Raw genomic sequence first — 71925 nt, forward strand, 5'->3', positions numbered from 1 at the left:
CGTGGTGCTAGGTTGCAACGGTCACTCTGAGCTCTGAGGTCTCGGGCCAGGAGGCCTCCCCAGGGAAGGGGGTGCACTGCTCTCAGAGGGGCACAGGCAGGACTGAGCCGGGTGCAGAGAACTCAACACTCAAGGCTGCCCGAAAGCTTGAGAAATGTCCTGGTTCACATGCGTGCCTCCGGGATAAAGTCTCTGCTTTGATCCTTTCTTCTCCATACAGTGAACACCGACCACATTGTTTTAATTTCCGAATTTATTAAAATGATTAACCTCAATACTGCAAGTGCATGTACAAAATATTTGTAAAAAATGTTTTTAATGAAACGTTAAAGAACTTACCTCAAATGCTGAAAAAGTCCTTTTGCAATCTTTCAGTACAAGGAATACATTGTATCTCAAAAGTATTACAACTCGGCAAAACAATTTAAAACAGCAATTTGAAAAATGATTGAAAATTGAATTCTTTACATATATTTCTATGCTCACTTCCTAATTCTTACAATGCCAAAACTTTACCAATCATTGCATAAGCTCAAGTGAAGTTTTATTGACTGCAACCTCGTCGAGACTGGTCACCTCACACTGAAGGTCTACAGCAGATCGAGAACAGTCCAAGGCCCCTTCTAGAAACGGAAATAGGGGTCCCTAGAAGGCATCAGCAGCTGCTGAGTGCTTGTGCATCCCCACTCCTGAGAGGCAGCGACTGTCACCAGATGTCACTGCTCGAGACCCAAGGGAAGGTCAGCCTCAAAAGGCGAGGCCACAACAAAATCAAAACAAACTTCATAAATAAGTTACTAACATTAAGCTTAAAAGTGAAGAAAATGGGAAACATGTTATTTTTTTTCCTTAAGATTGAAATTCCTGAAATGGCTATTGTTGGGATTCAGAGACACAGTTAAGGTTTAGTCACCGAGCCTCTTCAAAACAGCCCAGGCGAAAGGGGGCACGAGAGGCGACTCACTGCCCCGGGCACACTCCAGACAGTCTGCCTTCATCCTCCCAGAGGTGCATGAGGACTGGACGAGTCTGTAAAGTGCCCCAGGTGGCCTGGGACAGGAGCTCCTGAGACCAGCGGGTGTGGTGGGGAGGAGTCGCCCACCTGCTTAATACCTGAGGGTCAGACTGCACCAGGAACGAGGCTGGCACGACCCAGAGCTACAGGATGTGAGGAGGAAGGCAAGAGGAATCTTACAAGCTTTCAGGAATCTTCTGAGCTTCTACTTGGAACCTACCGTACTGGCAACAGCTTGAAGGAACTAAGTTGAAATGATGTCCCCCAACAAGGCGGAAGGCATCGGCTAGTGACAAGAGCTAACCACTGAGCTCCCTCCACGGGACCCTTACCTGAAGATTACTTTTCATATTTCAAGACGCGGGCTACTTTTCTATGGACGCTGTATGGACCCCTAAGTGGATTTCGCTCAGGAGCACTGTCTATCTGAAGACCATGTACACATTTCCCGGGAAAGAGAGACCCACTGGTGTTAAACCCCTGCTCCAGACCGCCGTTCCCAAGGTCTTTGATTTGTAAAATAACCCAGAGAAACAAACGAGACTGGTATTGAACACAAAGTAGTAACCAAAAATTTGCTCATTAAGTTACTTAAAATTAATTTTTCAAAGTGCTTCAAAAAAACAAATTAAATCTGACTCCTCTTTTTGTTTAACTGATAATATAATCAAACAATCTTTGATATTTTCATAATAAACTAACATAAGCCAATAACTCCCACTGACGCAGTGCTTAAAACTATATAGTTATAATTTCCTATTTTATTGGCATGAATATTTCTAAACTTAAAAACCTTCCTGGTAAGTTCTTTTAATTTCTTATGACAAAAATTTCTCACAACACACAAATATTTACAACATATACACTGTTTTCAGTCTTTACATGGAATTCCAAAGACAAACGTTTTTTATAGGTTACCACAGAACAAAAGCTGTGACTTGTGTTTTTATTTCATAAACTATTATAAGTTAAAGTGAATAGACTTTTAATATTCCTTGTAGCATTTTACAAGTGCAACAGAAAACTCGAGAACCAAATGAAGACAGCTGCAGTTCATTAGGTAATGTCACTTGTTGTCGTCACATTGTTCACAGCAAAGTTTGAAAAATAAGCACCAATCATCCTTGCAAAGAACAATTTTATCTAAAAGGATTGAAAAGTGTTAAATACAAGGTCTGTAATTTACATGACAAGCAATAAATACGCTGTTTGGAAGCTCGTCCTGCACTGCCACCCTCGCACATGTGACGTACTGAGAGTGAGCGGTCACCATGTACTTGTGTTTTCTTTCTTTTTTTTAAAGAAACCAATCTGACTCCCAAGCAATGGTCTGCTATGTTAGGAAGGCCACGAGCAGTACATCTGGGCCAGCAAACAGTGGGAAGCTGACAAAACTCCAGGGGGAGACATCTAGCAAATAAACCCAAAAGCCAAAGGTCACTGCTGGTGATATTAGGTATACTCGCAACCTTAGTATGCTGCTGCTATGATTAGCTTAAATAACTGTCTAGTCACCTACGAAAGAGCCAGCTGATGCTCTCAAGTTAAAAAATCGCGTAGCCACATCACTGTCTCAGCGTCCTGTGTGGAAGGTTGCTATCTCTGTACAATTTTCCTGGAGCCTTTGTTTTACAACAGGGCTTTACCTCTCAACTCAGAATTGCACATAAGAAGGCTATTTTAAAAAGTACGATAAAAATCTGCACAAATCAGACTTAAGAAGAGTCAGTACGCTGTACACTTTCTACAATATTATGCTGATAAGTGAAGAGACGACAGAAGTGCTGCCACTAAAAAGGTTCAGTTGAGGAATAGCTGACTGGATTTTATTTACGTAGTTATCCCAGGCCAAGTTGGGAGCAAGAGCTTATGCATTAAGCCTCAAAGACTGATCCTCTCTCCTCCGTGAAGAAATGTCAATATCTATAGAGTCTTTGCCCACTATCAGCCTCAGTCGCTTGGCTGGAGGAAGGGGAATAAAGTCGTCTTCGAAGTCGTCGTCATAGTCATCCCCCCCATCCCCCTCCCCGTCCCCCTCCGAAGAGGAGGGGTCCTCTGTACTTTCTCCCTCGTACTGACTGTAGTCATCCACGTCCATCTGAGACTCCAGGAGGGAGAGGGGGTCGCTGCAGCACAGCCCGTTCTCATGAAGCCCCTCTGCATAGGAGCCCCGGCCCTCCTCCTCCCGCTTCAGCTGGATTTTCAGTTTTGTAGAACTGCTGCCTGATCCTGAACTAAAGCCATTGTTGAGCTTTGCTACATAGAGGTTATTATCACTCTCGTGGTCTTTACTTAACTTGATGCTTATTTTTGAAGAATTCATGCCATCATTCTCTTGGTCGTTTGTCTTGCTGCTGCTGTCGTGACGCCTGCGAAGAGTCAATTTGGGAATCCCGGAGTTATTCTCTAGGATTAACTGTGCATCGTACCTCGTGGTCCGCCTTTTCTTTTTACCTTTTGCAGTTCTAAAGCTGTCTTTTGCTTTGAAGCCATCTGACGTAACAATGGAACAACCGACAGGTGAAGGAGCGCAGTCTGCGTAGCTCAGAGGCACCCTGGCTATGCTGCTGGACTCGCCCTGGTCGGGATGGGACTCCATCAAATCTGGCAGTGCCCCGTCTTCTCCAGGGGACTCCGTGATTTTTGCAAACTGTTTCACAAGTTTTGCTTGTCGTGACTTCTTTTTGGCGATGCTGGGGACGCTCTTAGGACAGTGTGCCCCCCCATTCTGTGCAGGCTCGTGGGCCAGCTCTTCCTGTGACTCAGCAGCAGGCTGCTCGCCACTGTCTGGGCAAGGGTCCCTCCCGCTGCCTTTGCAGCCGTCCACCGCATTTGGTTCAAGCTTGATGTCTGAGACCTCCTTCAGGCTCGGGCTCGTGCCCGCACCCGTGCCCGTCCTCGTCCTCACTGAGCGCCTGGTTATGTAGGTGCAGGACTCGCCCTGGCCCTCGCCCCCGCCCTCGCCCTGCGAATGAGCACCTCGCCCAGGGTTCTGCCTGTGTTCTCGTGCCGCGTGTCTGGTCAAGCACCCACTCGCCACTGCAGCCTGGGCTGATCCCTCTGGCTCCTTCTCTCTCTTGATGGGCAAATTCTTGTACAGGACTACTTTGGGCTCTTTAAGGACTAAGTTTCCCATCTCGAGTTTCCTTGAAGCACTCTTCGACTCCAGCCGCCTGCAGTGATTCCGCAGTTTGATCTTTGAGAGTAAAGGCTTCGCCGGCTTTCTCAGTTGCTTTGGTACCCTGGAGTTGTTCATGTGAGTTAGCTTAGGTGAGGTAGCGTTGGGGGCAGCAGGGACTCTCGACACGGACTGCCTGCTCAATGTCCTGCTCTTGCTCTTCTTTACACCAACAGAAGATTTTCGCTTAGAAGCTGTAAGGTTGAGGGAAAAAAAAATAGATGAGAAACAGCTTGGTAACCCAATGTCGAACAAAATGATGCCCCCAACCACTGCAGCCTGCCAGCACGTCCGCCTTCGCTACGCTGCGTCTAGGTTCTCTGTGGCATGACCGTGCATTGCCCTGTGCTTACGGTAAATATTTTATGGTTCATGAACCCTCAGCACAGCAGGCCCTGAGCCCTCAAAACTCCACTCCAGGCTTCTCCCTTATCTGTCAGGATGCCATAGCTCTTCTCCTGACTTAGTATTTTCTCAAAAAAGAGCTGAAGGAAAGTAACTAAAAATCATAGCTTGCTTTCTTCCATGTCTTCTTCCCCTAGCTTCTCTTTGAGACAGGGTCTCAGTATGTAGCTCAGGCTGGCCTCAAACTTTCACAAATTCTTAAAACCTAATTTTAAATATGCTTCTAAGGTCTATTACACATTTACCCAAAGTAAGGACATCACTTGGCCAGTACTATGGAAGAGAAATTTATTACCGCTGGGCTCTAGAACATAAATCCTATCAAGATGGATTTGAACAAGAAAAACAGATTCTAAGAACCACACTGTCATTCCCAATAGATGTTTACCAAAAAAGACCTACAGTATTACAAGCTGTTTGAGCCCTTCAACTCTGAGGACCAGAAGAGACGGCAGTGAGCTGTCAACTCAGAAATGCACCAACAACTACATGGCCTTGTCCCTTCAGTGACCACCTGACGCCAACAAGCAAACTCGAGATGATGGAGGACCCAACTTCTTCCTTCCGAGACAGGAATACAAAACAGACCCACGACTCTAATGGTAATGCAATCTGAGCCTAGGGTGATAGCTGAGTGGCTTTTCAGAAGATTCCCTAGGTGACCAATGCTGCCCCTGACTCTGCCATCCTTATTGTACTTACAGTCTGGACTATGAAACAGTCAAAAAACCTCTTCCTGATAAAAAACTCCTTTATTCAAACCAACAAGGGAACTGTAATGACCACATAATCCCTGCCCTCAACAGAGGACAGAGAGTAAAACCACAGTCATGGTAAGGCCAGCACATGACCACAGCTGCCCAAGTGAGGGCTGGGGCACTCCCGGTCCTTCTGCATGGCAAAGCAAGAAAGCTTTCCTAAGTCCTTATTGAGAGGGAGGAGCAAGGATGCGAGACAACACTCCAAAACGATCCAACCCTCAGCAACAGAAGGTTCTGTACTCAGAAATTGGCTCATGAATGGTTGCAGGTGATCCAAACAAGCAGAGTTCCTAGCAATGCAATCCACCCTCATCTGTGTGGGCCGCTTTCAAGGAAGCAGCTTATTTCTAGAATGCAGCAGTAGTAGTAAAGCACTCAATTTGAGGACGAATGACTTATTGTGAACTGGAATTATACAGAACTGCTTGCTAACACCACCAACAACAGGTGTTGGCGAGGATGCAGGGAAAAAGGAACCCTCTTATACTGTTGGTGGGAATGTAAACTAGTACAACCACTCTGGAAAAAAATTTGGAGGCTACTTAAAAAGCTGGACATCGATCTACCATTTGATCCAGCAATCCCACTCTTGGGGATATACCCAAAAGACTGCGACACAGGTTACTCCAGAGGCACCTGCACACCTATGTTTATTGCGGCACTATTCACAATAGCCAAGTTATGGAAACAGCCAAGATGCCCCACCACTGACGAATGGGTTAAGAAAATGTGGTATCTTATACTCTCTCTACAACAAAATTAGAAATAAGGGCAAAATAGTTTCTGCTGGGTATTGAGGGGGTGGGGGGGAGAGGGAGGGGGTGGAGTGGGTGGTAAGGGAGGGGGTGGGGGCAGGGGGGAGAAATGAACCAAGGCTTGTATGCACATATGAATAACAAAAGAAAAAAAAAAAAAAGAAAATGTGGTATCTATACACAATGGAATTTTATGCAGCCATGAAGAAGAACGAAATGTTATCATTCACTGGTAAACGGATGGAACTGGAGAACATCATTCTGAGTGAGGTTAGCCTGGCCCAAAAGACCAAAAATCGTATGTTCTCCCTCATATGTGGACATTAGATCAAGGGCAAACACAACAATGGGATTGGACTTTGAGCACATGATAAAAGCGAGAGCACACAAGGAAGGGGTGAGGATAGGTAAGACACCTAAAAAATTAGTTAGCATTTGTTGCCCTTAATGCAGAGAAACTAAAGCAGATACCTTAAAAGCAACTGAGGCTAATAGGAAAAGGGGACCAAGAACTAGAGAAAAGGTTAGATCAAAAAGAATTAACCTAGAAGGTAACATCCACGCACAGGAAATCAATGTGAGTCCACTCCCTGTATAGCTATCCTTATCTCAACCAGCAAAAACCCTTGTTCCTTCCTATTATTGCTTATACTCTCTCTACAACAAAATTAGAAATAAGGGCGAAATAGTTTCTGCTGGGTATTGAGGGGGTGGGGGGGAGAGGGAGGGGGCGGAGTGGGTGGTAAGGGGGGGGTGGGGGCAGGGGGGAGAAATGACCCAAGCCTCGTATACACATATGAATAAAAAAAAAAAAAAAAAACCTGCTTGTCAGAGGTTATTCTTTAAAATATACGATTACCTGGGGAAATCATTAGTAAAGAGAATGCTCTACTCAGGCCTGCTTACAAGGGTGACGAGTAGATATGTTGCCAATATGAACACACATCAGTGTTCTCATCAGTTCCAGGCAGAACCATGGCGGCACTGCATCTGCTGTGTGACTACCGTTTGCTTGGCTTTCTCACATGTGGCTATGAAGGACTTGCTCATAGTGTACCTTCTCAAGACACTATCAATGATGAAGCTTAGCGGCTCTGGACCTTTTATGCTTCTTCTTCCTGCTTCTGCCAGCCCTGCACCATGAGCACACACACATATTCCCCTCTGCAGTCAGGACCCAGCCCCCGCAGTGAGACGGCCTTCCTGCCATGAAATCTGTGAGCACTTCATTTCCCTAAGCGGGACTCTGATAATCATTTTCTTCCCTGGGCTGTCAAAGAGCACACTCCTGGTTTTTCTTCCTTCCTGCCACTCCTCCAGCTGCCTAACACTGGTATTCTTCAAGCTTCTGTCATCCAGGGCCCCTTGGAGACTCTCAACACTATCCAGATGACAGGCACCCACTTGCAGTCCATGGCCAATACCACCTGTGTGCTGGTACTTCCCTCACCTCTTTCACTGGCCCACCTCTCCCAGAATCACAGATCCTGATCACCAGATGCCCACTGAGGCTTCTCCTAAGCTCCAGAGTCACTGTCTACAACAGAGTGTATCAAATATCCAGTAGCTTCTCCATCTGACTCACCACCTGTCCATACCTTCCCTGACTCATCCAGTCAACACCCACTTTGTGGAGTCCACTCTGCAATATCCCTGGAACCTGTCTGCTTCTGTCCCAAATGGTATAATCTGCCTTAACATGGCACTTTACCTGTCTGTCCTGTTGCTTCCCCGACAATCCATCCATCTCCTCCATGTAGCCAGAATGATTTTCCTACCATCACTTGTCACTTTTGGGCTTAACCCTTTCTGGTCTTCCCTTGGTGCAAGCACGTATACCAACGTCCCTCTGCTCTGCAAAAGCTTCAAAGTGCTGCCTGGAGCCTCATTCCAGACAACACCTCCCTTAGGAGCCTTTCATGATTCTCTTTTGGAACTTTGGGTGCCCTTCCTGTGCAGTATGATCACATCCATGCCTCTCCTTACCTGGCAGTTACTTTAATCCATTAGATAAGTCCCATTTTAAGGAGATTCTAAATCTGGGTTATTCCCAGCCTATCCTTCCTTCCAGAAGATTCCTTGTAGGCAGCTGTGCCAGTCTCCGACAAAGTAATATCTTCTAAGACAAGCCCCAAATGGACGGTACTTGATGCCACGAAGTCCTTCAACAGGCTCGACACGCACACGTTTGAATTATCATCAAAGCATTCTCAATTTGCTTGAAAAGCTCATCCCAACAAGTCAAAGACCAAAGCCACAGACAAGCCAGACGAGAAGAATGTGGGACTCCTAGCATGCCAGGAGTCCTTCATGGCACAAAATGCTGCGAGACATCCTGGTGAGGGTTGGGGATTTCAGGATAGTAAGGCTAACGGAGGAAGTTGGGCCACAGTGACAAACTAGAAGTCAATCACTTTAAAAAGTATGAGAGACCAAGGATTCTGACATCAGTGGAAGCAGGATGTATGTGTAGTCACCCAAGCTTCGGCACTATTTATCCTATGTGATTATCTTTCTCTTGGGGCCTGGACAAATCCCGAGTGCATAAACCTGGACAGTGAGCTTAGGTGGAGGTGACGTTCTTAGCAACTACCACCTGCTAGGCGCTGTCCACAACAGCTATGTTAGAGTGAGCTGGAAATGTGAACCACCATACGGTGTGAAAACCAAGTTCCCACAGACCCGGCTGCCCACGACCACCCATCTGCTGAGCGGCTAAGATGGGATTTGAATTTAGGTCCGTGGCTCCAGATCCTGACTTCTTGAACAGTTCATAGTGCTGCCTCAATTTTTATAGTCATTTTCAACTCACAGGTAAAGGAGCTACTGCATGGCTACCACAGACAGTTAATGGTGCCATCAAAACTATAGGCAGCCAGGTGCTGGTAGCTCACACCTGTAACTTAGCTACTCTGGAGGCAAAGATCAGGGGGATCATGGTTTGAGGCCAGCCCCAGGCAAATAGCTTGCAAGACGTTATTTTGAAAAAACCCAACACAAAAAAGGGACTGTCAGATGGCTCAAGTGGTAGAGTGCCTGCCTAGCAAGCATGAGGCTGAGTTCAAACCCCAGTACACACATACACACACAACCCTGTAAGGTAGTGTGGCACCGGACTTACAGCCAGAGCAAGAACTACAAAAAGTCACAAGTCTCCCTGAGCACACAGGGTGCACAGAAATGCCCACCACCCACACAAACCAAGACCGTACAAGGGCTCCACATATGCTAGCATCTCTAGAACTGGAGAGTCCAGATGACCCCCAACAGGACTTTAAGGATCTCAGTCTCTGGTATGCTGGGCACAAGAAGCTTCAGCTGATGTGACTGACACAGATTGGCAAAGGCTACCTGGAAGAAGGCAGCCAGCAGGCTTAGCAGGAGTGCAGAACAATCAGAGGTGGCAATGCCATCAAGAAGGAAAAGGAGCAGGAGCAGCCCAGGCCCATGTCCAGGCTCTTTGGTCAAGATAAACTGGCTCCACTGGCCAACTTGCTGGGTCCTGTGCTGATTCCTGACACTGGCAGGGACTGCCCACATCTTTAGCACCGACTACAGGAAGCAGCCCATACAGTAGGCACCTGAAGACCTCGAATCTTCCAATAACAGTACTGTAATTCGCACTCAGGGAATGAAACAGTGAAAGTGGATTTCTTGTTGTCTCTACTCCTGGATGCTACAGCAGAAAGTAAAGTTGGAGACCATGAGATCTTCTAAAAAGGCCCGCAATGGAGCAAGAAATATTTTTCTCCTGGCTAGGCAGAAATGGTTCTTTATACATGCTGTTCAAAGACAGCTGTCATTATTTCAGCTGCTAAGGCCTAAATGAAGTACAGGATGAGGACTGAGCAGCCAGGGAGGGACAGCAGTCTGTCCGCATGTGCACTATGCATGCCTGTCTCCCCTGGGAAAACAGCTCTGGTGCTTGCTGTAGTTTTTCCTCCAGCCTGAGTTTTAAAATGGTCTGCCTTTTTAAATGGTGTGGTTGAGACACAAACACCAAAAAAAAAAAAAAAAAAAGAAAAAAAAATACATGTAAGAGCTGGAGGGAATCTTATGTGAACACAACTTAATGTACAATGGTTTGAGAGAAGGCTAAAGTCTCGGTTCCTGCAGAGCTCTGACCCATGCCTATTAACTGCTGTGACCTCAAAGTTAGTCACAGCCACCCCTGGACAACTCCAAACAACAACAATCAGAAAGGCATTTTGAATAAAGCAAGCATCCCAATCGAAGCAGGGCTAGAAAGTGGTGTATTTCTAGTCTACAATGCTTGAGGTTACAGAGCAGAGGGAATCTCTCCCACTAACCTGGAGAAATGGCAGTCTAGTCTGCTCTGCACAGTGACTTGTGCCCTTGCCTGGGAGTTAAGGCATCGGCTCCCGAGGGAGGGGCCCAAATCTCATGCGTCTTACTTCTCTAAGAACTGCAGACTTTTTACCAAATACTTGGCTAAGTCATAAATATTTCCTAGAAGCCTACATATTAGTACACAAGAAACCTTATGAAAATGACCTGCATGTTATCTTTTCAGTTAAGTGGTGTACTAAATTCAGGATCTCTATGCTAGTGATAAAGCAAATGCACAGAAACACTGCTCCGGACATCACAGAGCCAGCTCTGTGGCTCTTTCTGTGTTTGTAAGCATTTATAACATGGGCTTCACAAGTCTCCAGTTTCACCAAGGAACTAGACTAGGAAAGCAAACGTTCATTACACTGCATTCATTTATTAGAGCAACAGTCCACAGTGAATGACTAACTCCCTGTGTTCACTTTGCACATTAGCTAAAAAGTGTGACTAAGCTATACTTCACTTTTATACTAGAGGTCACACCTGGCTTCTGACTAAGCAGCTCCAGGAATTCACGCAGGGATATTCACCATCATGGAGACACTTTCCCCTTTCCTCAGGATTTTCTGTAAGGGAGGGAACATCTGGAACTGGGCTGAAAACATCAGAAGGCAGGGAGAGCCTATAAGAACCAGGTCCTCAGGGGGCTCCTACACGCTCAGAAATCTCCCTAGACTTTAGAGTGCCAATACGGGCAGACTCTGGGCCTGCCAGTCAGACCTTTCTCACAACTGTCCTCAGGGACAAGAGCCTGCAGCTGCAGTGGCACCTAGAGAACCTGGTCACCAGATGACCAGCAGTAGTCTGAGACCCCAGCACTTCACAGCTCCGGAAACATCACGTGCTGTCCTTTGTCCATTCAGGCTTTCTTCTCTTCTTTTTCTCTTGCTTATTCTTTATTCTCTTTTTCCAGTTTCCATCAGCTCTTACCCCACACACAACTGACACCTCAAAGCATGTTTCTTTCTCTTTTGCAGCTCTCTTGCTACTTTCTGTAGCAGTTAACAATACATGCTTTAGCACAGCCACATCCAAACGTTCCTCTAGCACAATTCTGAGCCTAGCAACTGGTGGTTTGGTGAACTGGGTCAGTTCACTCTGAAAAAGGTTAAGTGAGTAGTAAAAAGGTAGAAATTTTGAGGCTGGAAGCTATGAACCCACATCCATCACCGTTCCTAACAGACTGGTAGGACACTGGACATGTAGGAGCCTGACAATCCCACCCAGGCCCCTGTCGTCTTGTGGGGCCTAACAGCTCGAAAATGTTCTCCTCAAACACAGGAAGATCCTGGAACTTATGATGAAGAATTCAGTGTCCAGCTACCAAATACTCAAAAAAGAAAGAGAGAAAAGCAGCATAGATGATGGTGCTGACTTTGGAGCGGACAGGAACTTCTGTGTACTCAAAGCATTTTAGAACCCTGAGGGCTGCTGAAGCTTGAGCTCCAGCTTCTCTCAGTAGTTAGGAGTTCAAAGCTACCGAAGCATGCTTCACAAAGACAGCTGTATGAAAAAACTCTTAAAAGATGTATCTTATCAAATCTCCCTTACTTACTTGCATTGTTTTTTTCCTGAGTGGTGTCTGCATCAGTGTTAGAGCTGACAGATTGACTGTCTGAATTTTTGCTGCTATCACCTAACTTTTTAAGCCTATTTAAGCGTTTATCAGTTTCTCTGAGTCCATATTTGCTATTGATAACAGGAGCAGGCGCAGGCAGTCCTACTCTGGATTTGAAAGCACCAGTTCCGCGTCTGAAAGAGAAAACAGCACAGGTCAAACAAACAGAGTGTGCTTACTTGCAAGAAGCTTGGTCACTGTGGGGAGCTGGCCACATCAGGTGAAGGGATGTGATGAATGGATGGTATCTCCATCACCTCTGTAAAACTGTCAAGTCTAGGACTCCCAAAAGAAATCCAGCTTGTATCTGGTAGAGTTAAGTGTAGAACTCCATACTTAGACACATGCCAGCACGCACATGTAATCCCAGGTACTCAGGAGGCAGGGGCAGGAAGAGCATGAGTTTGTGGCTAGTCCAGGCAAAGTTAATGAGACCCTATCTCAAAAACAAAATGCAAACAGAACAGCTGGTGGCATGGCTCAAATGGTATATCACTTGGCCTACCACGTGCAAGGCTCTGGGTTCAATCTCCAGAATGACAAAAAAATAAAAAACCCTCTATACTTAAATACAAAACAACTTGTTGCAACTACTATAATTGCCTACAAGAACCACTCACCCTTCATGTGTAGATAAAAGTCTGTAACTAATTCTTCAATGAAAATATTATAAACATTTTGTTCAGAATCTAATTTTATCTTATTTATGTATTATTGGTAAGTAAGTCTGCACTGAACACACGCTTTGAGAACTGCATTTCCATAATTCCATAATGGATAAACACTCCATAATTATTTATTCACTCCTCATTGGTAATTACTTTAAAATTTTTATTAGATTGTTGTACTGGGGGTACATTGTGACACTAACAAAAGTGCTTATAACGTATCTTAGGGCTGGTGGAATGGTTCAAGTGGTAGAGCACCTGCCTAGCAAGAGAGGCCCTGAGTTTGAACCTCTTACTGCTGCTAAGAAAAATAAAACAAAACAATGTATCTTAGTTAGATTCACCTGTTCCATCATTCCCCCCGACCCCCAGCACCTTTTTCGTTTTTTTGCGGTACTAGGGTTGAACTCAGGGCCTACAACTTGAGCCACTCCACCAGCCCTTTTTTTGTGATATTTTCAAAATGGGGTCTCTAGAACTATTTGCCCAGGCTGGCTTTGAACCGAGAGCCTCTTCATCTTGTCTCCTGATCTCTGCCTCCTGAGTAGCTACGATTATATGCATGAGCCACGGGTGTCCGGCCCCCGGCCCCCGACCCCCTTTCTTAGAATAGTTTCAACAAGTCTCAGTATTCCTTCACTGATGATTATTGAAACTTGTGTTTTTAACTTTTTTTGCTTGCCATCACACTGCTCTCGAAAGCAAATCTGTACTAACTGGTGCTTCTACAGGATACACTCCCTCAATCTGCCAGGGAAGAGGGTGTGCTTACTTCCAATAACCACTGCTGGTCCCTCTCTCCCAGGCTCACAGCAGTCCACGTGTGGCCCATGCAGCACTGTACGGGTACCTGTTGCTCCACGCTCTCAAAGCAGTACAGGTGCTGCTTCAACGTGCCCATTTGATGAGTGAAAACAAGTGCCTAACTGTGACTTCGTTTCCTTGCTCTAGGCCATTTTTCCCCTTTCCCTTTCTTCTCTCTGACTTCATTTCTTCCCTGGGAGCTGACAGCACTTGTTTGTCACCAGGATCCCAACTCTTTCCATATGAGCACCTTATTTTCCTTCTGTAAACATTTGCCTCTGATTTTTATCTTGGCCATTCAAACATTCTTGGATGCACCACTTCTTCCCTCACATCTTTATTAAGAAACATCTCATCTCAAGGTTAGCTGTGTTTTTCCCTACTGTTTTTCCTGATAGCTTTACACTGTATTGCTTAAGGTTTAGATCTTTAGCCCAATAGGAATTCATTTTGCAGGTGATGTGATTATGGCGGTCTAGCTATAGCAGCATCGTTCGCTAGAGAAGTCCTCTCCTAGTCCATGTCAGGATCTCGTACTCACTTATCTCTACTGCAGGACTCTACTTATGCTCTTGTCTGTCTGTCTCTTTGCACGCTAAAGGCAAGTTTGGTTACAATTACTTTTTATTAACTTTTAATATCTGTTAATGAAAGTCTCCCCTAACATTCTATTCTCTAGAAGTTTTTTTTGGTTATCATCAGACATACTTATATGTAAGCTTTAAAATAGTTGTGACCAATTCCAAAAATAACATGCTTAACAAACGACTTTGTAATACTCTTCCATCTTCACAACTTTACGTGGTTCCTTTCATTTAGGTCTTATATTTTTGGCCCATCATCAGATTTTATCCTTCACTTTTTCTAGAGTGAAATGTGCAAAACTTACATAGGAAACCACTACAATTACTATTGTCAGTGTAGCTACAACCCAGAGAGAGGTGTACACTGTGTCCCAGAGACCCCAACCTTAGTGTTCTGCCTACACTGTCCACTCCTATGTCTTCAGAGCAGCGTTCCTCACCCTCAGCTCCACTCCTATGTCTTCAGAGCAGCATTCCTCACCCTCAGCTTCAGTACATCGTGTGCCCCTGCCCCCTTGCTGCACTGCCCAGTTGCTGCCCTGCCCCGATGGCTGGCATTGCGCTGGTCTTATTTAGCCTGCAATACTGGGTCTAACATAAAGGACCTGCTTAGTTAATAGCTGACAAGTAACTGAGTGAGTCCCTGTAGTCGTACCCTCCCAGCTACTTTCTGCAAAGGAAGACATAATTTGTGTTCCCAAGAATTTCAAGAATATACATATCCAACTTTTAAGTCGAACTGCTCAGACAGTCTGCCAATGCCACGCCTCCTACTCTGCAGTGCCACTTGGAAAGGCTCTCATGTGCTTCTGTTTACTCCTCACAACAATCCTGGGAATTGTTCTCTGACCAGTAAGAAAGCTGAGGATCAAAGAAGAACTACTCTGCCCAAGCCACACGATATGACAATATATAGGTAGTTCTAACCCATTAAGGAGGCTGGGTGTAGTGGTGTGAGCCTGTAGTCATTGCTCAGGAGGCTGAGGCAGGAGGCTTGAGTGAGCCTAGAAGTTCAAGATTAGCATGGGCAACACAGCAAAACCCTGACTCGTTCTTTCTTGTTTTACGGTAGAGCTGGGGACTCAACCTAGAGCCTTATGCATGCTAAACAAGCGTTCTACCCACTGAGCTCCATCCCTAGGTTTTTTTTTTTTTTTTTGAGACAAGGTCTTGTTATATAAGCCTAGGCTGAAGCACGCCACCATGCCCAGCCTCAAGCCCTTATTCTCCTTGAGAGAGAGAGAGAGAGAGAGAGAGAGAGAGAGAGAGAGAAAGACAGAGGGAGAGAAACAATCTGCCAGTAAAGAGGTGCTTCTGTGCTGGTTTGGAATCCTGTACGTGTGGTTAGGGTCCCTTAGAACGGCTTTTGAACACCTGTGCACTGTGTGTGCTCATTTGTTCATGCACTTGTCAAATGCTTATCAAGTACCTCTGTGTGCCAAGCCTGTTCTGTGTGCTGAGGGTTTACAAGAACATGGAAAAGATAAAAGTCCCTAACTTTCATGTCTCTCCTGCTCCTGCAAAAATTCAGCAGCATTACTGTGTGTGTGTGTGTATTTTTTTTTTTCTTGCCATCCTTTGGTGGCAAGGAGCCCAAAGCTGGAGCTAACGGGCTAGGGTAGGGTAGACCATGGATCTACCCTCTCTCACTAGAGACTCCCGGCTACCCTACAAGGAGGCAAAAGGTAACTTGGAAATCCATCCACCTGTCCCTTAGGTGCTCACATCTGCAAAAGCAAAGTGCAAAGATGGAGGACACTGAAGTCAGAACTGCTGTTCTCTCCCAGGGCAACTGTTGAGGACTGGCCAAGGCAGGGTGAGTAAAGTACCTAACACAGCGCAAGGTGTGCAAGATGGGTTCAGTTCAGTGGCTCCCTTCCTGTGTGGTTTGCGCAGTCGGTACCACCTTGGAAGAGGGGTCATTTCCATAAGGACTCAGAATCCTTTTTTTCCCTGTGGTGTGGGGTGTCGAACATAGGGCCTTACATAGAGTAGACTACAAACCCCAAACCAAGGCCAAAGTCTTGATGGGTCACAAAAACAGACTCCTCGATGGGTGATGCCAGAGAAAGAACTGGGGAACTTTAAGAGCGCGTGCATCAGAGCAAAACGGCCAAGACCCAGCTCAATGCCCCACGCAGGTCTTGAAGGTTTTCACGTGGCTGTCAGCGGGAGCTTCGCTAGCCATTTGGGAGCAGTCCCACCCCGGTGTCGCATGAGGACATGCGTGTGCGCTATTGCTCTTTCTCTCCTTAAGCACTTCTGTATTCTGACCCACTGGTGACACTGCCACTGTATTCTGACAGCTGGTGAGAGTAGGATTTTAGAGGGACAGGTGCCAGTGTCCCTGAAGCCGTGCATCCTGTGTGGTTTTGCTGATCCACTTTGCACTGGGTGCTGTGCTACAGAACGTAAGAACTATCTCTGCACTCGAAAGACAAAGTATCGGAGTAAAGCTCACAGCCCCCATGTGGTTAAGCGAATGCTTAAGCTGAAAATCTTAATACTCTACCTTTCACAAGTGTAACACTCGCAAAACTCATTGTTTTCTCCAAAAAACCCATCTCCATAATAACAAGAAATTTCTTCTCCAGGTTCAATATCTCTTAGAGCTTTCACACATGCTGTATCTCGACCAGTTGACACAAACTGAAATAAAAGTAATTCATTAATAAGAGTCTCACACTTGAGGCAGAAACAAAATACCTGAGATTTTTAAGAATGCTTACCTTACAGTTAGGTCTGCAATCTGAAAAATGTCCAAAAGAGAAAGTCAATTAACTGCTGATAAGATCTGAAACACGAACAGTCACAGAAATCTGAAAAGGCTTTGCAGACAATCCCACAATTTCTAAAAGAAGTTTGGGTCGGAAGTGAAACTGGGAACATCTACTTTAACAAGCTTGTGAAAACGAAGCGGATTTCAAACTCCCCTTTATGGGGTCAAGTTCGGGGAGCTCAGCACGGCGCAGTGACTGTGGCAGGCCTGTGCGACAGCAGTGCGGCCTGGGAAGTGTGCTTACCATGGTTTATGAAGGCGGCAGGGCCGAGCCAGAGCTGAGCGCAGTTCTTCCGCGTGGAGTACATGACGCTGAAGTCGTTCTCCCCGTGTCTGAGCAGCATGTTCTCCTCAATTTCTGAAAGTTCGGCAATACAACCCACCAGTAATTCTATTTTGTCATTTCGTTTCCTATTTAAAATATGTGATAAGAATTACTAGTAATTATGAATAAGGCTTCTTTTAATAAAATAAGACTGCTCAATACATAGCAGAAATGAGCAGCCATAACTGTGTGTATTTTAGCTGACTCAACTTGCATTCCTAGCTGGGTGTCTCCTGCTTCCTCCTTGGAGCCCCCAGCCTGGTACTACGGCTACTGTTACCACCTTATCCCTATGAAAGAAAGGCAGCTCTTCCAGGACAAGAACCATGCCACCCATGTCTCTGAATGCCTGCAACACACGGTGCGGTGTTTTACGCGGGCAGAAAGGGCTCGAATACTTGCTGCATTGCAGTAAATTTGCTGATTACCAGATGAAGTACACAGGGACCAGCCCCAGCAAAGGGTCACAAGGATTCAGAATTATGGCGCCACCAATGAGAGCACACCATTTATTGGGAGTGTAACGTGAGCCCAAACTGTAGGCTTGAGTGTTCTAGTGGCCATATTAAGGAAATAAGGAGAAAAGAGGTGAAATTACTTTATAATATGTTTTAATCCAACACATCCCGAACACCATTTCAGTAGGAAATCAGTATGAGGGCTATTAATGAGAACCACAACATAGTTTGGAGTCTGGTGTGCAGCTGGCGGCTAGCATACTACACACAGCAAACAGCGCTGGAACTACTGGCCTCAAGTCTACACTCTCATCCTGTAGCAGCACAGGAAGCCACCTGACCAAACAGCGGGCTCCACACCGTCCTGAGGCAAGGCACATTTGTGGACACACGGCCGTCCCAGGGGCTCGGGGGTTATGTTCTTTTGCCCGTCCATTTTGCCATATGAAATACTGAAGAATTATGAGAAGGGCTTACTGTAAGGTAATCATTTCTTATAATCTTCTTCTGGGAGAAAAGGTAGGGAAAGGCATTATGGGAAAGATAAAGTCATATATTCTCTCATGTCTATGGCTTTTAAGCTTCCCAGCAAGGTTCAACTAATTCTACTACTTTTATTGAAGCCGACACATGTACATTTTTTAAAGTAGGTACCGTGTCACTCATAAACCACCTGGGATTGTTAAAACTTCACCCCGACATTTCCTCTAGGCCAGTGAAAGACTGACTCAGAGCCACTTTAACAACCCAGGCATCCCCAAACTTTGTTGTTTCAACATTGAGCAGACACCCAGACTCAACACAAGGAAAATGAAAAGCAGTGTGGCCCAGAGATGGGACCTGGTTCGCTCAGACTTCTGGTTTCAGCACTGCCACTCAGTCAATAGATCAGAGCAATTGCCATGGCTCTGACCCCTCCGGGTGAACCTTGGCTTCGATCCTTACCGTGAATTTCTTAGCACTTCAAGGGGAATTTAGGAGAGCTTTAACTACAATCATGAGTTTAGACTAGTATAATAATTACCACTCTTTTGTTGCAACTATTTTGGCTCCATTTTGTTCTGATGAATATCTATTACAAGGCAGTATCTCAAATCCGCTGTCAGTTGCAAACATTCGCAAGTAAATAAATACCTAAAAGAGGAAAAATATGATGACTAAATTGTGTATCCTGCTAGACTTTCTCAGAATTATAAAAGCTCACCACCACCACCAGCATACAATAATTAACAAATTTTCCTGCTACTCTGACATTTCACTTATTTGAGTACCTTTCTCTGAAAGTTCACATTGAACTTTACTCCTAGACGACAAAGTTTCCTGTTGGACAGTCATCTAAATGGTCTTATGTATTACAAGATTTTTATGCTCTCTATTTTTATGAAAAACTCAGTGGTAGAGCACTTGCCTAGTATGCATAAGACTGTGGGTTCAATTCCCAGCACTATTAAAAAAAAAAAAAAAAAGACAATATCCAGGTTTTAGTTTACTGTACAATCTTATCTAGACAGGCTAATAGCATTTGCTGATCTAGAAACTTACATGTTCCTTGAACAATTTCTCCTGCATTTTGTTCTTGTTGAGGAAATAGTGCCGTGCCCATTCACCTGACGTCAAGCATTTGAAGGCTTTTTCTAAGTGTTCATCTTTCTTAAAGCGCTCAATTACTTCCTTCAGTTCTTCTTGCCTTCCCTTAATAGGTCGGAATCTGAAAGAAATCAAAACAAGTTTAGTTACCTACCACAATTCTGGGGCCACTGAATCTCCTTCAGAGACCTTGAGAAGGAGCTAATACCCTGAAAAGAGTCACGGCTGGGCTGGGGGTGTGGCTCAAGTGGTGGGGTGCCTGGCTAGCAAGTGCGAGGCCTTGAGTTCAAACCCTAGTACCTAAAACAAGAACAAATCAAGCAAAAACCAGCCATGGCTATCAAAGCAAAAATCTAGCAAAAGAAAATCAATAATCTTTTCAATTACTGTTCAATTAATAGAGTGATCACTTGGAAATATAACTTCTTTTTCTTCAAACCTTATTTTACTATTTTTATTTAGTTGCATCTCATCATCTATCTCATTAGTGGGTGAGCAGATGACGCAAACAAACACTATCTGCTTTGGGCAAACACTAGTCAGTCATCTACCTCGGAAGGAATAAACCCAAAGACTTAGAATACAGCATATCTAACTGAAAGTCAAAAAGACAAGAATTTTTAAAAACACGCAGAATCAAGCTAGAAGAGTGGAAGGTGATGAGTTTAAGTATGATGGACACATAAAATCACGCCACACACAAAAACCACCTATGCGCTTACATAGAAAACCCCCATACCAAGTATCCCAACAGCTGTTCAAATACACGCTGCTGTTCTAACCTCCCACATCGTGCTGACATTTGATGACTGCATTTAGAGAACAAAACAAGGGCAGTAAGCATCCCTCTGGCAGTGAGTCTGTTACACTGGTGAAAATGCTGGGGCAGAATCTGAAAAGGCTCCTGTTGTAAAATCTGCCATAAAGACTTCATTATATCATACTGCTAGGCATGCATTAACACAGGATAAGATCATGGTCCAGGTAAGACCAGAAGCCCTTCATTCTAAAGCTGCTCTTTGACTAACGCTATTTAGAGCTTAACTTCAAAATTTCTTCATGTCAATTTCATTTGGATAATTTTCCCAAAAGGAATTATGGGAATTATTTATGTTCAAATAAAATACATTAAGGAAAAGTATCAGTAGCTCAAGAAAAAAAAAAAAATCGAAGCATACTTTACTATTTTAAATCACACATCTTGCGCGCCTAAAAACACTAGCACTGAGATAAGATCTAGCACAAATTCCAGCAAAGGAAGCACTGAGCAGTTTTTCAAGATAAACTATTGTAAATGTATTTATTAACATTTCAGTAAGATTTTAAGCCACAATATTCCACAAGGGATTCTTTATTAGGTGCTCCATATGCAGCAGCTCGTGAAATGCTATGGTGAGAAATACCAGAGGCAGAAGACAGAACTATTGTTCTTTAATGAAAAATCTAAACGAGAATAAAAGACACACACGCATGTATCTTATATATCTATCACATATGAATATGTGAATAAAACAGTTAAGCAACACATCAACATGCAAATGTATGTTAACATGGTGAAGACTATATTGCTACAGCACTTCAGAGTATGGGAACTGTAACAAAGATGCAAGATTGCTTGGAAGGGTTTTGGAGCTGACAGTGACATGGACAAGGAGGACAGTGGTGATTAGCTTTTGAAAGGAAAAGCACATACTAAAGGGAAGAAAAACTGGAAGGGAAGTGGAGTGAGAGGAAGTAGGAACAGAGGACCTTTTTCCATGCTACCAGCCCTTTTTGGGTTAATTATAAAACAGAGGTTCTTAAGGCTGGATTCAAGCAGCTGACCAGGGTCAACCGGTTAGCAACAGTAAGGAAACTACTAGAACCAGGAGGAGGGGAGAAATGCGGTCCAGAACGGGTATAATACTGTTTACTGGACAGGAGTTCCAGAGGACTTGAGATGCACTGACACACAGTGATGTCATTAGAAACTTATTATCTATGGACACTAGTTTTGCTTACCCTGGATTCTCCCAACTGTTAATCAGAATTATCAGAGTTCAAACATAGTCCAGAGGACGCACAAGCAGAAATGAATGGCTTATCTTCCAGCCATTAGTACAATGGTTCATTTAAACAATTTGGAACATCTTAGGACGTCAGAATATGGGGCCAGAGAACTACCACTAATAATCTAAAGATCTGCAGAATTGGGGAAGCACACAAGTGTCTGTATTAAACCACTCACACAACTGATTGTCAAGATAAGATCTATAAAAAAGCCAATCTAAATCATGCTAGCTGCAATCCCACACTGCATGGTTATTTGCATATGAAGAACAGATTAGGGCTGGAGATACAGCCCAGTGGAAGAGCTTTTGCCTAGCATGCATAAGGTTCCATCCCAGTATTGCAAAAAACAAAACCCTTCCCCAAAAAAACAACAGAAGCCAAAACAAAATAGCTGTAGACGCTGGTGGCTCACACATGAAATCCTAACTACTTGGGAGCCTGAGATAGGGAGGATCAAGGTTTGAGGCCAGCCCAAGCAAATGGTTCACAAGACCCCATCTCCAGAATAACCAGAGCAAAATAGACTGGAGCTATGGCTCAAGTGGTAGAGCGCCTGCTTTGCAAGCTCGAAGCCAAGTTCAAATATCAGTCCCACCAAAAAAATACAACAAAATACAAAATGGTGGGAAACAGATAACCTATGTTTTGCACAGTAAGCAGCAAAATAATAGATCACTTTTAACAAATGCAGTAAACTATCCATGATGCTAAGTATCAAGAGCACAAATGACAGAAAGAGCCAAGCTATCTTTGTATGTTTTACGGGAACTGACTCATGGTCACTCTCTATTTAAAAAAAACACGTCTCCACACATATGAAAGCAAGTCATGGTTAAATTGACCTCAAAGCACGCTACAGACCTGAGGTTGATGTTGTATATCTGTAACAGAAGTGATGTGTATTCTTTGCCTTCTGAAGCACATTCCTTCCTGTCGAAAAACATCTTGCAGCTCCCCTTAGCTCTGTCAGCTTTTTGTTCATGATGGCAAGCAGTTTATATGCTAAAACCAGTACAAATAATCAGCTCTGCCTCTGGCCTGTCCTGAACTGACCTGTTTCTGGTTTTCTGATTTTGTATTGCCTCAACTATCCCTTGCTACCCACTACTAGCAGGAACTTCTATTTCACTTAAAATGTATTTCGCTATCAAATTACAAAGGTGTCAAAACTTACTGTCAACAGTTGGCTGCTATAGGCATGAAATGATAGGAAAAGGAGGAAGAAAAAGGTATGGATACTGACAGGTAAAAGAAGACTCACTTTAATAATCTGACTACAGATTCATATAAAAATAACCTGGCCAATAGCACAAGTCAAATCCCGTTGTAACAAATAGTGTATGAGAGAAAAATTATTCAATAACATAAAACTGTCACAGCTATTAGGGCCAGAGCAAAGACCACTAAAGACCTTTGGAAAATTTTTATTTTTCTATTATTGAACAGAAAAATACCCTCTCATTTCCTCAATGAGAATTGCTCCAAATCTCCCATATAAATTGCACAAAGCTATCATTATACAGTGATACTTAAAAAGTATCACTAGAAAAAAAGTATACCAGAAAAAAATTTAGAATGTCTACAATAATCCTGTCTGCAAATGAGAAAAACAAGGCTCAACAAGGCATCAGGGCCAATGCCATTCTTGCACTGCTCTATCAATGGCCTAGGAGAGCCCCCTATACACTGCTTCCTAGTTAGAAAAGGATTTAACTTGTGTTTTCCACTGTGCAGCAGCACTGAGCCCATGCAGGGCACAGTATGGGTCCAAATACGGATTTTAAGATTTCGTTTTGGGGTGTTGGGAGGTGCAAGAAAAAGAAGTATTCTGGCATTTCCAAATTAATATACTCCCTCCTCCCACTCTTACTATCAAAAATGCTAGCTGAAATAAGCCAAGTATATTTAGCTTTCTCTTCCTATACCTCTGATTACTGGCTGGGGAAGAAATAAAATGTGTAATTTACTATCAGCTATCATTAAAAGGGGCAGGAAAAAATATGAATTCACACTCCCACACACCTGTCCCCCAGTCTCTCCAGAGACTGACATTCCAGGCTTTCTTGCTATTTGAGTTTTCTGTCTCCAAACCCAAGAGACCACTGTGGCAATGGAGAAAAGTTGCAGATCTGATTAGCTGTGTTACTATGCCCTTCCAATAGCATGACACCCAAGAGTTGACTGGAGGTACAGGGAAGAGAAGGAACAGAAAAAGGGAGAAATGGAAGGAGAAAGGAAGAGAGAAAAATGCTCAAATATTTAAGATGCAGAATAAGAAAACCATGAGGCAACACAGTGAACACATTTCCCCTTTGATAGAAGTTTCACTGCAGACTGACAGTTTACAGTCATGCAGAGGAAGTCACAACCACAGCTGCAGAGGGTTCCTTCATGACTTGACACAGAAAGTGTCAAAGGTTTCGAAGGTTTGCTAAATGTTCTAAAAGCTGTGCTCTGATGGCACCTCCAGTTACCCAACATTTTGAACACCACATCTTACGGGCTCAAACAGGTCAGCCATGTCTCATTGCTTGCAATGCACTCTACCTACCTCACGGGGTTGTTGTGAGAAAAACTGTCAGATTTTGAAAAATGCCTGGAGCTCCTCGAAGGAAAGGCGCTATATAAATGCAAAAACAAACAACAACAATAAAAAACTATTTGTACAATTTGTAGTTACAATATTTGTTGTAGCAAAAATCCTTAACACACTGATAGTTTAAGAACTTTATGAGACTCTGGAAGGCTCAGCAGGTAACAACACAGTAGCAGTAACAGAAAGATGAGTAAGGACATGAAAAGCTGACATTCAGATTAGAAAAATCTAGAGAGGTTCTGAACAAGTCCCGAGATGACGCTTGCTTTGTAACGCCATTCCCTCAGCCTGCTCCCTCTGGAGGCCCGGCCCAACTTAGGGTGCTTATGAAATCTCATGGTCACACTGCCAAAACAAGGGCTTTACTGACATGAATCATTCACCCCATCTTTTTAACATCCTGCCCCCAAATACCCTTTGAAAAATCATAGTATCAACAATTCTCTTGTGAGAAAGAATTTAAGTTTCATAACTGACAAAAGTCAATTAAATACAAATTTTCCCAATAAATTAAAAATAGTATTTTGCTTATAGTAAGTACACATGCTACAAAACTCTGGCTCACGTGTTGGTAAATAAAGGAATTAAGATTAAAAGTTAAGGGCTCAGAGCCAGGTGAAGTGGTGCACGTCTATAATCCCAGCACTCAGGAGGCTGAGGCAAGAGGACTGAATGTGAGGTCAGTCTGGGCTCCATAGAGACATCTTGTTTCAAAACAAAACAGAAATACCACCCAAAACAAACCAAAAACCAAAACCCAAACGAAACAAAGCAAAAAATACCAGTATTCAAAATAGAGCCAGTTTTGGAAATTCTGAAATCAGTTAAACATCTACTGTTTTTAAATACTATTCCTGGAGGTACACTGAAAGAAGCAGAAGGGAAGCAAAGGGTAATAAAAGAGAAACTAGAAAATGACAGATACATACATAAGCAAAGACCACTCATATAATTAATATCTAGATAGTACACAGAATTAAAATGCAAGATTTATTACACCTTTTAGTCACTTCCTTTATATCCAAAGACTGAGAAATCCATACAGTAATAATTTAGGAAGTATTTTATAAACTTAAACTTAAAATTCAAATTTTCTGTAAAATAGTATTTTGAAAATGATTTAAGTCAATATTCTGGTAAACTCTTGTTCAAAAGATGAAGAGTTAGAAAGGACAGTTTCATCTTGAAATAAGTCCACTAAGATGAAGTGAAAAGGTTTCAACAGATATTATCAATAACATTTCTGTGGGGAGGGTATAACTGAGTGGTAGGAGGCTTGTTTAGCATGTGTGAGGCTCTGGGTTCCATCTCCAGCATGGCAAGGAGAAAAAAAGTCCTGTGCTTTCCCAAATGCTGGACGAGGCTCACAGGAGAGGGGCTGAAACCCCCACGCACAGGAAATCGCTGGACAGAGAGGAGGACGACATCATCTGCACTACCACACCAGCCTCAAGCCAATCTGCCCCAGCAGGTCTGGATACACCACCACAGGCTATTTTAGGAACTGTATGATTAAATGTTGCACAGAAAAATACCAGCAAATGTTTCCTCCTGCAGGTTTAACTTGTTTAACTAGCTTTTACTTTAGATGCTTCAATTTCTACAGAAACAGGACTCAGGATTCATTTTCACATTGGAGTCTTCATGTTGGAAGATCTTGAGTTTGACAATTGTGTGGTAATCCTATACTTCATTATTTCTTGTGTGTGTGGGAATGGAATCCAGAGTCTCGTGCATGGCAGGAAAGCAGTCTACCACTAAGCCCCGCAACTCCTCTGAATTCTACATCTTATAACTATATGGTTTTAAGCCTGCTCTCAGAAACTAGCTAGGAACTTTTTATCCACTTATAACATCACAGTGAAACCCACAGGCTGGATGGGTTAGGACCTAACTATTCCAAACAGAGTCTGGGAACTTGTTAGAATTGCAGAATCCCAAGCTCCACCCCAAAACTACTGACTACACTTTGCATTTTAGACAGATTCTCAGGTGACTAATGGTAACTATCAGTGGTTTAGGAGGGCCTGATAGAAAGGTGAAGTATTTCCTCTTGCAGAGTAATAGGAATCCCTCCCTCCTCTGCAATAAAGCACAGAGGTTTCAGAATAGAAGTTCTTTCAGAAGCCATTAAAACTTTTGTTGCAATTTTGATGGACTAACTTTCTCAAATGTTTTATATACCTCTGTATTTCAATATACAGGGCAAAATCAAAATAATATAACTTTTCAATGACTCCAGACCAAAACTAAGGGCCTTTGCAGTGGCACCCAGAAGACCACTATGCCAAAAGTAATTCATATTCCTTAACTTAGCAAAAAAGAAAAAAAAAAGAAAACCAAAGGGGAGAGCACTAAAGGGTGCACTGGTCTTCTGTGTTCATGGAAAAAAGGGAATGGACTTAACAATAATGTCGAGGAGGCCTCAGCTGGGTGTCAGGGCATCCAATCTTGTTAACATTTCAGAGACCTTTTAGCCATCTGGCAGGAGACTGTTCAAACAATCTCTCCATTCTGACTTCTCGCTTCATTTTAGCAAGTAAAGACACAGGGCAGCAGGAAATTACATGAAAATTCCAAAGCTACATGTGACCTGAATTATTTCTTTCTGGATTTATAATGCAATTGACAAGCATACAGTGTCTTGTTTTAATTCTAACAAGGGATAAAATTAAAAGGGAGAAAAATGATGACTCTCCTGCAGTCACCTTACTCACCAGCTCCTCCTCCCTGACAGTTGGTGCCCATCCACTTGGCCTTCCCATTCCTCCCAGGCTGTCTCAGGTACCGCGCTACAGAATGCCCGCAAGGGTGTGCTGGAGCTGAGGGAATGGGCCCAGACTGCTCTCCACTCTGAATCCCTGCGGGCATACTATCCCACTAGACTCAAAACCTTTGCCACAGAAGCAAAGAGACAAAGAAAAGTGGCAAAGCTCTGACCCCCTGACACCATCATGGCAGAAACTATTAGTAAATGAATGATCTAAGGACTCATTCTGAGGGAGAGATGATATTTAAGAAAATTAGCAAAAGGGGTTAGAGACCTCAGATGCCAAAGGATGAGATTTTAAGAGTGATCTAACAGTATTCAAATAAACACACATCTGTTTTTTTATCTGCATAATGAATATAAACATATTCTTAAAAATACTCCCTTATTAAGGTTAGCTGAATTGCAAAGGTTAAACATGAATGCTAAAGTCAGTAGCAGTTACTTAAAAGAATAAAAGTTTATAATGAAAACTGATGTACCCTACTTGAAGTTGGAAAAAAAAATCTTTCAAGGTTTTGCTTGGTTTTCTTGGCTCAATGCAGAAAACCCTTGTATATCAAAGAATTTTCCTTCTATGTCCTTTGAAATCCTGAAGAAAAGTAAAGTTAGCCACCTCTTTTCTTAAATTCAACATCATTATCTGCTCCATTCAGGAGAAAGACATAAAATTACCTTGTATTCATTTTGTGTGTTTGAAAACCTAAATAGGGATCAAGAACCAAACTGGTTGCTAAGTCATCATTTTCACAGAGTTCCTTAGCGGACATTCCAGAAGATGGTACATAGCGACTCTGTCCTTCAAATCCTGAATTACCATTACCTGGAAGAGCAAAAGAAAAAAATGTTAACTCAAACTGAACACTACTGATAAATACCTTAAAATCCTCAGTCACTGTCCATTCATGCTAGTAATCAGGAACTGAAATCATTTATTTTAGTCAGTTACTGAACACAGACTGTTTCTACAGTAAGTGCCAGAACCGAGTCTCAAGTACTGAGGGTTAAGTTCAGTGCCTGCTTTTGGGCAGTTAAATAATTACTAGCCCCACTTTGCAGGCAACTGAGGCTCCAAGTTGAGAAACTTGCCTAGGATTACAAAGCTAGGTAGCAGAAGTGGGGAAAGATGGGAGAGAGAGTGATAGGTGCTGAGTTTCATGTGCTTGCCACTGAGATCTTTCCATGGATCAGTACAAGCAATTTACAGGGACTTTAGCAGTGTAACTGTAAGGCTCTTGAAATGAGGAAGTGAGACTGGGGGAGTGGCTCAAGTAGTGGAGGGCTAGAGTTCAATCCCCAATGCCAATAACAAAAAACAATCAAGAAGGGGACCACTACCACAAAACAAACTAAACATATGAAGGTCCCTACCAAAGGTAGTTCTATGATTTTGTGATCAGATTATTTTCACGTAGGTTATGTAGAAGGCTATCAAAACTGCTACATTTCTGTTCTTTTTTTTCCCCCCTCCTCAGTACTGGGTTTGAATTCAGGGTTTCATGCTTGTTAGGCAGGCCCGGTACTGCTTCAGCCACTCCACAGCTCCAAACTGATACATTTTCTTAACAGCTTTAAATCTTTATGTTTATTTATTAATTTTTTTTTTAAAAGAAGGCCAGCAAAGATTTATTTCACAAAGCAGGACAAAGTAGGGAAAAATAAAGGAAGCAGAGCAGAGGCTCCTTCATAACTTCACTGAAATACAATTCACCTAAGACCCAATTCCCCACTTAAACTGTGCAATTCAATGGTATATTCTCAAACTTGTGCAAGCATCACCCGCAAAAGAACCCGCATCAGCAGCCTGTACCCGTCCTCCCTCCTGCACAGACCCTGGCAGTCACTAGTCTACTTTCTGTGTTTAAGGATTTGCTACTCTGAAAGCTTCATGGAATCATACAGTGTGTGGTCTTTGTGACGGGCTTCTTTCAACAGCACGGTCTTCAAGGCTCATCCATGATACACCACGTATCAGTACTTTATCCTTTATTTTGTGCAAATTAAACCCCATCGTATGGACAGACACGGTGTTTTTGTTATCTGTGCTTCAGTTGGGAGACACTGGTTGCTGTTTCCATTTTTTGGCCATAACGAATAATGCTGCTATGAACATCAGTGTAGAAGTTATTGTACGTACATGTTTTCAATTCTCCCTGGGAGTGGAACGAATAGGTCCTGTGGTAACTCCATGCAACTGCTAAGGAACTGCCAGACTTTTCCAAAGAGGGGTTTATAGTCCCCCTAGCAGTGGGATAGATTCAAATTCTCTACATCCTCACCAACACCACTATTTACTGTTTTTTTGTTTTGCTTTTTGAGATAGTCTCTGTGTAGTCAAGATTGGCCCTCATAGCCTTCTGCCAGAGCCTCCCAAATGCTGGGATTACATACCACCACACCTGGCACTTTTGGATTCTAGACATCCTGGAGGTTATGAAATCATACTTTGTGGTTTTGATTTGCATTCTACCTTCCTAATGATGTTAAACATCTCCTGTGTTTAACTGGCCATTTGTGTATCTCTGAAGCAATTTCTGTCTATTCAGATTCTTTGCCCATTTTAAAATTGGATTTTGTCTTTTACTGTTGATTTTTAAGAGTTCTTTGTATATTCTGGATACTAGTCCTTTGTCAGATACATGATTTGAAAGTATTTTCTTTCATTCTGTGGTTGTTTTCTCATCTTCATGATGATGTCCTTTAAAGCAGCAAAGTTTGCTATTGTTATTAATTTTTGTTTCTGTTGTTGGTCCTTGTGTTTTTATTGTCCAAACCCTAAATCAGGAAAAATTATGCCTGTTTTCTTCTAGGACTTTTATAGGTTTTGCTTTCACATTTAGGCCTTGGATTAATTTTGGGTTAGTTTTGCAGAATTTCATTCTTTGCATAAGGATATCTGGTTTTCCCAGCACCACTTACTGAGAAGACTACTTCTTCCTCACTGAATTCTGTTGGCACTGTTACCAACAAATCAGCTGATCAAGTCATTTTATTCTATGGAGCTCCACATCCATGAAAGATCACCACTGTCCTCATTACGGCAGCACTGCAGTAAGTTTCTTTTAGTTATCGTATTGCTGTTGTACTGGGGGACATTGTGACATTTACAAAAGTGCTTACAATATTTCATACTCTACTTCTTGTTCCATTTGAGTGCTTTTTAGTTCATTGTTTTACGCAACTGTTCTGGCTAGAACCTCTAGTACAACATTGAATGAAGTTGGTGAAAGTGGATATACTTGTCTTTTCCTGACTCTTCGGGAAAAAACAGTCTTTTCTCATTAAATATGACACTAGCTATGGGACTTTTGTAGGTGTGCTTTATCAGGTTGAGGTACCCCTTCTGTCCTAGTTTACTGAATGTTTCCTCAAAAGTGTTCTGGACTTTACCCCTTTTCTACACCTACTGAGATTGATATGGTTTATTACATTAATTGGTTTTCAGATGTTAAATCAACCCTACATTCCTGGGGTAAATTCCATTAGACTATGCTACCTGCCAGAATTCCTTTCAGACGCTGCTGGATCTGGTTTGCTAGTATGTTTTTATGGTGGTGCTAGGGACTGAACTCAGGGCATGTGAGGTAAGGCCAAACCAACTGAGCCACGTTTCCAGCCTGCTTTGCTGGCATTTTGTTGAGGATTTCTGTGTCTATTTTAAAAAGAGGTATTAATCTGTTTCCTTGTAATATCTAGTTTTGGTAGCAGGGTAGCCAAGTCAATGTTCCTTTCTCTTTTATTTTTTGGAAGTTTATGAAGAATTGGTATTAATTCCTTAGACATCTCAGATAATTCAGGCAACTGTACCTGAGATTTTCTTTGTGGGTAGCTTTTTTTACAAAACTAAATTAGTTTTGTTTTTTGTGGTTTTTTTTTTTGGTATTGGGGGTGGGGGTTTAGATTCAGAGCCTTGCACTTGCTAGGAAGGCACTCAACCACTTGAGCCACTTTGCCAGCCCTTTCTGCATTGGTCACTTTTGAGATAGGCTCTCACTTCATGCCCAGGCTAGCCTGGACCGCGAACCTCCTACTTATGCTCTCCACATAGTTGGGAGGACAGGCGCACACCACTGCACCCAGCTTTTTATTGGTTGAGATGGAGGTCTCATAAACTTTTTGCACAGGCTGGCCTCAAACTGTGATCCTACTGATCTTTGCCTCCTGATTGGCTAGGATTATAGGCTTGTGCCACAGCACCCAACGCTTATTATTTTTTAAACTACTTGATTGTATCTCTTTAATTGCTAAGGGTTTTTTCAGATTTTGTTTATTCCATCCTGAATCATTTGAAGTAGTGTGCTAGATAAAACCTGCCCATTTTTCTAAGTTATCTAATTTGTTGCCATACATAATTATCTGTTACATCATCTCTTATTTCTGCAAGGCAGTTAACAGTGTTGCTTCTTTCATTTTTGATCTTAGTAAACTGAGTCTTCTTTTTCTTGGTTTTGCTTAAGGTTTGCCAATCTTTTCAAAGAATCAACTTTTGGTTATTTCTTCCTATTCTCTATTCATTAATCTCTCCCTTAATCTTTATTTCTCCCATCTACTTGTTTTCATTCTTCTTTTTCTGCTGTTCTAACATGGAAGAGAAAAGATTATTGATTTGAGAACTTTTTTTTTTTTTTTTTGCTGTACTGTGATTTGAACTCAGGGCCTCACGCTTGCTAGGCAGGCCCTCTACCATTTAAGCCACTCCACCAGACCTGTTTTGTGTTGGATATTTTCAAGATAGGGTCTTGTGAACTATTTTCCTAGGCTGGCTTTGAACCACGATCCTTCTCATCTCTGCTTCCTGAGTAGCTAGGATTACAGGTATGACGCACCAGTGCCTGGCTGAGAACTTTTTTTGTTGTTGCTCGTACTGGGATTTGAACTCATGGCTTGAGCTTGTGTGCTCTACCACCTGAGGACTAAACTAAAAGGACTGGAGGCAGTCCTTTTTGTTTTAGTTTGATTTTCAAATAGGGTCTTGTACTTTTTGCTTGGACTGCCCAAAAACATAGTTGGGATTATCCACATGTACCACTAGACCTGGGCTTATTTTTCAAGCTAGGGTCTCAATAACTTTTTTTTTTTTTTTTTGCTCAGGCTAATCTCCAACTGTGATCCTTTCATCTCTGCCTTCCACATAGCTGGGATTACAGGTATGTACCACCACACTTGACCTGGGATCTTTCTTTTTTTAATACTGAAGTGCTACTTCAGCTGCATTCCATGTTTTAGAACATTGTATCTTCATTTTTCACTCATTTCCTTTTTGATTTCTTCTTTGATCTACTGATTATTTAGGAGCACGTTAATTTCGACATATTACTGAATCCCCCCACATTACTTTATTGACTCCTAATTCTACTTCATTGTGGTCAGAGAACATAAGTAAGTTTATTGGGGCTTGTCATATGGCCCACTAAATGGTCTGTCCTGTGTCCTGGAGAACGTCAGTGCACACACAAGAACGTGTATTTTGATGATGTTGAGTACAACATTCTACTGATGTCTAGAAGATCTATTTGGTTTACAGAGCTAAGTCCACTCTTTCCTTGTTGATCCTATGCTAGCTGCTCTCCCCACTACTAAAAGTGAAGTATTGAAGTATCCAATTCATTGTTGAGTTGTCTGGTTTTTGCTTCCATGTCAGTCTTTTGCTTTGTGTGTCTTGAGGTTCTGATGTTAGGTGAAGGTAGAGCACTGCCTGTGTGTTTGGCCTGTTTCTCTTCAAGATTGGCTCTCTTTCTGTACCATTCTTGCCCAATAACATTCAATGTGATGCTGCCACATCCACACCCTGGCGTCACCAACCTATCCTATATTTACCTACCCTAGGCAAAGTATAATCCATGTACTGGTCATTTTCTAAATTCTCATGCATCTCTGACAATTTAATTAAAACAAGAACCTTTTTGCGTATGATGCACAAAAGGAGGACAACAGTAATTTGTTCCAAAGCTTCAGAGACGCCTAACTTACTGACCACAATCAATACCACTGATAAGTAATTACGCCTCTCAGCCTTCAGGCTCCCACTAAGTGCTATGGGTGAGAATATCAGGACACATGCTGGTGGCAGCCTCAGGGCGAGCTGGTACCTATGCAGTCCTGGGCTTAACCGAAGCACAACTGTGTCTGGTTTCTACAGAAACAATAATCTGACCTGAAAGGAAAAGAGTAAAGGCAGCCTGGGCCCAACGTACAGCATAACCCTCTAAAAGGTATGGAGGAGGAAATGAACCAGGACTACTGCAATCTATGTGAAACCGTAGAAAACCCCAGGTTAATCCAAGCCACCAGGAATGTACCAATCCCAACAAAAGTTGAGGACATTCAATAATGGCTGGCTTGATGTTAGGAAAAGCAGACACTGAAAAGGTTGTCCTTCTAACGTGAGTGCCCATTTTGGATAATATTAACAGCCTACTTAGGCATTTTAATACTGAGAGGAACTACGAAACAATTATCAAACCTACAATTCCCTAAACTCTCAAAAAGTAGTTCATCAGAGGCAACGAAGCAACTCACTGTAGTGGTGCTTTTTGTCAGGATGGCGGCTCACCTGCAGAAACAGACCGCCTGCAATTGTGATGCTGTTCAAAAGCAGCTCAGGCAGACCTCAAACTCATACCTCTCTGGCCTTTGCCTCCAGGTGCTGGGATTACAGGCACATTCCACCATGCCCAGCTCTTAAAACAATTAGTACTATCTGGTCTCCATTCTACTCACCATGTAAACCAGAGGTGACTTTATTATTTCCATTATTCAATGAAACATTTATGGAAGTTACCAAAAAAGTATTTACTTATGCTTACTCTGAATATAAAAGAAACAGCTTCAGTTTAAATGTACAAAAGATTCATCAATGACATTTAAAAAAATTTTATAGAACAGGTACAAATTCTACGCAATATAGTTATGGATAAAAAGCATGACTGGGATGACATAAAGCATTAAACTTAAATTTTACACACTGCTCAATAACCCTAAAAACCACCTGTAGTCCTCAGCTTGGGGAGCTGAGGCAGAAGGATCACTTGAGCCAGGAGTTTGAGTTCAGTCTGGGCAACACAGTGAGACCCTGTTCCAAAAAAAGGGGGAAAGATGAAAACTGATACAACTTTGAGAACAAGAAGGCTATTCTGTTAACCATGAATGTACTGAATCATCTTGATGACAATTGAAAACCTTACACATTACAAATGGAAGAGCTACTGCCTGAATCAGAACCAAGGACAGTGACAGTTTGAGCGTGTACATACATCTGTTTGACCTCCTCTCGACTGTGTTTCTGCCAGTCTTCAGCGTGTCCTTGCCCGCGTGCTGTAATTTTGATTGACTCTGCTGATGGTCGTTAGACAACTTGCCTCCATTTCTCCTGCCATTCACCACCATGTTCTTGGATTCTCCCAACCACTTCATACCCACAGGCCGCCTGACCCAGGTGCATTTAGTCACTCTCTTCAAATAGCTCAGAGAATAACTTCAATGTTCTCTCCTAACAGAAACAAAACAGGAAAAAACAAAATGGGGAAGTAAATACATGAAAGACCATCCTAAACAGACCAGAAGAAAGACAGAGTGAGTGAAATTCACTTGGTAATTAATATCTCCACACTTTTAAAGACTGTCTTGGCTCCCCTCCACCACATCACACCACACCACGCCATGGTCAGAACTGCAATGTCCCAGGCTCACTGCAAGCTACTTCTGGCAAGGATTCATTTGGGCCTGTTTTTCCTTGTGTCCCAGTGATGGGCTCAATAAATACTTACCCTTTGGTTAACAATCCACAAGGAAAGCCTTTGCCTCTTATCGTGCTGATACCTGCACAGTTCCATACTCTGCTCAAATGACATGTTTTGATAAAGATCTATGAGATCTGTTAGTAAATCAAAAGAAAACAACCTCCTTTGTCTCAAGGAAAGCTTCCGAGGTGAAGTCTGTCTACCACAGTGAGGGTCTGCCTATGTTATGCTAGCAATCCATTACTTACAGCATAAGAAAGCTACAGACAAAGCTTAGCAGAGAATGAGAGCAAGGTACATAAAGTGATTTGTTTGTTTGTTTTTTGCGGTACTGGGGTTTCAATTCAGGGCCTACATCTTGAGACACTCCCACCAGCCCTTTTTTGTGATGGGTTTTTTCGAGATAGGGTCTGGCGAACTATTTGCCCGGTCTGGCTTTGAACTGAGATCCTCCTGATCTCTGCCTCCTGAATAGCTGGGATTACAGGCATGAGTCACCAGCGCCTAGCTCACTACACGTCTTTTTGCTGTCAGTTTCAAGTCACTGCTTTAAGGTATTTAAGGAACCAGTATTTAAGTATCAAACTAGTACCCATCTGGAAATATGTGTCTTATCACTTCTTCACAATGGAAACAAAATTGGGACTGTTATATATTTGGTAATATGGTGCTATCAGACACTATTGTAATTTTTATTAGCTGGACTTGGGAACTGAATGGTTTGGGGAGTGGGGAACATAATTTACAAAGAGCTTTGCAAATGAGGGTGTAACGGATTACACTGTTGCTAAGGGAATGAGAAAAAAACAATGTCTTTGCTATCATTTCATGAAGGAATTATACTTTGGTCTAAGTCAGACTAAAAAGGCCTTGAGGTAAGAAAGTGCAAAAATACAGAACTTTAGAGCTACAAGGAATTTAAGATCACTTGCACAACTCCTTCAATGTGCAGACAAAATGGGGACCACATGCTGAGTGCCACACTACCAACCTGCCACGGAAACTGAGTAGAATGTAGCACTTTTGCCCCAGGGGCTCTCAACTACACCAGAGCAGGGACAATTTCCCTTACTTTGTATAAACACATAACAAAGCACAAATGATACGTTTTTGGGGGGTGGTGCTTATCTCACACATGGTAAGCATGCACTCTAAGCACTGAACCCCACCTCTCATGGTAAATTATTTTGAAATGTGCACCAGGGATATGTATACCAGGACATGACTTCAACGTTACCCAATACAAACTCAAAACATCAACTTCTACTTGGCTCAGAATTCTTTGCGTGAATTCACAGTGGGATAAAGATGCACCTGTGAGTAACATGCTCAGATGAAAGGTAAAAATATCCAATTGGTACTGAGGACAGTTTTACCATTGCTCTCCAATACGCATTTTTCTCCTGGTTCCTTTCCTATTCAAATTCAATAGTATTCTACTTATACTGTGCTTTTTATTGATTCCTCTCCCCTACCTCCCCCCTCCCCCAAGTACTGGGGTTTGAACTCAGGGCTAGGCAAGTACTACTCCGGCTCCTTTTGATTCTTCTTGTAGCAGAGGAATGCCGCTGCTTAAATTACAGAAAAGGGTAAGTAAAATTACATTAGAGTTGGGCAAGGTGACTCATGCCTATAATCCTAGCTACCTGGGAGCCTGAGATCAGGAGGATTGAGATTCAAGGCCAGCCTGGGCAAAAAGTTCACAAGTCCCCATCTCCACAGAAAAAGGTGGGTGTGGTGGTGCACACCTGTCATCCCAGCCACATAAACAGGAAGCATAAATAGGATGACAGAAGTTCATGCTGGCCCCGGCAAAAGCAAGAGTCTTTCTTAAAAATAACCAAAGCAAAACAAGGGGGAAGGGGCTGGGTGCATGGCTCAAGTGGTAGTATGCATGCCTAGCAAGTGTAAGTCCCTGAGTTCAAACCCCCAGTACTGCTAGGAAATAAAACAAAAGTACATCAGATATGAGCTAGAGATTATTCAAATATTAAATTCTGTCAAATTTAACATAAGACCTCGGATCAATGATCAAATACCTTCTACTTATTTCTACCTGCGAGAAAAGGCATAGGACTTAAGACCAGTACACTAGGAAAAGCAGCTAGACACGGAAAGGTCAGGAAAAGAGCCACACACTATGGCCCTCTCTGACTTCTGTCCTGTCTGCCTGGCCAATTCCATGAAATTCCAATTACAGGTCCTTGACCTTCCTGCCAAGTCCACTTGCATGTCCCTACTATGAAACTGTCTCATTGCTTAACTGAAAACAGTTAAACAGTTTTCTTCCCTCTGACCTCACTATCTGCCATAACAAATTGGAACACTCAACAGATGAAAGAATAAATAAGCAAGGCTGTGATATAAACCATGTTATACAAACTAGTTCTGTATTTTCTTGAAACTGTGAATTAAAGTTTTTGCCTGACCTCTTCCAATTGCTTTCCCAACACGATGCTCCCTGGTGCTAAGGGTGAGACAGAACTCCTGCACAGGCACAGACAAGGCAGGACTCACAGCAGCTACCACCAGTGACCTCCCTATTCCTGCCACCAGGCTTTCGGTTCGGCCCCCAGTTCTGTAGCACCAGGGAAAAAGGACAAGAATGAGAAGGAAAGTACTTTTGGTCCTTTAGGGAATCATGCTCAGAATATCCCGTGATATACAAATTATGGATAATGACTGAGAAATGTGCTTTTGAGATTCTTAGAAGTCCCAATTTTCCTCAGTGACGACATGAAGTCTAACTACATGGAACAGAAGAGAGGCATGACTCAGACAAGGAAGAGACATGGTAGGAGCAAGCCACCTCTGTGGAGAATCCTTGAGTGCCAACCAAGATTATCACTCAGGAGGTGGCAAGCAGAGAACCCAGGGACAAGGCCCAACAATCAGAACTGCAAGCTCCCATGTGAGAACTATTGCTCTGAATTCTTTCTTCATTCATTTGATTGTCCGGCAGGCAAAGAACAGATGCCAAAATTTTTAGAAAAATTATGGCACAGATACTTTCCTTAGAGGAAATCCTCTCTCTCACCCTATTTTTCCTGAGAAGTAGGAAAAGTTCACTACCTAACCATTCTGGCCCGAGCACACTTCAGCCCAGTTCATAGAACAGACTGGGGGTCCATGCTAACTTCCACTGTGGGTTAGTAGTCCAAGTCGCAGCAACTGTGACTTGGGTCATTTAGAGTGCGGTCAACTGATGTTACTATCTAAACACAGGTCCCTTTGTGGAGTGGACACCTCTGCCAATCAGAGGCTGGATTCACTGGTGTGAAGGCACTGCAGGGGTCAGACGCACGTACTCTCTCCTGGGTGTGCAAACAGTGGTCAGGAAGATCTTACATGTAAGCTCACAAATGGAAATTCTGTAAAAGTAGGTCTCATAAAGTTGTAAGTAACTGAGGGACTTTTTAAAACTTTAGCTCAAAATGAATGTATATTCTATTCATTACCAGGCCATTTGTTGCTCTGTCCAGAACAGTGTGGAATCTAATCTTTTTTTTTTTTTTTGGTGGTACTGAGGGGGTTGAACTCAGGACCTGGAGCCTGCTAAGCAGTGCTCTGCCACTTGAGCCTCACCCCCAGTCCTTTCTGCTTTTGTTACTTTTTGACTAGGTCTGCTTTTATGCCCAGCGGCCTTGGACTGTGATTCTATCCATGATCCTGCATAGCTGGGTGACAGAGGTACACCATCATGTCCAGCTTTTTTTAATTGGTTGAGATAGGGTCTTTCAGACTTTTTGCCTGGGCTGGCCTCGATCCTCGATCCTCCTAATTTCTGCCTCCTGAGTAGCTAGGGTTACAGGCATGAACCACTGAGCCCAGCCATGGAATCTGTTCTTGCTGGTATCTTTCCTAGAGGACCACAAAAGCTACCCCAAGTCAATACTGATGCAGATTAACAAGAAACAGGAGACATCAACTGACAGCAAAATCTAAAGGCTTCATGGCTCTTCAGAGGCCCTTCTCCCAACAAACAAGGCTACACCGTTTCTGCCACAGACCACAGTGGGCTCACAAGGAAATGCCCCCAGTCTTGGCTTGGTTGGCAATACCTGAAATAATTAATCACCAACTACATTTAAAAGTTGAAATCACCTCAATTTTATCCCAAAACTGGCAGAAGAAAGCTTTTTTAAGTAGTACTGACCACTCCTTAAGTGGTCTCTATTCTGTTTTCCCATTACAGAAACATCAGAAAAATTGCTGGACACTACTCCATTGCTACTACAGTGCTGCTGCAGTCCCAGAAGATGCAGCAGAGAGCAAAAGCAGGCTTCTGCCCTCCTCTAGTTAGGGGTATCCTAGTGGGAAAAAGTGGGGATGACCAATTAACAAGCAACTTACTGTTAAATAACAAAGTAACAAGCAAGTGTCCACAAGCTGGGGGTGGTGGTGGTGGTGTAAAAGTAGTTTAGGTGCAGGGAGTTTATGTGGGGAGAGGGGCAATGGCAGCTCTTTTCCAAGAGTGTGAAGGGGAAGCTAGCAGCACTGGGAAAGCCCATACTAGGCTCAGGGGAGGTAAGTGGCAAGCCTGAAACAGAAGCACCCTGCGTGTGTCTACAGAATAGCACAGAGGTCAGTGTGGCTGGAGTAGAGAAGGGAGAGGCAGGAGAGGAACAGGGCAGGTCAGAGGGGCTGCTGGAAGACTGAACATGCAAGAGAGGGTTTCAAAAGCCATGCTGAGACTAAGGCATTCCCTTCCCTCCCAGTGACACAGAAAGGACAAGAATGACAGGATCCAACTCAGTTTTAAAGAATCCACACTGCCAAGTTTGCTGTGCGACTAGCTCACAATACTTTAAAAATAAAGTCATGGGGCTGCAGGAGTGGCTCACCACCTGCCTAGCAAACATGAGGCCCTAAGTTCAAACCCTGGTACTGCCAAAAAAGAAAGAGAGCGAGCAAGCAGGGAGACAAGAGCTGCAATAAACCAAAGAAGAACTAGCAGCTTGCAGCAGCAGAGGTATCGAGAAATGGTGAGTTTCAGGACCTTTTCTGCAGGTTTTACTGACAGGCGCCACTTGCTCACAGACTGCATGTGGGGGTGAAAAAGGAAGGTTCACATGTGCCTCCAAAGGGAAGAACGGAAGCAATACCTACGCAGGTGACAAAGACTACAGGTAAGTCAGGATTGGTCATTTTTGAGATGCACACTAGACACTCAAGCAGAGTAGGGTTTGGAGTACAAACCCAGGTTGGAGACAGGAATCTAGGCCCAGAGCACTGAGGGTATTTCAAGCCATGGGAACCAAAGTCACCTAGGAGTGAGTGTGAGTGAAATAAGAACTGAGGGGACTTGCCCTCAAATGAGGCTGGAGCAGCTGAGGACAATGAAAAGCAGCAAACTTCTAGCAAAGAGAGAGCAGAACAAAGCAGGGACAGTGCTTCACCGAACGGACAACCCGGGCAAGGCTGCAGAGGTTCACAGGCATATCTGCCTGTCTTTTATGAGTCTCAACTTTTGGGCAGGACACTGACAACTAAGCTCTGTCTGGACACGAACGTGGAAATAACATCTCAAAACGTGCTGAGAAGGGCAGGGGTGATTGCTTAAGAAACAGCTGGCAGTGGGGAAGAGGAGGAGGACTAGCAAACAACAGCATACAAGTTTCAGGTGCCAGAGAAGACATGGAAATTAAACCCAGGAGTGGGGGATGACAGGAATAATTTAATTAATTTGAGGACAGTATGTTTTCTGAGGGTTTTAGGATCTGTTAATTTTTTTGTGTGTGGAACTGGGGTTTGAACTCAGGGCTTCACACTTGCAAAGCAGGCACTCTAAAACTTGAGCCACACCTCCAGTCTACTTTGCTCTGGTTATTTTGGAGATGGGGGTCTAGCAAACGATTTGCCCGGACTGGCATCAAATTGACATCCTCCTGATCTCAGCCTCTCAAGTAGTTAGGATTACAGGCATGAGCCACCGGGTGCCTTGTAGGGTCTCTGCTAAACCTTTAAAAACTAATAATTAATTCCCTGGATTGGAGTAATATGGATCATGCAAGTGGGAGAATAGAAATTCCCCAGGGCACCGGTGTGAGGCTTTGCTCTATTTTTGTGAGTGTTCACAAAATGACGCAACGAGGTACTAAGGAAACACACAGTCACTATGTGCTGAGATGGGCAGTACTGTCCCCAGGGGTTTACCAACACCGACACCAAGAGGGAAGGGAAATGCTCCATGGTTTTCCTGGTCAACAGTGCACATCAGATCCCAGTACTAAACACAAAATGGGGGCAGGGCGGAGTTTAGAATCAATGGGAAGCACAGGGAGAGTTGCTAAAACGCTATCTCTTTAGAGAAGGAAAGATTTCAAGAACTCAAGGGGAAGGCCAGGCATGGTAGCCTGTGGTTCCAGCACTCCAGAGGGTGAATTCAAAGCCAATCTGGGATACGTAGTGAGACCCTATCTCAAAAAATTAAAAAAGAAAAAGCAACAAAACCCCCAAAAAATTAAAAAGGAAGGTCCTAATCACACCATAATAGCAATAAGGTAACAGCACCCCTCACACTGCCGCCAGGATGTGGTCCCTCCCAGTCACCACCACAGCTATCTCTGGGGAGATGGGATGACTTAATTTTTTTAATATACGTATGCTTCGAAAAAACACAAAAGCCTTGATAGTTTGACAAGTTTCAGAAGAAATCACAGTTGTCTCAGGAAGTGTGCCTGTTCACATAGACGGCCTGCTCACAGGTCCTCAACAAATGTCAAGGCCCTTTACGGGAGAGAGAAGAGGGCTTAGCAGTGTGTGGGTTAACAGATTGTGCCCACTTTGAGAAATCAGGGTCCAAAATCCTTCTTACCTTAAAGACAAGACACCTTCTGGTTTAATGTCCCACACAAAGTAGGATTTTTAAAAATCTGTCAGAAAAATAAAAACACTGATTCTGAATGACTATCAAGAATTTTAATGTGACTCCTGTGGCACTGCCAAGGACTCTTCAGCCAGTTAAGCATGCTGGACTTGTGTGCGGACAGCTACCTTAGAGAAATTACCCAGTGTAGGGGCACAATTCCCAGATGGCTGGTAAATAAATGCTTAGCACACAATCTTAAAAAGCAGGCTCTAGTGTGAGAGGGCTTCTGGAAATCTTTATTCACAAAAGCAAATTAAAAAAACATCTTTCAAGTGACTCAGTTCGGTAAGAAAACAACACACAAGATAACAGTGTCATCTCCGAACAGTAAGATCACAGCAACTTTCACCTGAGAAGCTTTCAATTTTTCAAAATGAGCATGTGTTACTTTCATAAGAAAAAAATTAATGACATGTATAAACAGGAAAGTAAAGCATGTTGGCAGCTTCCCATCCCAGGGCCTTTGTACCTAAGATGAGGCCAACCTGTTCACTAGCCCCTGCCCAGGTCCTCTACTTCACAGATGTACATGGCACACACCTTAACCCCTTCCATTACTATGGTGCTTCTCATGGCTGCAAGCACTTCTTGGTGACTATTTGATAACACACCTGCTGTCCCCACTGCAGCGAAAACTAAGTGAGGTACAATTTTGTATTCCTGGAAGCTAGCACAAGACTGGGCATATAACAGGTCCGTTCATATCACATCCTCTTTCTATTTTCAAAACTAAAAGCTACATATAAGCCCAACTGGTCTTTAGATCGTTCTTCCAAATCTCAAATTAAAACAGAATTCTACAACTCAATACAGCAAAGAATTCCAAGACAGTCTTTACTAATGGCTATTCTAAGTCCATCTGCAGTCATCATATCCAAGGCTCAAAGATATCCTACAGCAATATTCCGGTGAGTAGGCCGATATAAGAAGCTCTACGGAGCTACCAGAAGCATCTGTGATCAGTGCCGTATACTAAGACTATCACACAGTTTGATGCGATAATTTCTAGAAGAGTACCATGTACATACTTGCTCCTGTGGATACTGCTGTCAGAAAGAAACCTCACTTGGGACAGGGAAAAAAAAAATAAATGAAAAAGGCCAACCTCACTTGAGCAGCTGGCTGACTTGTCAGAGTGGTCCCACCAGCACTAGTGACGTGAAGGAGAAAAGCCTTGGGGCTTTTTCTTTCTTGAAATTCACAATTATGCCTCCACCTAAGGCAGAGCTGTCTCACTGCTGCAAATGCTAACTGAGTGTCCAACGCAGTAGCAAGAACAGGTCTCTCCGTACTGAGAGCCAATGCCCGTGTCCATTCTGTCGCATTGAGGCTGCCACTCCCCCTCTCCTTCTCTAGGTTTTCAAGGGTCAAGTTCAGGTGCATTTTGCTTTGGCCAATGCAATGCCTCTCCCAAGCACCCTCAGTGGCCATGCCCTCACCTGGACCACTAAGAGAATGGGCTTGGCATCAAGAATACTTCAACAGCACCCCGCCCACTGCCTTTCAGGATAAAGTGATGGCTAGAGATGCTGGCACAAAGTTTTAAGAATCACTGACCATGGCAAACTGGCTGAGCTCGCTATTCTAAAGGAGATGGAGGAAGGCTGACAAATGGTTCCCAACTGAGCAGGCCCTGAGCCCCGGAGCCTGGGATTGTTACCGTGTGAGGAAGAGGGTGGTGGCAGGTGCTACTGACTTAGGGAATTTGTGACGAAGAGATCGTCCTGGATCACCCAAGTGGTCCTTATCGTCCTCACAAGGGCCTTTGCAAGAAAAGCAGAGGGAGGCCGGACCTCACATGCAAGAGGCCAGAGCAGCAGTGTGGTCGCCAGAAGCCAGCTGAGGGAAGGAACAGACTCTTCCCTGGAGCACAGCCTTGTCTACCCCCTGACCGGAACCCAGTGAAACTGATGTCAACTTATGGTCCGCAGAACCGTGAGAGTTCACGTCTGTGTTCTAAGCCACAAAGAGAGGGGCAGTTTGCTAGAGCAGCCCCAGAAAATGGCTATGGAGACCATGAAAAGGTTAGCCAGAGGAGAAATGGTCTGCAGTTGCCAGACTCCACAAATACAAAGATTCCAACCCGCTTCAAAACGGGTATTGAAAACTTTTAAAGTGATTTTCCCCTTTGACTGCACGTGTGAGGCTCGGGCACAGAATTACAGAAAGTCTGAAAACAAAGCTGGCCTCTCAGGCACAGCCTAGCTCCCAATGACTGTGCCAAGCCCGATAACCATGGTCCTCCTTCACAGTAGAAGACGGGACAATTTTGCATTTATAAAGTTGCAATAAAAGCCATTTAGGTTTTTTCATTTAGTACATTATAAACAGCAAAACACCCACTATGGTTGTGTTTCCGAGGAGACACAGGCAACGTGTGGCTGGCTAGTGGTCTGCAACGAAACCTCACTGCAGGAAATACTGCGTCAGTGTCTGTGTTTCGTGCACCGGGCAGGCACTCTAAGACTTGAGCCCTATCCCAGCCTTCAGAGTTTCTTCTGTATCCACATTCAGTATGTTTACAATGGATTTTACCTAGGAAAGACTTCATGTCTTCAACAGGCTAGGTAGGTATTTTTAAAATAAAAGTTTTAGCTGGTATGACTAAAGGAAACTCTGGAAAAAAACAGTAAAATCAGAAAAACCCCAAAACCCATTTATCCACCCGATCCACGTGCTTATTAGTAACTATAAATAAAATCAAGGATGCTTCCATTGTTGGTTTCCCAAGACCCAAACAGCATCCCACTTTTCTAGAAACAGATGCCACCTGCTGCCGAATGCCTGCAAGCACAGCCTCGACAGTCCACAGCTCCTCAAAGAATAGTCCATTCCCACTGAGAAAGGAGAAGGGAAAATGTCTGAGGGGTGATTCCTGGCTGGATTTTAAAGGCTATGTCTCATTTGCCAGGCGGTGGGTTTTGGCAGAGGCAGTTCACACAGTAGTTACTGATCCGGCTCTGGAGTCAAAACATGTGGATCCCACTCAACCTTCATCTAGCTGTGCAACCAAGCTAACACTTCATCAGTAATGTGAAAAGAGGACTCACCTCCCAGGTTTGGTACACAGACTACACCAGCAGAAATGGCTAATGAAGACTTCTAACTGCCCCTTCTTCCCAAGTAATCTTGGAAGCAAGCAAATCAGCCAGATACACTAGAACTGCCTTTCCACTCACCACTTACTGATTCCCACAGAAGAAAAGTTGCCTCATGTCACTCATCAAAAAAACAACAACAACAACAACAAATGTTGTAGACAATGAAAAGGACTGGGGTAGTCATGAAGAACTGAACACCCTGCTCCTGAAGGGAAGGATGTGATTACAAACACGGGCACATGATTCAAAATCCCACGAGCTACACCCCACGTGTCAGTTCAGGATTACAGGTGGGTTGCAGCACAACTGAGTTTGCCGTGTATCTGGTCAAATAGATTTTTAAGAACCGTAACTCCATTTTTGAAAACAATAAATGACAGCATCTCCATCACTCCTGTGCTCATTCTGTCACCTAGGTCCTACACTCTGACAGGCAGGTTTTTCTTGCTTTACAGATCTGAGAGGTTGGAAAATGTCCTCAACTTGCTCTACAGGACTCCTCCAGAAGACCATGATATAAGAGCAGAGAGCAGTTAGAAAGTTAAATGCAACAGTAGCAGTGGTTGGGAAGAGAGAGAATCTCCAGGTTGGAAGAGAGAATACAAACATGGTAACAAAGTAGATGTGTGCTTAAGAAACAAGTTATTTCTGTGGGAGGAGCGTTTTATCTGGGAAGACTGCAAGACCCCCTTAGCTGTGTTGGGGGTGTAGAGCAGGCTTGCAGGAAGAGGAGAGTGGATTTGCTAAATCTGGGGAGAAGGGCACTACTCAGGGGAGTGTCTTAAGATATTAGAACCCAGAGAGTATGCAGCTGAAAATATTAATGTTGATAGAAGGACTTTCCATCTTACCACATGCTTTAACACGATCTCAATTCACTGCAGGAAGTTGTGGATGAAAAGAGAGGGGCTCTTTTCTTTATCCTCTTCTGGGGTGGTGTCAAGAGGCATTCACCACAGTCCAGCGTTTGACCACTGTAGGCTTTCCTACAACACAGCCTCTAACAGAACAAGGCTGTCCTGAACCCCTGGCAAAGAACTGGTTACCTTTATGCTGAGAAGGTTGGGAAGGCACTAAAATTCCCATGTAGTGTGTGCCCAGGCTGACTTGGTGGGGTGCAGTGCTGTGAGACCTAAAGTCCATATGAAAATGTCTAAAACAAAAACACGCCAGCAGGGCCTGTGGTGGTTCCATATGTGCTAAGTGTGTTGAGACAGGATTGAGGGTGCTTTCCTTCTGAGGAGCAGAAAATCATGAGTCGAAGACAAGCACAGAGTCAAAAAGCTAACTAAAAACATGAAACTTCTGTTTGTTTTCTGCCTAGCCCATGTGAAGGGGGGGGGGGAACCTATTAGAAATATCCAGCACTGCAAGGTAGGGAAAAAAAAAAAACTATTTTCAAAATGCAAAAGGCGTTGAGTAATAATATATCAAAAGGCAAAAAAAAAGAGACAGGCTCAGCTGGGAGTGGTGGCACATGTCTGTAATTCCAGCACTTAGGAGGCTGAGGCAGGAGGATTTGGAGTTAAGGGGACAACCTGGGCTACATAGTGAGACTCTGCCTCAAAACAAACAAAAAGCCCAAGAAGGCTCAGGTACATAAGTGACTTGCCAGAAGTAATTCACTTCTGACAAGATACCTTGTTAGCAATAGTACATGAAACCAAACAAATCCCTTCAGCTATACGATGGGGAGTTGAATGCGAGGGGAAGGAGAGGAAGTGAGGAGGCACCAAGCTGAACGAGAAACATACACTGGCACTGGGAGTGCCCCACACATAGCACAAGTGCCACCATCCTGGCACAACACACACAGACCACCTGCCTGCTCTGGCGTCCTGGACACCACTTCACACTACTGCTTGACTGTGCTCCTAGAGCTGCACCAATCACTTCACGTGCACTGTGTCCTGTGTTCCCACCAAAGTCCTGCGACACTCCTACTATGATCATCCCGATTTTCTAATGAAGAAAACTACCCTGAGTTAGAAAATAACCAAGCAAGAATCGTTAACACAGATGAGGAAACGATCCATTCCACAGACCTGCTTCAACATTACTGGGGGACGACAGCGAGCCACCCGGCACTGTTCATGGTGCTGGAGCTGTCCAAGCCAGGGGACACTAGAGGGTGCAGGAGAGCTTCCACTTGCAGGGAAACAGCACGGCTACTGATTTGTGGGGACCAAATCCAAGGAAGGGACGTGAATAAAAGAGCAGCTAAAGAGCCAGGTAGAAAGGAGAACAGAATGCCCAGGGACCCTTCAGTGAAGAGTGCTTGTGTAAAGCCTGAGGCAATGCCAGTGCTCTTGACAATCTGCTGACCAGGTGTTCCTACAAAGGCGGCACAAGTTAGCCAAACGCCAACACCTATGTCAGCACAGGTTCACATTGCCATGCAATGTGACTCCCAGCCAGGTATCATCACTACAAATCAGCAGGCTAAAGCTCAGAAATGAATTGCTTTTCTCAAGTTCAACTGCTATTACGTGGTAAGGCTAGGCCAAAAACTCTCATGTTTACACTGCAATCTGGGGTTTAACTCCAATATTCGAGCACATGTATCGTCCCTAAATAAAGAGGCTTCCAGGTGTATTTACTTTTCTCTTTAGTGTGCTACATAATATAGAAACTAAGGTATCTTGCAACTGGCAAACAGAAGCCATACTGGTCTTAAGAATCAAGATTTGGGGAGCACTGAGACTCGCTAGTCTCTCAGCTCTAAACCTCAACTGATTGTAACATATTTTACACTGTTTAGAACAGGAGGTAAAACTACTACAAGAAAATTCTGATCAACAAAATAAGCCGTTAGAGATGTCAAAGTATGACGAAAACAGTTCTTAGAAATAGTAAAATAGTGAAAAGATAAAGCAGAACTTAGGGATTCAGAGATTAATGTCTGGACATTTTACAGAAACTGAGCCTCAGCTCCACCAATGTCTCACACAAAGCGCAGAGATTAGACTGGCACATAGACACTGACACTTACTCTAACGCTCCTTCAACTACTCGCCAAATCACATGTGTATACAGCAGTCACAACTTTCAGACGACCCTGGAGCTGCAAGATAAGGGGTTTGTCTCCTAGAGACACCAGCTAGCTCCAACTCCAGCTGCCTAAGGCCAGAAGCAGGGAGTGACCAAACTTGTCTGGTTGTCCTAGGAAACCTTTGGCACCATGGAAGGAAAATGGTGAAGCAAGACAAAATTTAGAAGGTCAATGACTGTGGAAACCACTGGCATTTTTTCTGTTTGGTGAGAATATTTTAGAGATAATGAAGGTCAACACGTGAATGCAAATGATTTTTGGTTCCATCATCAATGACACAAATGGTAATACACTTTAACTTACTGGCTCTAAACAATGTGGGGAAACCCTCCCTCCCAAAGCTTTTAAAAAAGAAAAAGAAAAAAACTATCATTAGAAGTTAGCATGGATTTACAAAAATAAACAGGGGTGAGTCTTACTGTACAGATGGGCCCTCTCTATAGCACGCCTTTAAAATAGTAAAACCCTGTAATGCATTTAAAATAAGATGTGCGTGACTAAAATCTGAGAACACATCTTGGAATAAAACAAGGTATGTTTGCAAGTGAAAAGTGCTTTTCTTGAACTTGATTAGGACGAAGCAAAATTGCGATCATACTAATACATAAAGACAGGATGGATATTTGTCGAGCAGTACCTTTCCTCTAAGTTGACACTTTCCATCCAGGAAACGTGGAATTACAGGGAAGAGGGCTGGGGCTTGAGGCTCAAGTGGTAGAGTGTTTGTGTGAGAACCTGAGTTCAATCCCTAATAATACACACACACACAATTCTGGGGCAGAGAAGGAATTACAGGAAGAACTAAGAAAAGAACAGATCTGTGAGGGTTTTCTATAGCAGGAGGAGGAGGAAAGGAGATTGTAGACCAGGAGTCCTTCTTTTACAGCATGTGCTAAGGAACTCAGCCACTAAAGCTGCAGGGTTTTAATCCATGTTTCTTACTTAAGAGCCTTGAACAAAACTGACAATCTATTCAAGAGCAAAATTGCTAGTACTTATCAGCTGCTCGTAAGTTTTATCTTGCAATAATTTTGATTTGTGCTACATAGCAACGAATCCCATTTCTACGCCAAGATATGTCAGTAAGATAAATTTTCTTTCGAACAGTAACAAAAAAGTAACAAAAATCTAGCTGAAAAATTAAAATTCCACCTTGCACATAAAACGTCTTTGTTGATAGCACTAGCTAGCCAGCGTTGGACAGAACTCCCCAAGCATGCGCTTCACACACCATGTAACCACGTAACATTTTGTTTTTTTGTGGAAGGCTCCTAACAGAGTGGTCTAGTGCTGACACAGTCCTGGAACTCCTGCCCACAGAGGAGGAGGATTTTGGTGAATGGAGAGAAAGGAAAGCTCACATATGGTACACAGCAGGACAAATGCAATGCCCGTGACTTATCTGGAAAAATTTGCTCCACAAGCCATGGGAAAGGCATTCCTGATGACAGGGTGTTGCTTGGATGCCACACACAAGTATCTGTCACACAACCCACCACATACTCACAATCTATAAACCACAAGGTGATGCTCATGTAGAAAACCAGATCAGGTCTCAGATTCATACCACCCAAGGGGAAATTTACAAACCAACAATTTCCACCCACCAGCAAAACTCCTCCCTGCTCAGACACAAACACTCAGGTTCAAAGACACACAGACGCCCACACGAACCCCCTGGCTCTTCCACTACCTCCTCCCCTTCCCCAGTAAGGCCTTGGCCCTTGTAGCATAGCAGCCCAGGATGGCCAGGGCCACTGATGGAAATACAGACAGGAGGGCACTTTGCCGGGAGAGAGGAAGGAAGCGGAAAAGAAAAAGAGCCCTTGGAAATGATTTTGATAGATTTTGGTTTCAAAAGTTATGAGCAAAGAATGGAGTGCCACTCTCAGAAGTATGTATACAGAGACGCCTTTTGCTCTCAAACTAAGTTACTTTCCACAACAATGCTTTTTAATACCATTAAATGGATGTATTTTGAAAAACTGAATACAAATTATTAGGCTTAACAACTTGGAGAGGAGTAATTTATCACTTCCATCAAGCAACTACTGAGCACCTACTGTGAACCGACTCCCCGAAATATAGTAAGACTAAGCAAGACTCAAGTTGTGAAGAAAGCCGACAAGCCAGTCTCACACAGTGCAGTGACCGCTTGGGGAACGCAAAGGAAGCATGCATCCTGTGTGCGCCTGTCCCTCAGTGCGCGGCGTCCAACACAAGGAGCCAGCAGCAGGGTCCGTTCTCACGGGGAGTTTTTGGAGGACGTGTGTATACAGGGACAGAAAAGGGGCGTGGGGATGGGAAGGCCCAAAGGCACTAGGCACCGGGCACTTGGGAGAGGGAGAACAATGTACAGTGTTGAGAGGTTAAAACCTCAAAAACGGGCTGGAGCTCCCACACGTGCCAGATCAAATCGTTTATGGACTTTAACCTTAAGACTACAGGAAGCTCCAACGTGACAGGGCCACACCTGCAGTTCAAGTCGCTAAACCTTGGGCTACACAGTAAACGTGTATCCACAGCAAGTAACTTCAATGTGTGCTTCAACACGCGCGAATTATCTGTAATTATTTCAGGCAAAAATGACTTCCTCCTTTTGAAATGACATATGTTTCTACTACTAATTACCAAAAATTACAGGCGTGCTCTCAATAAAAAGCTGACGGGAGTAAGTTACAGCTGGAAGCTGTACTCCAAAGACACGACCCGCGTCTCGGACCATCAGCCCACGCTTAACTAAACTTTGTATCAAAATTGCTTAAGTCTAAAGAGCTCCAGCTGCAAGGAATCGCAAAGTAGTCCATCTGCCCACCACTCTCGCTAAGACTTCTCCCTCCGAGTGAACTAGTAGGCAAGTTCTTCAAAACTAACTGCAAAGAACACATCTCCACTCCCCAGGGTTCTTGAAGTCTCACCACCCCACGGATCGGTACCCACAGCTGCGGAACGGGACTGGACACGGGGGTGGGGGGGATGTCTCAGCGCCCAGCTAGTGTCTACCTCGGTCCTGCAAGAAGGATCGAGTTGTCACTTTGGAGACACGTCCCGGAGGTGGGGGGTGACCCCGGGCACATCATCTTTGGGCGGGACGAGGGGAAGGGACTGGACGGTGGAGCCAGCACAAAGGGGAGGAGGGAGCGGCGCGAGGACGCGGTCAGCACAAGGAGAGGGTGGGCCGGACCCAGGGCGTGCTCGAAGGACACTAGAAAGGAGGCTCGTGCCAAAACAAAAACAACCGAAAGTTGAGCGCGGCGGCGGGAGCAGATTGGGCGAGGCGGTTCACGGCTGCCCATTGGAGAAGAGGGAAAACAGAGTCCCCCAATCGCGAGCGGCAGGGCTGCTCCCCTCGTGCGGCCGCGGCCCGGACCCGGCGCTGCCCGGCGGCCACTACCGCTCCCTTCCGGCCGCGGGCACCACTGCAGGCCGCGCGGCCGCCCGCCCCGGCCCGGCCCGCAGCCCCGCCCCGCGGCCGCTCGCCCCGGCCCGGTCCCCGCACGGCCGCCGCGGCCCCTTACGCCACCGCCCGGCGCCCGCCCTCCCCGGCTCACCGCCGGCGCGGCCCGCGTCCTGCTCGGGGCGCATCCGAGGCCCGCCTGCCCCGCCCGCTGTGACGGGCGTCCGCGCTGCCGGGCCACACTTTCCCGTCCCCTTAGAAAATTAATCACCAAAAAATAATTCCAGAGAAAAATGGAGAGTAAAATTCAAGATGGCGGCGCAGACGCAGCACCGCCCGCTCCCTCCGCTGAGGGGAAAAAAGGAGTCCGCGCCGGCCGAGCCCCCCCCCGCCCCCACCCGACCGCCGCCGACGACGCCGCTTCGCCCCGCGCTCGGTCCCGGCCCCGGCCCGCCGCGCTCGGCCTCCCCCGCTCCGCGACCCCTCCACCCCCACCCCTGGCCGCACCTCCGCCTCGCGCGCAGCCGCGGGATCTGAAAGGCATTCACTGGCTCTGGGGCTTCGCGTCCCGCGTCCTCGCGCCGCACGGTGCCACCTCCGGTCCCCGGACGTTCTCACTTCATAACCCTGGAGGCTCGCCGGCCGCGCCGCAGACGCGTCGTCGCCCCCGGTGAGCCACCCGGACACCGCCCGGGCCCGGTGGAAGGACACGAAAAGGAGTCCGCGGCGGACGGCGGAGGGACACCACGCTGGCCGCCGAGTGTACGCGGTCCTGCCCCGTACCAGTCCCCGCGGTGGCTTCGACGGAATTTTGCGGAGGGAAGCGGAGAGACCCGCGACAGAATTAAGTTCCCTGCCGCGGCTCCAGACGGCGGAGGCACAAGAGCCAGTTTCGCGAGCACCGACCGCGTCGTTGCCGTCGCTGCGCCTCGCGGCGGAGGGATCGCGGCGAGCGTCGGCACCGGGATCCCTCCGCCCGGCTGCCCTTTAAATCGCGGTGGAGGCGGCGCCGCCGTGCGTCCCGCGGGCGCCACCTAGTTCTCGCGCCGCCTGCCGCCCCGCGGGGCCCTTGCCCGCCCCCGGCCCTCGCACACCTGCACCTACCAGGGACAGCTCCCGAGCTGCGACAGACACTGGGGGCCGGTCCGTGGGGCCGGGGACACTCCTCGTCCACTGCGCCTCTTGGGTGCGCCGAGGGGAGGCGGCCTCGGGAAGGCGAGTTTCTTTGTTGTGGGAATGGGTGACGCTGGGAGCTGATACACCCTTCAAGACCATGTGGGCAGCCCGAGCATTACAACACGGGAGGAGGGGAGGGATCGTGCATTTGTCTGCTGTTTCTTGTGTACCTACTAGGTGCCACCCTTCCCATGACACCGTGGTATTTCCACCCCGTCCCTCTTTGGGCTGTACCCGCACGGAAAGGCAGCCGAGTCCTCAAGGAGCTTAGGCGGTGCAGGAAGACACCAAGACAACGCCACTCCAGGGGTATTGCAAAGCCCCGCCCCTCGGGTTTTGCAGTCGGATAAGGTGTACAAAGTAACAATAAAGAGGGTAACATGTATTCATCCCTCATTAGGCACTGTTACGAGGACTATGGTGCACGATCTCATTCGCTTCTTACGATGAACCCCAGAGATGGGGGACATGGTAGTACCCAGTTTACACAAAGGGAAACTGAGGTACAGGCTGGTTAGGTGACTTCTAAGACAACTACTCAGGCAGGCCTGAAGCCAGAGTACTGCTACTCTGGTGGGAAAAAAAAGAAGACTACAAATAAATAATAAAGGATTTAAAGGAGAAGTTGAGGTTGCCATAGGCATGCAGATGCAGAAGCAAAGACCTGAATGATGAACAAGGTAAGAAAATGTGGATCATGGGAACAACAAGTGCAAAAGCTCTCCCAGGAGAGAGAGAGAGAGAGAGAGAGAGAGAGAGAGAGAGAGAGAGAGAGAGAGAGAGAGAGAGAAGGATAGGCCAGGCGACTGAGGCGATTCCAGGAAGAGCCCCAGCCTTCCTGCACCAGGGCCACAGTAGCCACTCCATAAAGGATGGCTCAATGGAGGTGGAGGTGACCATCACAAGGCTACCCTCATTCTCTTTCATTTTTGACTTTAAGTGGTGGACATGATGCTTCTAATTCACAGGTGGAGAATTGAGGCACAGCGATCTCCTGAGGGCACTTGGCATGTCTAGATCTTCAAAACCAGAGCTCTTGCAACTGGCCAACTTAGGGGTGGGCAGTGGGCGGAGCTTGAGCTGCCCTCAGGTAAAGGGGATCCTAGCACCTTGCTGTGTGCTTCCTGCCTTTTCCCACTAAATGCAGCGGGTCACCTGTGGCATCAAAATCCACCCTGCCACGTTCTCTCTGCAGATACAACTACCCAATAATTGCTTTCATCTTAGTTTATCACTGGTTTATACCAAACGTTTTTCCCCTGGGGGAAAAAGCCTCCTGCCTCCAATGGACACCCCGGGGCCCTACTTCAACCTTCCAGGATTTTGAGCCCAGACCCCAAGTCCAACCATGCCTTGGCAGCCCTTCTCAGCCCCAAAGGCCACTGTTCCCCACTGCAAGCTTTCCAGAGCCCACCTCAACACAGCAGTGCGCAGACCCTTCAAGACTGCCCCACACCTCCAGCTCTGTAAGGCCTCCAGCCTCACAAGATGTCAGCACCCCCATTTATTCTCTGCCCAATGGCAGGCCACCTGTGAGCATTGCCTTGCAGGGGAGCTGACTGGACCCCCATTCCGTGACAAAAGAGACAGAAGAGTGAACCTGGCTCAGCTTTCTCTCAGCCTCCCAGCCCCCTGCATTGTCTGCTGTCTTCTAGCCACAGCTGAGAGGCACACAGGGAGGCCAGGCATTTTGGCAGAGCTGAACTGGGCTCAGGACCTTGATGAGCCATTAATGGCTTGGGGCCTTTGGAGGTCCTGAGCCAGGGAGACCTGGGCTGAGCAGGACAGAAGGCACAGCCAGGGGCCATCCTCCTGGGGGAAAATGGACTTCCCTGTGGTTAGAAAGGCCAGTTGGAGGCTCCTCTGCCAGCTGGCAGGAGAGGGGGAAGGGCACAGGTAATAGGTGCCCAGACACATGCCCAATCTCCACACAACAGGAGCCATTGGCCTTTACATTGTGAAGTTTCTGGATGCCTCACAGCAGGACAGCCAGTCACAGAGGCCGTGGCCCCCACCCAGCATGGCTAGACTGTAAGGGATTAGCAACTCTAAAGAAAGAGGGCACTGGCGGAAGGAGCTCAGCCAGCCCGGAAGCACCCTGAGGCTAACCAGGAGTGGCAGCCCAACCCTGGCTAGTCCTGGATCCTTGCCCTTGCCAAGACACTGGCTGAGACCACAGAGTCAGTTCTGGTCTCCCCAGCAGGGGTGGCCTTCATGTGTCCAGGAGCACGCCAGTCACCAAACCTGGAGCCACCAGCCCTACCCTGTTCTCAAATTCCCGTTTTCCTAATGTCAGTTTCACCCAGTGAGTGGCTAGCAGGGATTCGTTTGCTGAGATCCTGTCTGGCTAGGAGTGCTTGCTGGTCATGCTGACCCTGAATTCTAGGCCAAGGACATTTGACTTTTGTACTCAGTGCACATGTCTCCCCTACCCCAATACAAGAATACTCTGCCGAGGGCAGAAAAGGGGGATTTATGTGGACATTCTGGTGACCCTCTGGGTGGCTGACTGGCTTCCTGACCAAATGCCTGAGCACTGCTACCACCCTGCACTATCCTAGCCTTCCACCTGCTCCTCAACTGCCACCCTCCTTCATCATCTTCCAAAGGATCCAGTGACACACTCTAGACCCCAGTCAACAGCCACAAACATTTCCAGCAGTGCCAGCAGGGGTGGGCACAGTCTGTCCAGGGTTTGAATCCCAGCTCTGCAACTCCTCATCAGTGTGATGTGGGGTAAATGATTTGTCTGTCTATACATGTACTGGGAAAAGGCGCCAGTCCTGGGGCTTGCTTAAGTAGTCCCATTGCTGGCTTTAAGATCATTTATAGGGCTGGGGGTGTGGCTCAGTGGTAGAGCACTTGCATGCACAAAGTCCTGGGCTCCATCCTCAGCACTCCCCCCCCAAAAAAATCATTTATACACTTAGGATGTCCAAATTTGTCTCCAGCCTAGACTCTCCGAACTTCAGACATCACCACGTGGATGTTTAACAGGCATTTCAAATGGAGCACAGCTAAAATTGAACATAGGCACACACACAAGCAAAACCTGCTGGAGACTGCCACTTCTCCAACACTCTTCCAGGCACCTGACTCAATGCCCTGTCTCCATTAGCCCTTAATGGCGTTCAGGTTGTTGCCCCTTAGCACCGGTGTGGAGCAGCCTGCCACCTTTCGCTTATTATTCATCCTGTCTATCAGCTGTCTATCTTTTCTAGCCTATAGGCTTCTCGAGGGAGGGGGCTTTGTCTGTCTCACTCACTGCTGTCTCTCCAGCTTCCAGAACAGCCCCTGGGGCACTGTGAAGAGGCTCCATTCATATTTGATTCATATTTCAGGCAAGAAGAGACAGAGGGAAGGGAGAGAAGGAAGGGTATTGTTAACCTTCCAGGATTTCTACAAGGATCAAAGGAGACATGAGAGGCATGCCGGTCCCCTCTCCCAGCTCTGGAGGCTCAAGCTCGTTCAGTCGATGAGACCTCTCTGCCCACCCCCCACACGTGTAGCTTCCAGGACCACAGGTGGCCTGGGATTTGTGTGGGGAACGTCCATCTAAGACAATCAGATGACACCAGGACTAAGTCCTATGTTGCTGAGGGATGTTCCTCTCGAGTTCTCACAGCACACCGTCTTTTATTTCTCCCCTTCCCCCAGTGATGTTCAGCGCTAGCCAGAGCTGCTCTCTCACATATACCCCTAGAAATAAACACAGAGAACTATCTCAAACCATTTTCTGTTGCTGAAACAAAACACCAGAGGCTGGGTAATTTTTAAAGAATAGAAGTTCATTTGGCTCACAGTTCTGGAGTGTGGAAAGTCCAAGACCATCATGGCGCCAGTATCTGGTGACTGCTTTCTCCCTGGGTCAGCACAGGGTGATACAGAGCAAGTATGCTAACTCAAGTCCCTTTTTCTCTCATAAAGCCATTCATGTTATCATGGGACCCCATCCTAATGACCTCTCAAAGCCCCACCCCATATAATTATCATATGCCTTAATCAGTTTCCTACACACGAACTTTTGGGGATACATTCAAACCACAGCGAGGACCAACAGCATTGGAACAGCCGGTTTCTGAAGAACAGGCAGACTTAGTTTTATAATTTTTAATAATTTCAGCCAGGGGTGGTGGTACATGCCTGTAATCCCAGCACTCGGGAGGCTGAGGCAGGAGGATTGAGAGTTCAAGGCCAGCCTGGGCTATATAGTGAGACCCTGTCTCAAATAAATAAATAATTTTAAACATGCAGAAATCTACGGTACAACACAAAGCATTTTTCGCAACACTCTCAGGTATGTTTCATTCCATGGACCGTCTCCTCCCACAAAACCCGAGTACCATGATCACAATGAAGAAATCCACATTGACAGCTGGCTGCCGTTTAATCTACCAGCCCAATTCAAGTTTTCCCAACGATGTCGTTTATAACAGAGGCGCTTGTGGAGAACCCTGCCTTGCCTTGGTTGTGGGGTCTTTGGTGCCCTTCCTCCTGGGTCAGTTTGTCGTTCTCCCCCTGGCTTACTGGCCTTGGCACTGCTGAGGGTCACGGGTCAGGCATTTTGTAGTTTGACCCCTGATTTAGGTTTTCTGATGTTTCCTCGTGATGAGATGAAGGTCAGGGAACTTGGGCAGAACAGCACAGAAATGATGCCGGGTTCTTCTCCAGCGTTCAAGTTTACCTCCTGTGGATGGTCACCATGCCATGGGCTGTCTGCTGTCCACTAGAGAGCCACTCGTCTTCCATGGTTGATGTCAGTGGGGAGGCAATAAGGGGTCGTAAACACTCCATTCTCAATCACTCTCAGTTTGTTAATATATCCTACAGTTTGGATCTGAAATGTTTCCCAAAGGCCTACGTGGTAAAGGCATGGTCCCCAGCTGGCCGCTATGGAGAGGTGGTGGACACTTAGAAACCTCGTGAGATCTCAAGTTGTTGAGGATGTGCCCTTGAGAACAGGATGGGATCCTTTTCTCTCTGTCTTTCTTTCCTTCACTTCTCTGCCATGAAGTGAATGGCTGTGCTCTGCCAGGTGCTTCCAGCCATGAAATGCTACCTCACCATAGGCCTAGAAGCAATGAGGCCAGCCAACAAAGGGCTGGAACCTGCACAAATGCGAGTCCAGATGAACCTTTCCTCTTTATAAGTCAGTTATCACAGGTATTTTGTTACAGCAATGGAAAGCTAAGTGCTTTTAAGAATATCAGTATAGACTTATGAGTTCCTATTTTGTTCAATAGGTTTCTGTTCCTCTCTATTTTCTTTCCCTCTTTTCTTTTTTCTTTCTTTTCCCTCCTCCTTTCCTTCCTACCTTCACTTCTTCCTTCCTTCTCTCTTTCTCTCTTTTCTTTTTCTTTTCTAAGACATGGTCTCACTACATAGCCCAAACTCAAATTCTCAATCCTTCTGCTTCAGCCCAACTGGAACAACCTGAGTGCAAGTCAACAAAGAATAGACAGACCGTTTGTGGTCTGTCACTCCTAAGCACAAAGAACAACACAGATGAATTTTTTAAAAAGTTGAGAAAAAGAAGCCACAAACTATAGAGTAAAAATTACTTTGTGATGCTCTAGAAGAGAAAGACCTTATCTGTGGGGACAGAGACCTGAAGTGTCACTTGCCCCAAGCAGGGCACAAGACTTTCTGATGATATGGAAATGTTGCTGGTTCCCCAGGTGCATGTTGTGAAAAACTCTCCAACTGGGAATCTATAGTACAGATGAGTCACATGCTCACAGAAAGAGGGAAGCCGGGTATGGTGGCACATACTGTAATCCCAGCACTCGGGAGGCTGAGGCAGGAGGATCTTGAGTTCAAAGCCAGCATGGGCTGCACTGTAAAACCCTGTCTAAAAAAAAAGGTGGAGCCAAGTGCCAGTGGCTCATGCCTGTAATCCTAGCTACTCAGGAGGCAGACATCCAGAGGATTGTGGTTTGAAATCAGCCCAAGTAGATAGTTCAAGAGACCCTATCTTGAAAATACCCAACACAAAACAGGGCTGATGGAATGGCTCAAGTGGTAGAGTGCCCCGAATTCAAGCCCCAGTACCCTCCCAAAAAAAAAAGCAATGGGGAGAAATCTGGAAATAAAACCAAACTGAAACTTGGATGCACTTTTTTTCCTTTCTTTTCACTTTTTTTTTTTTCCTTTGGTGGCACTGGGGTTTGAACTCAAGGCCTTATGCTTGCTAGGCAGGAGCTCTACCACCTGAGCCATGCCTCCAGCCCCCTTGGCTGCTCCCAAAGAGAACATCTTCAGTGTTTCCCACAGCTTGTCTTTGACAAGTATATTTTGCAATGTAGACTTTTCCTCGGGTATTTCCTGGACATTGTCTCTGAAAATGACCCCAGTTCACTGTGGAGTTTCTAGGTTTGAGCCTGAAGATGCTTCTTGTTCCTTGAGTCAGGGCATTGTTGGTGCCAGTTATCTGTGGATAATATTTAAGGGGAAGAGAAAAAGAAAACCCAAAGTGTTCCTGCTTCTAATAGAACCTTTAACTACCACACAAGACTTCTGCTGCTGTCTGGACTGGCAGCCTTCAGTCAATTCGGAGTTGACTTTGGTCTTGCCTGGTCAGGATATGTATGTGCTCTGTGTGGAATCAGCTTTTTAATTTTGGTACTTGGGGGTTGAACTCAGAGCCTTGCAGGTGCTCTCCTACACGAGCCACTCCATTGCTCTTTTTCTGTTGATTATTTTTGAGATAGGGTCTTGCTTTATGTCCGGGACTGACCAGGACCTCCATCGTCCTTTTTGTGCTTCCCTGCATAGCTGGGGTGACAGGTACACCACCACACCCAACCATTAGTTGAGATGGGGTCTCTAGAACATTTTTGCCCAGGCTGGCCTCAAACCATGATCCTCCTGATCTCTGCCTCCCAAGTAAGTAGGATTATAGGCAGGAACACTGCTTTTTTTTTTTTTTTTGTGACTTACACAAGAACAGGTTTATTAGCAAAGCAAAGCTAAAGTACACTTTCAAGAGGGGAGAGTGGACAGGCTCAAGAAGGAGGGCTGGGCTGAGGGTCCCAAACCTCGAGTATTATAGGACAAGAGGGTGTCACTCCTGGAGAACTGGGTTATGTGTCATTAACTCCTGGAGACTGGGTTATATGTCACGAACGCTCCTCACATTGGGTGGGGGAGTTCTTGGCCTTGGATGGTCAGATTGTGGCTGTCTTCCATGAGCTGTCATCAAGACTCTGCTCTGTGTCATGAATTGTTCCATTAACATCGTGGGCCAGGACATGATTTTTTAAAATCAATATCCAAGCTGTCATTTTCAGCCATTATGCTTCCTGACTTCCTGCCTAACACCTATGTCATTCCCCCTCAAGGGGACCCTAATATTTTTATAAGGAAGGGGGCCATAAATCTCTTCCCAAAACTGCTTCCTGCTGAACAGGGGTATTGGCCCTGCATCCTACCTTTTCTCCTTGCTGTCTGTTAGGGGTGATGGCTGAGTCTGAGGTGGTGGGACAGAACGATGTGACTGCCTGATCTGTAGGTCCTGGTTGTTGATGACGGTCCTTTTGCAGTGTTGGCTAAAAGCCACCATTTGCAGGTGTAACTTTTGGAGCTTGGAGTGACAAAAGTTCTGGAGGCTGAGGCTGTCTTTACTCCCATTTTCTCGTGGTGATAAGAAATATCCTCCCCATTCCTCCTAATTTTGTTTTGCTATGCTAAAATAAATTCTTCCTAAAACTTGAGGAGGCTGGGAACTTCAAGGTGAAGGTGCCAACCAATTTGGCTCCCCAGCCAGTGCTCGCTGCCTGCAGATGGCCACCTGTGTCCTCACACGGGGATGGCAGGGCTGGTGGGTGGAATCAGTTTTTTTTGCTCCATCCTTAATGGTTCTTCTCTCACACTGTACCTCATAGATACACTTTGAGGGGGTTGGCTTGTCCCTTGGTAAGTTCCAAGGGATGAGACCCATTCTGGGTGGTCAGGCAGAGAGAGTGCCCGGGGATCTCAGGCCTGTCTTCGCAGTAGAGATGGGATTCCCAAAACTCCCTCACCACGGCAGAGAGGAGGGCGTAAACTATCTCCCTATGTAGGGGTCGACTTCAGTGGGCCTTGGGCTATGATACCCTGATCGTTTCTGAGGGTATAGCCACTGGATCGGTGGAGTGAGTATAGCAGGTGCCTCCCCAATATGGGAGTCATCACCCAATGCTCAGAAAGAGAACTGGCACTTCAGTACAAATGGGGAGGGGACAGTCATCTGCATCTGGAAGCAAAAGGAGGAGAACAGAGTTGAATATTCAAACCCTTCCTAGAAGTGAGCACAAAATAATTACAGCACAGAAAAGAAAGACAAGCATTAAGCTTGTAAATCAAAATGGGCCACTGAGGGTCTAGGAAGTAAAACATCCCTGCTACCACCCCACCTGGAGTCGCCTGACTCTGCAAGCCCAGGGGCCCAGCTGCTGCTCGTGTCAGGAGAGGCACCTGTCCCTGCCCCCCCCCTCCCCGCACTCTGATCCCAGTGTTTCCTCTTCGGGATTCCATCCAGGAGCAGACTTCGGCAATAAACTGGTAATTAGGGCATGGCTCTCTAGCAGGAGAGGCACAGCAGGCACACTACTGCTTGAGCCAGACCTCCAGTCCATTTTCCTCTGGTTATTTTGGAGTTTGGGGTCTCTCAAACTATTTGCCTGGGCTGGCCTCAAACTGAGATCCTCCCAATCTCAGTATTCCAAGTAGCTAGGATTGCAGGCATGATCCAATGGAGCTCAAGTGGAAAATTCTAGACATAAATAATTTGGCTGGGCATGGTGGTTCACATCTATAATACCAACTACACAGGAGATGGAGGAAAGAGGATCATGGTCTGAGGCCAGCCTGGGCAAAAAAGCATGAGATCCCATCTGAAAAATAGCAGAAGCAAAAAGAGCTGGAGGCATTCCTTAACTGGCAGAGCAAGGCCCAAATTCAAAATGCCTGTACCCCCCCAAAAAAAACCACTCATGAGTTTTAAATGTCTTTTATTATAATATATATATATATATTTTTTTTTTTTTTTCAGTACTAGGGTTTGAACTTAGGGCCTTCACCTTGAGCCACTCCACCAGCCCTTTTCAGTGATGGGTTTTTCTGAGATAGGGTCTTACAAACTGTCTGCCTGGGCTGACTTTGAGCCTCGATCTTCCTGAGTAGCTGGGATTACAGGTGTGAGCCACTGGTGCATGGCGATATAATAAGTGGTGTTATAATTATTCCATGCTATTATTAGTTATTGTTGGTAATGTCTTACCGTGCCTATTTATAAGGTAAACTTTATCCTAGGTGTGCTCGGATCACAGGAAATACGGGGTGTTTGTAAGGTTTGGTACTATCTGAGGTTTTAGCATCCACTGGGGATCCTAGAATTTATCCCCCTTGGATAAGTAGGGACTGCTATCTGCTGTCAAGTGGACAAAGCGTCCCCACACTTGATCAAGTCTGCATCCTGCAAACACGGCTTGTTTTATAATAAGAATGAGAAGCCCACACATGTGTTCATAGAAGGATTATTTTTAATAACCTCAAAGTGTAAAGGACCCACGTCCACGCATGGGTGAATGGGTAGAAGAGGTGCTTCGGGGCACTGCACAGAACCCAGGGCTGCAAATCCAGCCTCCTCTGTAACAGTGACCCTTGTGCCATCTGATCTAGGCCCTTGATTTTTAGGGCCTTCTGCTCTCTGCCTAGAAGATGCTGTCCTGGGGCCTTCTGGCTCCCAGTCCTGCTGTCCCCGTTAGTAGTCAGGGACAGCCTCATTCCCTGGGCTTAGAGGTCAGTGCCCTCTAGCTGGCTACCTCCATAGTCCCGGGAGCTACTGCCACAAACAGCTGTTTAGGTGGAGGCACCCCTTGCACCTGCACCCCCTTACCTCCAGGAATGTCTTGGCCATGGCAAGGTTGCAGCGGGCCAGCCTGGTGACCCTCAGACAGGCAAACCATCCCATCCCGAGGGTTCCTTCTTAGGGCACGTCTGATACCATCCGACTCAGGCTGGGTCGTCCCTGTTGAAAGGCTGCTCTGGCTATCACTGGGCAAGGACCGCTTCCCTTGTCAGGATTAACTCGCCAGCACCAGCTGGCACCTGCCGGGTTGCAGGCTCCCAGACAGGGAAGCTCTGGGCAATGGTGGGGACCCTGCATGGGGGAGGCTGGTGGACCTGGAAGGGCCTGTTCTTCTGAATCCCTTTCAACTCCACCACGAACTTCCATCTTTGTCCCCACACAATGTCCTTTCTGCCCCAGGCACGTGGATGCAGCCGCATCACTCAGGAGGACTTGTGTCAGGTCCTGTGCCTGGGAAGGGCTGAGGCACCAAATGTACACGAGGTTGACTCGAGCCTCTGGAAGGTGATGGAAGGGAAGGAGCAGGATGGGGCAAGGGGAGACACCAAGCTGGGTGCAATCCCTGTGCGAAATATGCCTTCGCACCCCTATCGTGATCTCATCTGTCACCCAGATGCAGGCCACCCCAAGAAGAGAGCACGACCTGAGGCCGGGCAGCTTTTATCAGCCGTCCCTGTCCCTGAAGGGCACAGCCTGCCAACATCAAGTCAGCAGCTGGGTGAGGATTCTTCTGCTGGTGATCAGGATCTGGGTGGTGCCCAGAACACTTGCCATAGTGACCCCTTTGTTGCTTGGGTCCCCTTCTCTATGCACAGTCTGGTGTGGGTCCTCTGGGATTCAGGTGGCCCCCCCTCTTCACAGGGGAAACTTAGTAAAGAAGGTTAGGGGATAAACTCAACAAGGGTGAGAGCCCCTGAAGCTGGATTGGGCCCCAGTGACACCCGCTGTTTCCCCTGGAAACTGTTATGGTCTCCCCACCCCTCCCCAAAGCCAGCATGGCTGTTGTATGTCTCAGTGGCTTACCAAATGATGTCACCTAGACCCTTGTCACCAGGTCCTTCTTGGGCTGAGGCTCTGTGTGCAGCTACTTTCTATAAACAAAAATGGACAAGAGAGAAGCAAGAGGTAGCTAAGGGGGTGACAAGGACACAAAACCCACTCTTCCACGCCTAACTGCGTAATGGTGGCTATGTCTCCTGATGGTCATTGATCTTCTCCACAGCTCTTATCTGCTGGTCCCTGGACACCAAGACCCCAAAGGGCCCAGGTGGCCCTCTAGCTTATGCTTCAATGAGCTTCTTGCTGTGTCCTGGTAAAAGCTTTCCCCCTTTGGGGACCATGACTCCTACTCCAGCAGAGCAGAGAGTATTGGAAGTGGGGAGCGAGGGACATCAGAGTGATGGTAAGCAGGGTCACTCCTGCTTCTGCTTCTTGGTTATTGAACTCTTCAGGCCTTCTTTGTACTGGGGACATAGGGCCGTGTAAAGGTCACTGACTTAAAGTACAGTTTGTTCTAAAGTATGGTGTCCTATCTTCCCAAGTGTATTAGTCCATTTTGTGTTATTGTAATGAAATGCCCAAGGCTGGGTAATGTATAAAGATAAGAGGTTTATTTGAGTTAGAATTGTGGTGTCTGCATCCTGACAGGGGCACCCTGGCAGTGTCACAACATAGTGGAGAAGTGGAAAGGGAACCAAATGTGTGCAGAAGGGGGCAAGCACCTGGAGGTGTCCTCTCTTGATAACCAACTCTCGTGAGAACTCACTTGCCTTGCAAGACCAGAGTGGATCTCTTCCAAGGGCAGCTCCCTATGACCTGCTTACCTTGAACTAAGCTCCGCCTCTTAAAGTTTCCACCACGTCAACTTTGCCATAGTGGGAGATGAATATATCATGTTGTAGTCCCTGCCTTCAACATGCTAGTGTGTCACTCTGCCATCTTGCACTGCAGGGCTGAGTGACCTGTGCTGTGTGCTGTGGTCCCCATGGTCACATGTCCAGGTGTCAGAGTCTGGCTGACATCAGCTGCTGTCACTGCCTCTTCTGAGCAGGTACTAATGCACAATCCAGGGGTCTTTGCCCTCCTACCCACTCCTGTGGGTCTGTCACCTGCATTCCCCTTGGCACCCAGTTTTCCAAGCTTTCTTCTCCAAGGCCACTGACCAGAAGGCCTCATCACTCACCATTGCCCAAAGTCTCTGTGCTCTAACTTAGGACCAATTATTTCTCTACACATGGTAGCAGATGAAAGCAGATGAAATGGCCAAGATGGCTCAGCAGGAGAGTGTGGACAGAGACCAAGTGCTCAGGAAGGTCCAGACTGAAGGGATGGACAGGCAAAGACAAGTGCCCGGTGGAGACCAAGATGGAGCTCCCAAGACCTCCCGGTGCACAGCCGATGGCCTCACAGAGGGCTCTGGCCACCCTTCTGGGGGCCACCAGCTGCTGCAGCACTTTCTGACACACTGACCCATGCCCATAGCTGGGGACAGCCACTCTTCTCTGCCTGAGGATTTTTTCTGGCACCCACAAAAAGTGGACACACCTGGTGATGTCCAGCATTGATGTCCCAGTGCAACCCTCCATCTGCTGGGGGAAGGAGCTGGTCTCGTCTCCATGGGACCACTCCTAGGCATGGTGGTCACCTGCAGGGAGGAGCCCCATGGGGACCCTTTCATTAAAACACTCTTTCGAGAGCTTTCTTCTCCTCTGCCTCATTCCTCACATATCCTGAGATTCATGCTTGGATCCCCCAAATCCTCATTTCAGGCTCTGCTTTTGAAGGAACCCAAACCAAGACAAGGCCCAGAGGAGAGGAAGAGGTTGAAACAAATGAAGGGAAGTTGCACTAGAAGGAGCCAAGCCAGGCCTTACAGCCTGAGGGACCTCGGGCAGGAGGAGTGAGGGCATGGCTCCCTGGGCAGGTGGATGCTTGTGACTTCTGGCAGCCAGGAGCGTGGGTGGTGAGGAAGTTGTTTTCAGGCATCATTTGACTTCTCTATGGAGAAGGAGGTGACAACACCCCGGGGCGGGGGGCCGTGGAGGAAGAGGAGCAACTGAAGGACATGGAGAAGGCTGTCCCCCTGTGAAGAAGGAAAAACAGCTTAAGAAAATGGAGACGCCAGGGCCACATGTGTTGGTGCACACCTGTAATCCCAGTTACAAAGATGGTGGAGGTAGGAGGATCGTAGGCTGAGGCCAGCTTGGTAGAAACATGAAACCCTATCTGAAAAATAAACCAAAGCAAAAAGAGCTGGGAATGTGGCTCAAGTGGTAGAGCACTTGCCTGGTAAGTGCAAGGCCCTGAGTTCAAACCCCAGTACTGCCAGAAAAAAAATTAAAAAATAAAAGAAAATGGAGAAGAGACCCCCAAAGTGTCAGAGGGGCTGTCCACACCTTCCTCTGCAGGAAGGGGAGCAGGGCAGATGGCTGGGTTCTGCGGCCTTGCCAGGCGGGTGGCTGAAAGCACAGCTGGTGGGCTAGACACCTCTTAGAGTCTGCACCATTCATGACAATGACAATGATGGCCTTGCCTCTGAGCCGAGCCCTCGGCCTCCAGAGTTACTTCTGACATAAACTCTGCCCCGTGGCCAGGGTGGTCACCACACCTGAGTTTAGCCAGTCTCTCTCTCATTCTGAATTTCAGCCAAGATCTCTTGTCCCTGTGGCGAGCGGGCCCTGGGGAAAAGAGCAGTGGACAAGGCCACTGTCCTCATGGAACTTACAGTCTAGGGTGGGTGGTGATGGACGTTAGTCAAATAAGCAAGTCAGAAAACAAAACATTTCCTGTGGTGGGGAGGCTGAGAGAGGTAAACTGACCACAGCGGTGGGGATGGGGCCAAAGCCTGCCTGTCTTCTGTGGTGTGGCCCACAGGTGACACGCAAGCTGAGATGCGAAGGGTGAGAAGGACCCAGTCACACCAAGAGCGTGGATAGAAGTGTTCCAAGCAGGACCCAGAGATGGCGAGGAGCTTGTGTCCTCGAATGTGGCAGAAGCCCACAGAGGCTGGCGTGTCAGAGAAAGGGCTGGGGTGCACACCCCCCTCACTTTGCTAAAAATCCTGGATTTTATGCCAAGTCTGAGTAGTCAGGAGGGACATGATACAATTGGGGAGGTAACACTTTATTTTTGTATAATTTTAAACTTCAGGCAAACTGGCAAACTTAGTACAAGAAATCCCACATACACACTAGTCACACTCACCAGTGATTGTCATTGTCCTTGTCCCAGGTGGTTGAGAGGTGCGGTCAACATTGAGTCACTGTCCTTAGGGGAAACACAGGCTTAGGTTCCCGCAAGCCTCTGACTAAAGCACTGTCACCAACCCTTCAGTATAGAACCGAGTTCTGCTACAGCTTAACGACACACATTTATTACAAAGTGTTGATTTGTGGCCGTTAAGCCCAAGGCCAACAGCACTCAGACAAAGCTTATTCTGCCACACGTCTTTTCCCCAGTAGGCACAGCACAGTCTCCTCCCACTTAGGAATACTACACAGCACTGTACATGGAGCCATTTGAAATGACAAAATAAACAACCAGCACAAAACTACAAAAAATGTGGCCATGTCAGCCTCAGCTTAGGTGACAAAATGTGTACCGCTATGCAGAAGGGCTTAATATGGAGTTTGAGGTTAGAAATAAATTTTAGCTAATGGTGAATTCTCAAAGACAGAATCCAAGAATAGTGAGGATTGACATCCACAAAAATGATTCAAAACTATGTTTGTATCTATACATATTTACGCACAGTTTTATGCATAAATTTTTGAGTGATTTGAGATTATGTTGGAAACATGCCATCTTTGCACTCTTGAGCACATGAGTGTTTATTTCCAAAATAGCTGTTCTCCTTTATAAACACTCTGATACAATTACCAAAACCAGAGGCCAGTGCCAGTGACTCACACCTGTAATCCCAGCTACTCAGGAGGCAGAGATCAGGAGGATCGTGGTTTGAAGTCAGTCCTGGGCAAATAGTTCGAGAGACCCTATCTTGAAAAAACCCATCACAAAATAGAGCTGGTGGAGTGACTCACGACATAGAGTACGTGCCCAAAAAAACCCAAAAACCTCCCAGGAAACTGATGTGTGATACAAGAGTGTTATCAGAGAACCGTTTCCCCCCAGCACCGCATCAGGACGTCCATGTGCCGTTTGGGGTCAGCTTTGATGGCTTGGTGAAGGGCGTCTCCAGGTGTGGCCACAGAGGTTCTAGAGCCCCTTTGCAACGAGTGAGGAGTTTGTGGGGAAATAACTTTGAGGCACCTGCTTCTCACGATGCTTGCCTCTCCAGTCTTGGTGGCTGCTGTGCCTTCCTCACTTCCTCACGTCTTTATCACTCAGCATTACTCTGAGGGAGACTGTCCTCAGAGTGTCTTCCGGTCACTTGATACTCATTTTGCAGCAGTGACCGTGCGCTCAGAGATTCTTGTTACTCAGCGGGTTGCCCTCACTAGCACCTCTAGCTACTTTGCGCTTACATTTCATTTTTACATTTGGCATTTACATTTATTTTTTAATCCATCTATGTCAATATGAAGTCAAGTTGTGTTTTTTTTTTTTTTTTTCTTTTTGGTGGTACTGGGGCTTGAACTTGGGGCATTGAGCTTGCTGTACCACTTGAGCCACACCTCCAGCCCTTTCTGCTTTTTAGTGTATTTTTCAGTTAGGGTCTCATGCTTTTTTGTACAGGGCGGCCGTGGTTGTTTTTTTTTTAAGACATGGTCTTGCGCTATAGCCCTGGCGTGGAACTATTGGTCCTCTTGCCTGAGTGCTGGGATTACAGGTGTGCCTCACCATACCTGGCTTGCTCTGTTTTATTTTATTTTTTTAGATAAAATTTATATATACTAGTTTCACAGATCTTATTGTACAACTTAATTAGTTTTGACAATGCAAACTCCATTTTATCAAGGTGATCTCCATCTCCCAGAAATGTCCCTTACGTCCCTTCCCTGTCCCTTCTCCTAGAGAAAACTGCAGTGTGGAGCTTTTCCATCTAGTTTTGCCAGTTGCAGATTGTCATGTAACTGGAACCCGAGGTTTCAGTGGGACCTTCGGCTCACCGGTGAGCAGGAGTCGCTCTCTTTGATTGTTGGGGAGGATTCTGTTGTGTGAGTCCAGGGGAGGGTTTTGAGATGGGCTTTTGTGTCAGTCCAGGCTTGGGGTGCTGCAAGCCTTTTCATCAGCAAATCCCCTCACTTGTCCTGGGTGAAACTGACAAGTCTTTTCCAAAGCCAGGACTCCCTTTTCCTGTCTGACCAGTGGCATTTCAGCTACGTTGGCGCCACGTCCTCACCAATGTCGGGTCCTGGCAGAGTTTTTCGGTGTAGCCAGTCCCGTGGCTGTGTCTCTCGTGGCGGCTGTAAGTTGCATTTCTCTACTGGTTAACGAGGTGGACCCTTTTGTCATGTGCTTACTGTCAGCTTGGGTGTCTTCCTTTGCAAAATAGTGATTCGAGTCTTTTGCCATTCTTTACTGGAGTTTTTCTCCTCGTTATTAAATTATAAGCATTCTTTTAAATGTGGTCATACGTCATTTAGCAGCAGGGATAAGTTCTGAGGAATTGCTGGCAGGCGATTTCAGCACTGTGACACAACAGTACTTACTCAGACTAAGACAACCATGTCATTAGGCACTGAAAAGCAATTTTTTTTTTTATTTGGGGGACCGGGGTTTGAACTTGGGGTTTTGCACTTGCAGAGCAGGTGCTGTATCGCTTGAGCTACACCTCCAGTCCACTTTGCTCTGGTGATTTTGGAGACAGGGTCTCGTACACTAGTTGCCAGGGCTGGCTTCCAACCTCAATCCTCCCAATCTCAGCCTCCCAAGTAGCTGAGATTACAGGGGTGAGCCACCGAAGCCCGGCCAATCTTTTTGTTTTTAAGGGAGCAAAGCGCCATTGCTATTTGGGTCCACGGCAAGGCAGAGCACCAGGTAGGAAGCAGGTGGGTGAGTAGAGCTGCTCACCTCATGGAGGCCGTGCTGTCTCCTGGGATTGCCTAATGACACGCGGTCTGCCACTGACTGCTTACGTAAGTGGCACATGTCAGACAGGTTGTACACGCATATCCATATCCATACACGGAATTAGGAAAACAACTCACTCTCATGAATCTGACGTGTGAGATAAAACAGATAGAGATCTTAAAAGAAAAAATATCACCGACAGAAGAAGATATGAAAATCGGAATAGTCCAATGTCCCAGTGTTTATCAAAGTATGTTAATTCATTATGAAAAAACTTCACACACACACTCTCATGCTCTCTCTCTTTCTCTCTCTCTCTCTCTCTCTCTCTCCTGGCCCAGAGAGTTTCACCTGTGAATCGCAGCATATTTAAGGAATAATATGAGTCTTACACGAGCTCTTTCAGTAAACAGAAATACAAGCAATACTTCCCAACTCGTTCTACAAGTCAAATGCACCCTGATGGTGAACTTGAAAAAGATGTGACAAGAAAATAAAACTAGGGCTGGCGGAATGGCTTAAGTGGTAAAGTGCCTGCTTAGCAAGTATGAGGCCCTGAGTTCAAATCTCAGTACCACCAAAAAAAAAAGAAAAAAAGAAAATCACAGAATAATATCTCTCACAGCATACATATTAAAATCTTTAATAAAATATTAGAAAATTGAAATTTAGCAATATATAAGAAGAATGAAAATATGGGATTTCACTCATGAAAGCAAAGTTGACTTAATACTGGTTAAAATCAACTTAAAATCAGGTAAAATCATGTTTACCCGACACAGGAAAAACCATATGGCCATCAGAGAAGTATTTAACAAGGAATTTTACAGAACTCAACACTTGGAAATGCATCAGTGGGCAGAATTCAATCACGAGGAAATACATCAGTGAATTTAGCAAAGTCCCAGGACAGAAGCTTAACACGAAATCCAAAGGTGTTTCTCTACATCACAACAATTGGGAGAAGAAAAGTGAGCAATCGTGTCCTTTGCAGTAGCATGAAAAAACATGAAATGTTTAGGACTAAATTTAATGAGGGCCATGTAAAACCCATGTTCCAGAAGTTACCAAAAAAAAAAAAAATCTGAGAGCAAAGAGTGCCCAGTCAAATGGAGAGACATCCCATAGGACTGGGGGGAAACCACCTAATTTCTTTTTTATGGTACTAGGAATTGAACCCAGGGCTTCCTGCATGCTAGGCAAACACTCAACCATGGAGCTACATCCCCAGCCCACAAACCACCCAATTTTTAAAAATGGGCAGAACATCTAAACAGGGATCTCAGCAGAGAAGACACACAAATGGCAAACAAGCATATGAAAAAATATTTAATGTCACTGCATCACTAGGGAATTGCAAATTAAAACAGTAATGAGAAACTGTGACGTACTTGTTAGAGTGGCTAAAATCTGAAAACACCCACCGCTAGTGAGATGTGGAGCACTGGGAACTCTCATTCATGGGTGGTGGAAATGCAAAACCGAACAACCATCATGGTAAGCAATTTCTGACATTGCTAAACATAGTCTTACCATACCATCTAGCAATGAAATTCCTTGATAGTTACACAATAGAGTTGAAAATTTACATCCACAAAAAACCTACACACGATGCTTAGAACAGCTTCATTAATAATTGCCCCAAACTGGAAGTAATCAAGATATCCATCAATAGGTGAAAGGAAAAGAAACTGATTCATCCACACAGTAGAATATTCTTCAGCCATATAAAGAAATGCAATATCAGCAGGGTGTGGTGATACACGCCTGTAATCCCAGCTAATTGGGAGGCAGAGGAGGGAAGTCAGCCCTGGCAAAGTTAGCAAGTCCCCATCTCAAAAAGAAAATATTCACACAAAAGGGCTAGAGGCATGGCTCAAGAGGAAGACAGCTTGCAAAAACAAGCAAATAAACAAAAATGAACCAAAATAAATCTTTCCTCCTTTGAGCTGTTCTCTTAAGTATTCTGGCCACTGCTATGCAAAAGTAACTAAACAGAAAATTGGTACCAGAGAAGCAGGGTCAATGCTGTGACTAACAGGACCATGTGGTTGTTAAGCCTTTGGAACTTGTTTGTGGTAGGAATTTGAAAGTTTGGAGAATTGAGCTAGAGAAGCCTAGAAAGCTGCAGGAAGAGCTTAATTCTAATGGAAGTTCAGACTGCCAACAGGAGCCACACACGGTGGCACACATCTATAGTCCCAGCTATGTGGGTGGTTCTGGAGCTAGAGGGATTGCAGTTTAAGACTAGTCTGGGCAAAAAAATCTAGTGAGATGCTGTCTCAAAAACAAGATGGACATGGTGCACCTAACTGTAATTCCAGCTATAGGGGAGGTGGAGGTAAAAGGATTGTGGTTGGAGGCTGGCTGTGGGCAGGAATATGAAACCTTAACTGAAAAACAAACTAAAAGAAGTGGGGCATGGCTAAAGACCACTTGTTGATCACTTGTCTAGTTAGTTCAAGGCCGTGAATTCAAACCTTAGTACTGCCAAAAAAAAAAAAAAAGCCAACAGAGATGTGGACAGTAAAGACAGGGGCTCATGAGGTTTCAGGTAGGAAGTGGAATGGAGGCCATTCATGTTACAGTGTGGCTAAGAGCTTGTCTACATTGTGTCCGTGCCCTGAGACTTTGCTGGAGGCTGAGTTTAAAGGTGATGTACTAAGTAATTGGTGAGAATGTCTTCAAGCCTGCCCACCATCCAGGCTGGGATGTGGTGTGGGAATTGCTGGCTGCTTTTAGTCAACCTTACAGTGAGGATCAGCAGCAAAAGCTGAGCAGAAGGATTTGGAAAACATCAGTCTAGTTAGAAAGGGTGCTCCTTGAAAGTTGCTGAGAAGGAGGGTGTGGTTATTAAAGAAGTGAGTGCCATTAAAAAGAAACCAAGAATTGAGTGAGGTAGCTCATGCCATAATCCTAGCTAACTAGGAGTAGGAATCAGGAGGATTGTAGTTTGAGGCCAGCCCTGAAATAGTTATCAAGATCCCATCTCAACCAATAAAAAGCTGGGTATGGTGGCACACACCTGCCATCCTATCTACACAGAAGGCAGTAAGTAG

At 45.5% G+C, this 71925-nt stretch overlaps 1 protein-coding gene across 5 annotated transcripts; it reads right to left on the reverse strand.

The window, feature by feature from the left end:
• Positions 1 to 235: 235 nt before the first annotated feature.
• On the reverse strand, positions 236 to 52126 carry Kmt5b (lysine methyltransferase 5B). 5 transcript variants are annotated; one of them, XM_074050457.1, is made up of 11 exons: positions 51973 to 52126; positions 33962 to 34197; positions 27384 to 27531; positions 23894 to 23962; positions 19246 to 19411; positions 18728 to 18837; positions 17165 to 17331; positions 16871 to 16890; positions 16654 to 16790; positions 12023 to 12219; positions 236 to 4387 (listed from the first exon to the last, which is right to left on the reverse strand). In XM_074050457.1, the coding sequence occupies exons 2-11, from the start codon at positions 34119 to 34121 to the stop codon at positions 2883 to 2885; spliced, it is 2679 nt and encodes an 892-aa protein (XP_073906558.1). In that variant the 5' UTR covers positions 34122 to 34197; positions 51973 to 52126; the 3' UTR covers positions 236 to 2882. The 5 variants fall into 5 exon arrangements, with proteins under 5 accessions (XP_073906558.1, XP_020028061.2, XP_020028062.2 ...); XM_020172472.2 differs by lacking the exon at positions 51973 to 52126 and adding an exon at positions 51376 to 51818; XM_020172473.2 differs by lacking the exon at positions 51973 to 52126 and adding an exon at positions 51023 to 51172.
• Between the last annotated feature and the right edge of the window lie 19799 nt (positions 52127 to 71925).

The sequence above is a fragment of the Castor canadensis genome, chromosome 1 (assembly GCF_047511655.1).
Source record: "Castor canadensis chromosome 1, mCasCan1.hap1v2, whole genome shotgun sequence".
Classification (NCBI taxonomy): domain Eukaryota; kingdom Metazoa; phylum Chordata; class Mammalia; order Rodentia; family Castoridae; genus Castor; species Castor canadensis.

Bases quoted from the DNA above. Each gene is read 5' to 3' on its own strand.
- Kmt5b (XM_074050457.1), bottom strand. From the start codon at position 34,121: ATGAAGTGGTTGGGAGAATCCAAGAACATGGTGGTGAATGGCAGGAGA. The intron at 23,963-27,383 runs GTAATTTTATGT...GCATTTATATAG, and splicing joins ACACACAAAATGAATACAAG to CGCCTTTCCTTCGAGGAGCT. The intron at 16,891-17,164 runs GTAAGCACACTT...GACATTTTTCAG, and splicing joins TGCCGCCTTCATAAACCATG to ATTGCAGACCTAACTGTAAG.